This window comes from Podarcis muralis, chromosome 11, assembly GCF_964188315.1.
Source record: "Podarcis muralis chromosome 11, rPodMur119.hap1.1, whole genome shotgun sequence".
Taxonomy (NCBI): domain Eukaryota; kingdom Metazoa; phylum Chordata; class Lepidosauria; order Squamata; family Lacertidae; genus Podarcis; species Podarcis muralis.
Genome location: NC_135665.1, coordinates 28,847,970 through 28,920,058, shown reverse-complemented (window position 1 = coordinate 28,920,058; position 72,089 = coordinate 28,847,970). Strand labels below are relative to the sequence as shown.

The following is a 72,089-nucleotide window of genomic DNA, read 5'->3' as shown; positions in this document are numbered from 1 at the left end:
GTCACTATGGCACAGATCATGACAAAATGATAACAGCAAATCCATCTAATGCTGCCACAGCAAACAGTAGTACGGGTAGCAATGCATTTGGTGGAAATGGATTTGCGGTGGGATGAAACCAAGGCACTTTACAATGAATAAATGATGGAAAGGACATTACTAACTTTATGCCTCTCTACCTAAAGTTTAACTTGCTTTAAAAATATGATACAATTGCCATTCAATTGATCAGATATCCCTGTGTTATATCCCATTATGCTAACTTACTTGGATTAACCCTAGAACACAATGAGTTTCCTTCTGTAGAAGAGAAAAAAATAACTCAGGTGCAGCATTGGTCTACTTCCAACTTTTTAGTGTACAGTGGTACCTCAGGTTACATACGCTTCAGGTTACATACGCTTCAGGTTACAGACTCTGCTAACCCAGAAATAGTTAAGAACTTAATTCATTCTGGAGGTCCGTTCTTAACCTGAAGCACCACTTTAGCTAATGTGGCCTCCCGCTGCTGCTGTGCTGCCGCTGCGCGATTTCTGTTCTCATCCTGAAGCAAAGTTCTTAACCCGAGGTACTAATTCTGGGTTAGCAGAGTCTGTAACCCGAGGTACCACTGTAGATGGATACTGTAGTGACTGAGTCATCTTACTGCACAGTCCCTAAGGTTAATTTAACCATGAGTGGAATGGACTCTGGTCATCCTGAGGATTCCATCTCGTAATTAATTGTATCCAACATCTGTGACATGTTCAGATACAAGGACCTGTGAGAGGAACAATACGTGCAATGCAAAGGTGGTGAAGAGGCTTTTGAAGCTATCACAATGTCTGATGTTTTCCCCCTAACCTTACTTTTCAAAGATTTGATTTGGAAAAGGAAGTACGGAATCCACAGGGAGAGCAACCTGCTGTTGCATGAACCGAGTATCAAGTTATGCCTTGGTGGTCTCCTACAGCTGTTGCATCTGTTACTTGGTGTTATCAATTTTGATTTAGTACAAGAAACAGAAGTAAGGTTGCCATATGGATTCAACATTTCACTGATGCAATGGACCAAGTGTGACTATACAGCTGTCATTTATTAAGTGTGAAGACTATAATGCTCCCCAGAGTGGATGATGTGTTCTCTCTTATCTGAAAAATGCTCACCATTCCTTAGAAGACCATGCCTTAAAAGTGAAAAAACTTTTTTTTTACTTTCAAGGGTTTTACAAAGTAATCAGAAGATTATTTGACCTTTTGCAGGCTCTTTGATTCTAATCATCATTCTAATCATCATCCTTTGTGAGCTTAAAGGACTATGCCTCTGCCTGTAGTAAGATTGCTCTAACTCCTTATGCAGTTTCACCCAGGTTTTCTGTACTAAATTCTGATAAGGATGGGGCACAGAATCTGTTTATTGTGCCGTCTGCAGCAGTAGGGATGGGTGAATATTTCAATTTCAGTTTATCACCCTTTCAATCATAAATTCATTTCTCCACATTTCCACACTACTTTGCATTTTTTTAAAAAAGCCATCCTGAAAATTCATTAGCATTTTAGTGCAACTTTCTCTTAATTTGCACATTTTTGTATACAGGTTTGCCTCATGGATATACACTTTTGAAAATCAGTTACACCTTATAAATGCATTTATGTTTGTTATGTTCACCAATATATGCATTTACATGCACACTTTGCCCCAGTGTATACATTTTTGTGTGTGCACATTACATGGCTGGAAAACTGCATTGCAAAATTCAGAGATGTGCAAATTTTGAAAGATGGCTGTGTTTCAGTCCACTTCTTGTTTGGAAAAGTGCAAATTAGGTTAGCTCAACTTTAAATGTCAATTTAATCGAATTTCTCTCCCACTCTGTTTTAGCAAGTCACTGTATCTCTAACTTTTTACATGGTGTATTGTGGAATAGTTGTCACTGCTTGTAACGCCATGCTGAATCGATGCTCACGCAGTGACTGTATAATGGTTGCGCTGGCTGGCAGTGTGAGTCTGGCAGTTTGGTTGCACGTCAGTGTACAATCATTGTTTTGCTTGCAGAAGGTCCCAGAATCTCCACGTTAGGGCTGGGAGAAAACCATGTCTGAAATGCTTAATAACTGCAACCAGTCAGTCTAGACAATCCTGAGCTAGATAAACCAGTATTCTCTGTATAAGGCCTTGGTATGCAGGTGGCGCTGTGGTCTAAACCACTAAGCCTCTTGGGCTTGCCGATCAGAAGGTCAGCAGTTTGAATCCTCGTGACAGAGTGAGCTCCCATTGCTCTGTCCCAGCTTCTGCCAACCTAGCAGTTCGAAAGCATGCCAGTGCAAGTAAATAAATAGATACTGCTGCGGCAGAAAGGTAAACAGCATTTCCATGTGCTCTGGTTTCCATCACGGTGTTCCGTTGTGCCAGAAGTGGTTTGGTCATGATGGCCACATGACCTGGAAAGCTGTCTGTGGACAAACGCCTGCTCCCTCAGCCTGAAATGTAAGATGAGAGCTGCACCCCATAGTCACCTTTGACTGGACTTAACTGTCCAGGGGTCCTTTACCTTTTATCCTTACCTCTGTGTAAGACAGCTTCCTCTGTTTAGCATGGAGACTGCGTGCATCCAGCCTATGCTTACTGCAGATCCCATAGGCTGGGCTGGAATCAGAGCTACAATGCTGCTTTTTATATACTGTACCGTATTTTTCCACGTATAACATGCCCCTGTATATAAGACACCCCCTATTTGGGGGGACTCCAAATTAAGAAAATGGGGGGAGATTGCCCAGAGCTTCGGAGCTTTTTTTAGGATGGATTGCCAAAAGTCACTCACCCGAATGACCTTCGCTGACACTCGCACGCGTAGAAAACGACAACTGTCATCTGTCCCCTGCCAATCGCCCGCCCTACTGCCGCAGCGACAACCAATTAACACCAGCCCTTGCCACAACCACCAAAAGCACACCAAATAGCTGCTGACAATATTCCGCTCATGGCAGCAACCAATCACACACGCCACTGATGCACTATCCGTGTATAAGACAACCCCCCATTTTTCACAATATTTTTCAGTAAATAACCTCGTCTAATACCCATAAAACTACAGTAAATCACCTATGGGTTATTTGTTCCAGGAGCTCGGTTAGCATCAGCTGAATACTCACAACTGGTGGCAGCTATAGCACTAAGCTTTCATGCAACACACCTGGGAAGGCCTTGGGTAAAAGCCTCAGCGCCTAGGGCTTGCCGATTGAAAGGTCGGTGGTTCGAATCCCCGCGGCGGGGTGCGCTCCCGCTGCTCGGTCCCAGCGCCTGCCAACCTAGCAGTTCGAAAGCACCCCTGGGTGCAAGTAGATAAATAGGGACCGCTTACTAGCGGGAAGGTAAACGGCGTTTCCGTGTGCTGCGCTGGCTCGCCAGATGCAGCTTTGTCACGCTGGCCACGTGACCCGGAAGTGTCTCCGGACAGCTCTGGCCCCCGGCCTCTTGAGTGAGATGGGCGCACAACCCTAGAGTCTGTCAAGACTGGCCCGTACGGGCAGGGGTACCTTTACCTTTACCTTTACCTAAGTAGCCTGCTCATGGGAGGGAGTTACCCATATCCGTGGGTGTGGGATACTAGGCTCCAGGCCTAAGTTGATCAATATGCAATATCAGCCACCTGTGGGGAACCTAGGGAGTGGTTGAGATCATGGCCACCTGCATGCTGCTCTACTGTATAAAAAGCATAACCCCCTCCCCCAGTGCCTGGGTGCAGACAAGCCACCCCCTCGATGTGGAATCTACCCCACATAATGCAGTAGGCACAAGCAAAGAGGGAGCTGTCAGATCTTTGTTGTGAGTTTGTACTTTTTCTTTAATAACCTACTAAGACCTGATCAACCTGGCAATGGGGGCAGCCTTCTTTGGGAAGCCTGTGTATCCGGACTGCTGTGAGCCTCCTCTGGCTCTGTGAGATACTACAATATGTCAATATTGTGGTACCTCAGGTTACATACGCTTCAGGTTACATACGCTTCAGGTTACATACGCTTCAGGTTACAGACTCCGCTAACCCAGAAATAGAGTTTCAGGTTAAGAACTTTGCTTCAGGATGAGAACAGAAATCGTGCTCCGGCGGCGCAGTGGCAGCGGGAGGCCCCATTAGCTAAAGTGGTGCTTCAGGTTAAGAATAGTTTCAGGTTAAGAACGGACCTCCGGAACGAATTAAGTACTTAACCTGTGATATGTCCTCACACGCAGATAGTCCTAATAGTGAGATATCAGTACAGGATCATTGCTAACTCCCATCTGCCTTGCATACTTACATTATGGAGATCCATTGCAATCCTTATCTGCAAATTTTTAAATGTTCCAAGTTTCCTCTTCTACTTAGCTGTAAACTTTCCGTTTCTCAACTTTAAGGCAGCAACTATTATTTCTCTCTGCGCTGTATTAAGCAGAGATAATATCCCCCTTGACCTTTTCTCCCATTTGTTAATTCCTCACAGGCATCATGCTCTGCTGTCACATCTCTCCCTCCCCCCTCCCCTCTTAGTCATCTTTCCCCCTTAAGGCTGTTAAAATTCAGTTCTTCTAACCTCTTTATATAGGTCATATTTTATAAAATCATTTATATTCAAAATCTTTGTTGCTTTTCTTTGGGTTCTTTGTAGCTGAGCTGAATCCTGAAATCCAGAGACAGCACACCATGCTCGACTTCTCTGACAGAAAATTCCAGCATAGGGAACGAATTATTCACTTAGTTCTATATTGATTTTCTTTGTTTATATGGGAGAATCTAGTATTTGCTCTGCTAATAGCTCCTTCACAATAGGTGCTGTTCTGTTTATTTGGTCTCGCCCATTTCTTCATCTGCTTCCGTGCTATTTTATGTTCTCTTTCTAGCAAGCATTGGAATATGAATCTTAAAGGGACTGTTCTTTTCACCACTGTCCAGCCATCTCCAGCTTATTGTGCAAGTAACCAGTATTGGCTTCATGTTCTGGGGATCCCTTAGACAACCTGCCCTCAGCAGGCCTCCCTTCTGCCCATGGAGGCCACTCTCCCTTTCTGTTTGGCTCCAATTCACATGTGGACAGCCAGAGTGGATCCCACTGGGGTGGACTCAGAGAAGAGCTGGCTTGAGACATTCAGAGATTGCCCAGGGGTCAGCCCAATGGGCCACCATCAGCACTGGAGAGTGAAACAGGGGAGAAAGGATGGCAGAGGGCATCTTGGTGGCTTCAAGGCAAATAAGGAAGCAGCGTTCATGGAAGGTTTAACCAAGGAGCAGGGACATAGCTGGGGGGAGGCAGGGGGCCTGTAGCCTGTTTCACACACAAGGATCCCTGTCCCATCCCACCTGATGTCAGGGGTCTCTGGGCCTGAGAGCCCAGCCTGGCCTTGCCACCGCATTCCCAGCCCCCTTGCTGAATGGCTGCCTGGTCAGCCCTCGCTTGCTCCTCACTAAGGCTGAAATATACTCTGAGTCGAGTGTGGATTTCATGTTCTTTATGCAGCTCATAGTAGTGAGGAATGAAAGTTCCCCCAAAATATCTGCTTTATATACATTATTTACACAATGGGCTGCACATGATTGGCTAATTCCTGGATTCTCCTGTAGGCCAATCAGGTTGCGGAATCACTTCCACCTGGAGCTGGAGTGGGTGGCTCCTGCAGACCAATCATACTGCTGCATTTTTCTAGGACCAATCATACTGCTGCATTTTGGATCCTATTCAACTCAGTACATAACAAAGACAGTGAGCGGGCATGGACAGGAGGTGGCCAAGGGGTGACCACAGCAGGCATTGGTGGGAGGATTCACCCACCAAGGGCCACGTTGGCCAGTTGGGCTCCCCCTGCAAGGGCAGGCAGGTGGTGCAGTGCAGCCCCACTTGGCTTTGGTGATGATAGCTGGGCTGGCAAGGGAGGGGGTCTGTTCACCCTCTGTGTCCCAGGCACCAGCAAATGATGCTATGCAGCCACCAAGGAGCATGCTATTAGAGGAAGGACAGAGCCTACATGTGATAAAACAGTTGGGTAAGTGGCACAGTAGTCGGCAATGGTGCTAGCCAGCAGTGGGCTACCCTTCAGGGGTACAAGATTTTGCACAGGCTCAGAAACACCAATCCCTGCTAGTAACTTTGCTAATAAATTGAAGGTTTGATTGCCACTCCCAGTGCATAGAAATAAGCAGCAAACTGCAAAGAGTTTCTTGTCCTCAACAGGCAACTATTTGATATATATAACACCACAGTGCATTATATCCTCCTGCAGTAGACTGTGAGTTTGGGAAAGGTACTCACTAAATGAGGGGTAGGGCTGCCCTGGTACCAGGATAACTTCAGTCAGATTTATTTGTGAGTCACAGATCAACAACTCAGTCTATCGGCTCAGAATTGCTCCACAGGCAACGCTAACATTTCAACTGGTTCCCACTGAGCTATGCAGAGAGCCTCAGACAGGGAGGGGTGTGTATGTTTCAATTATGGATCAGGATATCAGATATCAGAAGATTGCATTTTGTTATTTTGTGGGTTGAAAGTTAAAATTCTGTATACTCTAATACATTCATTCACATTATCCCATATATATATATATATATATATATATATATATATATATATATATATATATATATGCTTTCGTAGATTTTCACGGGTATAGGTATGCAGGTTTTGGTGTCCTCGGGTGTCTTCCCGTGTAAAAGTTGGGGTGTCTAGGCGACGTTTCGACGAGGTCTCACTCGTCATCTTCAGGCTGGTGCTTTCGGCTTCTTGTTACTGGAGTTGGGGTCACACACACACACACACACACACCATATATTTCATTCATATATATATATATATATATATATATATATATATATATATATATATATATGCTTTCGTAGATTTTCACGGGTACAGGAATGTAGGTTTTGGTGTCCTCGGGTGTCTTCCCGTGTAAAAGTTGGGGTGTCTAGGCGACGTTTCGACGAGGTCTCACTCGTCATCTTCAGGCTGGTGCTTTCGGCTTCTTGTTACTGGAACAGAGCAGGGTCTCAGTGTTTGAGTTCCTATAAATACTGTTGAGGAGGTGTGGTGTATAGCCTCCAATGTTCCGGGCAGAGAGGAAGTTCCCAGGCTAGTGTGTCTTTTCTTCTTTTGTTCCTTAATTAATTGAGGGATATCTTGAGTGATTTCTTGAGTGATATCCTGAGTACCACTTAGGTGGGTCATTAGGTGTGGATTAGTTGCTAAAGCCTTTGTGTCTTGACCTCTTGAACTTTGTGAAGAGTTTTTCTGAGAAGATGGCTGTACTTCACTTAGTTGTGCTCTGGCTTGGCTTCGTGTATAGGGGCGAGCTGTGGTTTTGTGGCCTGTGCCCTCCAGATCTGTGTAGGGATTGCAGGGGGGTGTAGCATCCGGAGGTGCCACCATGGTTAGGCTACTGGATGGTATCTGTAATTCATCTGTGGAGAGGGTCTGGGTTTGGGTCTGGTGTGGTTGATTGGTGATGGCGTTCTGTGTGCCTCTGGATCTGGTGTCAGTTTTTGTGGGGAGGGCTAATTTCCAGATGTCTGGCAAGCGGGATGTGTCGTCACGCTTGTTCATGTTGTGAGGGTGTTTCTCTATCTCGATGGCTTCCATGATTATTCTCTTGTGGTGATGTTCCATGTTAAAGAGCAATTTGGAATCTGCAAAATTAATTTCGTGTCCTGTTTCTTTCATGTGTTGGAAAAGAGAGGAAGTTTTTTCTTCTTTTTTGACGGCATTCTTGTGTTCTGCGATACGTGCATTTATTCGTCTGTTTGTTTGTCCAATGTACGTGGCTGGGCAGACTTTGCAGGGTATTTCATAGACCCCTTGGTTTTCCAACTGGATTTTATCCTTGGGGTTTCTGAGGATATTGGCTATTTTTTGGTTGGTGCAAAAGGCTGTTTTGATATTGTGTTTATGGAGGATTTTGCTAATTTTATCTGTAGTGCCCTTGATATAAGGAAGAACAACATGAACAAGCGTGACGACACATCCCGCTTGCCAGACATCTGGAAATTAGCCCTCCCCACAAAAACTGACACCAGATCCAGAGGCACACAGAACGCCATCACCAATCAACCACACCAGACCCAAACCCAGACCCTCTCCACAGATGAATTACAGATACCATCCAGTAGCCTAACCATGGTGGCACCTCCGGATGCTACACCCCCCTGCAATCCCTACACAGATCTGGAGGGCACAGGCCACAAAACCACAGCTCGCCCCTATACACGAAGCCAAGCCAGAGCACAACTAAGTGAAGTACAGCCATCTTCTCAGAAAAACTCTTCACAAAGTTCAAGAGGTCAAGACACAAAGGCTTTAGCAACTAATCCACACCTAATGACCCACCTAAGTGGTACTCAGGATATCACTCAAGAAATCACTCAAGATATCCCTCAATTAATTAAGGAACAAAAGAAGAAAAGACACACTAGCCTGGGAACTTCCTCTCTGCCCGGAACATTGGAGGCTATACACCACACCTCCTCAACAGTATTTATAGGAACTCAAACACTGAGACCCTGCTCTGTTCCAGTAACAAGAAGCCGAAAGCACCAGCCTGAAGATGACGAGTGAGACCTCGTCGAAACGTCGCCTAGACACCCCAACTTTTACACGGGAAGACACCCGAGGACACCAAAACCTGCATATATATATATATATATATATATATATATATATATGAATGAAATATATGGTGTGTGTGTGTGTGTGTGTGTGTGTGTGTATGAAATATTTTTTTTCCTTGTTCACCAAATGAGACTTCTACAATGGCTCATCTCCCTTGGGAGAATATCATGAATACATAGATGAGCTTTGCCTCATGAATGCTGATCTTCAGAAGAAAAGAACATAAAGTGTAGCAAAGGCCAGTTTCCCCCAAGAGGAGAGCTGAATCGAGCTCTGGGGGTTTACAGTGCAGTCACATTAAATACTTTTAGCTGCTTGCATTTTCACATATCCAGATGGCAGCTTCTTGTTGTATAAATGTGGGGTTGGAAAAGAAGGAAGCCATCAAAGTAGATATATTCAGAATTACGATGATATATCTTTGCAGCATAACTCCTGCCATGCAGATTATACATTCTGTACTGGCCCATCATTTTCAGATAACTGCTTTGTACAGCATAGCAGCAAACTCCTAGGGACTGTGGGGGCCCCCCACAATAAAATATTTGAGAGAGCTGGGCCCCCACAAAGTTGATGGGCATTCCTATTCAAATGGTGTGTGTGTGCACTATGTCATGTGATCAGTTATGTGGCGTGGGGCTTTCCTGGGTCCTCACAATATTTTATTCAAATTGGCACTCCTGGTGTGCAGAATCAGGGGGCTGTTGAGAGACCATGTAATGGAGTCACCAGCCATGGCAGGCTGCAGGGCTGGATGTGTTCTGAAGCATAGCTGATCCCTTTCCAAACCATAGATCAGACAAAAAACTCTTGAAAAAAACAGCATTTCCAAAAACTAACTGGAGAAGCAGCCCTGATTTGAAAGAGAGGTTTCATTGGTGTATCTAACACTTAATTGTTTACCACAGACCAGTCCTTATTTGGACGATTGTTACAAATGAGCCTCAAAACCCAACAGCCACAGCTAAATGTGTTTGTGTGGGGTACAAGAGCTCAATGCCAAGGCACTGGAAATGCTACCACTTTAAGGCTGAAGTAAATGGGATAGAGCTACACAAAATATAAACGAGGCCAAGCTATTGCATGCAGTTTTTACACGAGGAAAGGAACACTTTGACCATTTTCATTTAATAAGGAAATGTGTGCTATCTATCTGCTGGTTGCCCCCAAACACAATTTGTGAGCTATACTTCACTGGTGGAGGATAGTCAAAATGACCCATCATTTATAACATCTATTGTTCTGGATTCTTGCATGAAGCATTTTGTGAAAACAAACTCCTAGATGGAACAGCGTTTCTCCTGCTAGTTCCCTCCGGGATGTTTGGATTAACCCCCCCCCCCCAGAAAACACTTTATTTTCCACTATCCTTCTGGCAGGCTCATCAGGCTTGATATATGTAGTCTATTTGAAAGGCTTTATTTTACTGTAAACGTTCCTGGAGGGCTTCTTCCAAACGAGGCCATGTTGATTGATGTCCACCTCATTCGTGATGGCCACCCTCAGAGAACACAGAGGGAGCTTTGTGGCACATGGAATTCAGAAGCGTGGTTTGTCTTTCACCTTTGGGGTTTTCGCGCCTGTGTGCAGCGCAGAACATTACAGCAAGAAGATTGTCTCTTTCTTCCACTCCTTGTAGCTCTCCAAAAAAGGAACAGCTCAGTGTCTGGGTTTTGTAAAGCGATCACAAAGCAGCTTTACTTGGGCTCCTTGATATTTGCTTTATCACAACGAGCTGCGACCAGAGAACCTGTCATTCGTCACTCGCAGAATTTTTCAGCATTTTCCTTGCCCATTGAGAGGCAATCATTTCCTATCATGTTACGTGTAGTAGGTTCATTCAGGTTTGATGTACGAGACTCCGTTTTTACTCTTCACTTTTCCATGTTGTCCTCTGGTTGTGCTGTTCCCCTGTTAATACAGAGAGCCATTTTCAATCACCGTGCCTGTTTTTTTTCTTCCCTTCTCTTGTTTTCTCAGCTGACCTTTCCTCCCCCTGAAGCTGTTTGGTTCTTTCAGTTTATTCAGTGGCTGAATTCATGCTTGTCCTATATAGATTTTCTTTTTCAACCTCTGCAGCTAGAATAACAAATGTATAATGCTGCATTTACCAATGTTTTGTGTGTACAAATTGCTGAGCAGTCAATTTTTTTTTTTTAATAATCCAGCTCCCCTGTGTTAATAACTGCATTTAGCACAAAGGTTAAAGCAGAAAGGGAAATTTAAAGATCAATATATCTTCAACTGCGTTTAGCATCAATCCAGAAGAGACACAAGAATTCATGATTTGTACCATAACCAAATGAATATATGTATATATTCCCCCTAAAAAAGGGGAAGGAATTTGATCATTGACCAGCTAACCCCTTAGCATTTATTTATTGCATTTTTAAAATATTGACTTTCTATAAAATTCTGAAGGTGGTGTGCAATGAAAAGGAAAACAGCTCTTAAAACTTGCTAAACTTGATGTTGCATACAGTACATTTATAGGGATTCATTTTGTTGTGACAAGGTTTGGAAATCATTCTTAACATTAAATGATTACTGTATTATTAACAAGAGCAACAAGTTAAACATATTCTCACCCCAAATTTCAGAAGTGCAAAAGTTGCCTTTTATTCAAAAGAGAAAGCTCATATTTTCTGATATCTAATATTTTTTTTTACTGTTCTGGGATCCTTATCTTTTGATTACGCATACTTATAGCCTGATCCTAAGCATTCTTGCTCAGGAGTGAAATCCCATAGATCTCAATGCAATTTACTTCCAGGTAACTCTGTTTAGTATTATAGTCTTGGATTGCTGCTATGTACCGTATGGTCTGTGCAGTAGTAACATACACAGCCACCTGACTACAATTCTATGTGAAGTTCTAAATGACTTTGGCAGGGGACCTAATCTTCCAATTTGTCCGGAAATACAGAAAATTAGTTAGAATTTGAGTTGATAGACAACAATGTACCAGAACGAACAAATGGACAATGGTCCAAGCTTCACAGCGACCACTGGGATAAAGTTGTTGGCAATCTACATATACGACTGACAAGTAGGAAATGCATCATTGGAAAATGGCAGTAGTGTTGAGATAAAAATGGTTTTATGTTTAAATTTTAGGCAAAAAAAGGTAGCTTTGACTGGGCTGTTAGTGGTGCTAGCTGATATTCTCTCTCTCTCTTTTTAAAATAATTTTTATTAACAAACCAATCAAATCACATTAGTTCCAAATTACAGAGCCAAATTTTAAATTTTTGTTGGGGGTACCCATGCTTCGAGCTCAGAAAGGGATCCAATCATCTCTATTGCTGCTGCTTTGATGTTCACAGTTCTGTCCAATTAATGTTCACAGTTCTGTCCATTCCTCTCTTTGTTGTTTTCCTCATCTCTTCTTGTTGTTATCGTATATTTTTCCTTTCTTTGTAACCTCTGATAGTCTCCACAAGGCGAGTTGAAAACAAACATTGTTATAGTCCTGTGTGGATTTTCTCATTAATCCAAAAATCATATTCAAACAGCAGACGTCATTTCAGCACTTCCAAAGAAAACAGTCTTAGCGTCTGCTCATTAATTTTCGCAAGCTTGTCACTCCCACCTCAATCTTTTCAGGGGGTTCTGCCAGGTCAAACACAGAGTCCAATATGATAACAAAGCCATGGCTTCCTCCCCCTCTTGATCGTCAATCCTGCAACGAAACCTGCCTGTCATGGCGAATCTCTTTTTGTAACTGCGTCATTCCAAAAGCCTTTCATCCTTTCCAGATCTTCCACAAACAAAGCCTTTGGTTAATAATTCATTTCCACACAGTTCATAATCATCCCGCTTATAATCAATTGTTGCAACGGTTCTTCTTGGGGGGGATTGTTAGGTAATCACATAGAGAGAGAAAAAAGAAAAGTCCCATTCCGACATACCGACATCTTTGATGTATCTTCTTGATATATTTTTCTGTTGAATCCAGCCCGTCGCTCAACTTCACAGAGGTCGCTTCAATTAGCAGTCTAAACTCCCTTTCTTCACTCGAAACATGTGCATTTGCTGCTCTCTGATTGTTTATTTTGAGCTCCTGCAACCAGGTCACGCGATCAGAGACGGCGTCTGGGAGAGCGAAAACCCCACACGAGTGCTGTGCGCCTATTGCCCTCACCCCTCCTTCTTTCGAACTCGGGGGTGATTTATCGGCAACCGCAGGCGAAGGCAGTGTTTTCCCAATTCCCTGGGAAAACTCGGGAGGCTAATTACTCCCATATTAGCCTCTTAATTACCTCGTGTGAGCCAGAGAGATGGTATTGTCGGCCATCTTCCAATGCACCCCTAGCGGCCCCCCGCTAGTTGATATTCTCTGCATGGAGTAATAAACTTGTGGTCAAGTATTAAATTTAATTCTATACCTTGTGTTGACCACCAATGAAGTGACAAGTTAGCCACCAGAGGGATGCTGTGATGAACATATTCCCCGTGACATCTGCTCAGCAAATTCAAATCTGCTTAGTAATTTCACTTTACCTATAATGATTTGGGGCACAAATCAAGCCAGTATCTAGAAAATAGAGAACTACATGTAAATACTGCTTGACCCCTAGTTGATGCTCAGACTGCTTCTTTCCTGCATAATGGTCTAGGGTCCAAATGAGTATGTACTATGGATGTGAGTGAACCACTACTGTACATGTCAACTGGCATCAAACTCCCAGACCATTTCACACCAAGAGTGGATATTGCAGTGGTTCTACCATCTCAAGGTCAAGGTCAAGGACCCCTGGACGGTTAAGTCCAGTCAAAGGCAACTAAGGGGTTGTGGCGCTCATCTCACTTTCAGGTCGAGGGAGCCAGCGTTTGTCCACGGACAGCTTTCCGGGTCATGTGGCCAGCATGACTAAACCGGTTCTGGTGCAATAGAACACCATGACGGAAACCAGAGCACACAGAAACACCATTTACCTTCCCGCCACAGCGGTACCTATTTATCTACTTGCACTGGTGTGCTTTCAAACTGCTAGGTTGGCAGGAGCTAGTACAGAGCAACGGGAGCTCACCCCATCATGGGGATTCGAACCGCCAACCTTCTGATCAGCAAGCCCAAGAGGTTCAGTGGTTTAGACCACAGCGCCACCCATGCTCCGGTTCTACCATATATATTGTCTGTGACTACCATTCTCACAGTGACCAATCAGATGCCTATAAGAAGCAATCAAGTAGGACCTGAACGCAGCAGCCTTCTGCCCTCCTGCAGTTTCCAGCAACTCATATTTAGACACACATTTCTTCCACTGCTAGCCATTCCACATATGGAGTATTTTTTTGGCAACTTGTCTATTTGTGTTGAACGTGCACATTTCAAGATGAATATCAATACAAGACCAAAATCTGGCATCAGTACCCATAGATGCTGTTGACAATTACGCAAGACGGAGCCTGGCTTTTTCAGACAAATAAACATCTCGTTACATTCCCTGTGTGTTTATCAATTGTCCTTGAGAGGCTTGACTTCTAGCACATTACTAATACACCATACCCTCCAACATTTCTCCGATGAAAATAGGATAATTTTCCATAATGATAATTTTACTATTCATACCCCACACATCTTACTGGGTTGCCCCAGCCACTCTGGGTAGCTTCTAACATATATAAAAACATAATAAAACATTTTTTTAAAAAACCTTCCCTATACAGGATTGCCTTCTGACAGCTCAGGGGGCAGATAACTCCATACCCCCCAACATTTATCCAATGAAAATAGGAGGAAGGAAAAGTGGGACATTCTGGGATCAAATCAGAAACCAGCACAGCTTCTCTAAGTAATAATAATTATATAATAATAATAATAATAATAATAATAATAATAATAATAATAATTTATTATTTATACCCCGCCCATCTAGCTGGGTTTCTCCAGCCACTCAAGGAATATCCTTGGAAAATAAGGTAACTTGGAGGGTCTGATACACACTGTTAGAGCTACCCAGATAGACCAATGCTCCATGCTTCTGAAAATCCTTTATTTAAGGCTTAGCATCTGTACTAGCTTCAGGCCTGTTTTTGAGGATGGCTTCTAGTGACCAGATTTTCCTGACACACAATGCACTCATACTTGCAGTCATAATGGCAAGGGTCTGAAAGAGGTGAGACATAATATGATCAGGTTGCAGGATCCAGAGAGAGCCAGCTGTCAGTCTGGTGATGACAGGGGCAACAATTGTGTCCTGGGCAGGCAATGATCATATTCTCTGAGTATTAGCCTAAGTTAGAAGGGCCAGAAGTAGGAAATGCTGGACCAAATCACCATGCAGTTGTCAAGCAATTTCCAAAAATTGCAGGGATTTACAAGAGTTAACAGCTTAATAAATATGAATAGTTGAACTCAGGAGGCCCAGGAAAACTGTGGCAATCATTTGTAGATGGAAACCGCTCTTGGCTACTTTGCAAGTAAAGCGAGTTCAACAAAAACCTGCACACAAGCCACGATAATTTAACTAATATTCACTTTCTTTTGATAATTCCATAATCTTTCTTCTTATTAATTGCTGTAGAACAGTAAAAAATGCAAGAGGAATTTTCAGCACAGCACTACTTAGAGCTGCTGTCCTGTAACATTTCTTCTAATTATCCAAAGCCAAGTTCTGGGCTTGCCTGCCCAAGTAGCCTTGTCTATGAACCTACCCAGAGACTGAGATCATCCTCTGAGGCTCTTCTTCATGTGCCTCCTCCGTGAGAGGTCCAGAAGGTGGCAACACAAGAACGGGTCTTTTCTGCATTGGCTTCCCCCTTTGTGGAATGCTCTCCCAGAGAGGTTCGGCTGGCGCCTTTACTATTCACCTTTAGGCGCCAGGTGAAAATGGTCCTCTTTAACCAGGCCTTTGGCTGATTGGCATCTGATGCCCTTTTAAAATGTGTGGGGGAGATGGGGATTATTAGGTTGTCTTTGTCTTTGTTTTTATTATGTGTTTTGTGTTTTTTAACATTGTGATTTTATGTTGAGAACCACCCTAAGATCTGTGAATATAGGGAGTATAGGGTGGTATACAAATTTAAATACTACTACTACTAGTACTACTAGGGACGCGGGTGGCGCTGTGGGTTAAACCACAGAGCCTAGGGCTTGCCGATCAGAAGGTCGGCGGTTCGAATCCCCGTGACGGGGTGAGCTCCCGTTGCTCGGTCCCTGCTCCTGCCAACCTAGCAGTTTGAAAGCACGTCAAAGTGCAAGTAGATAAATAGGTACTGCTCCAGAGGGAAGGTAAATGGCCTGCTCTGGTTCGCTAGAAGCGGCTTAGTCATGCTGGCCACATGACCCAGAAGCTGTACGCCGGCTCCCTCGGCCAATAAAGCGAGATGAGCGTCGCAACCCCAGAGTCGGCCATGACTGGACCTAATGGTCAGGGGTCCCTTTACCTTTACCTTACTACCACTATTAATAATAAACACAGGTACTGGGACTGAGCGTTGCTGGTGAATCACAGTAAGGCCTGCGGTTGGATAGGCCTTTTGGTTTTGCACTTCACATTGTAGTAGCTATAGTTAATATGTGTGTGAAGGTTATAATTAGTTTAGAGTTGCTTATCTTGAATTTAAAATAAACCGGTGCCTTCAGTTTTGTAGGCTCAATACTGCTCTCAATTTATGCATGCAGAAGTATAATTATTAGCTGTTAAAATATTTGTTCATCCCGTGCCTATATTCTATTAAATTCCTCAGATGGCACAGCAGAACACATTAACAAATGGCTGTGTTTTAAGATTCGTTCTTATCGTTTCTTCTAATTAATTTTTAATACCATTTCAGCAACATCAATAAATCCGGGATGACATTTTCGCCATCTCTATCTCACAGAGAGATATTCCTTAAAATGGAAGTTAGCATTGCGAATGTGCCTGAGTGAAGGTGCTCATCCATAACTAGTGGTGCTGGATGAAATTGTAATTAGCTGGTCTGTAATACAAATCCAGGATGCTTGAAATTTCCTTATGCGTAACAGGGCCTGGCTCTGATGTAATCTGTAATCTGTGTGTACCGTATTTTTCGCCCTATAGGACGCACTTTTCCACCTCCAAAAATGAAGTGGAAATCTGTGTGCATCCTATGGGGTGAATACAGGCTTTCGCTGAAGCTTGGAGAGCGAGACGGGTCAGTGCGCACTGACCCCTCTCGCTCTCCAGGCTTCAGGAAGCTATCAGCAAGTCTGGGGAGCCTGCGGGAGTTCCCGCAGGGCTCCCCACGCTGCGGATAGCAGCCTGCCGCCCAGCACGTGGGGCGCCCTGAAGCAGAGCACCCCGCGCGCCGGGCAGACATCCCCTTCCCCCCCCTTTATTTCCCCCCAAAGAAACTAGGTGCGTCCTATGGGACGGAGCGTCCTATGGGACGAAAAATACGGTAATTTTAAAAATAAGATTTATTATGAGTTATTTTCTGTCTCTGATGGGCCATAGCAACTTTCTGAGTGGTGGCCCTCTTGGGATTGTCCCACTTGATGTATGTCAAGGGGCGACCAACTGGGGTCAACCCACCTTACCGATCAAACAGCAGGTAGGCTAACTGATAGCAAATACATACCCAACGCCTTTGCCCCAAACCAGCTTACATTTGTAATAAATAAACTCATGGCTTCTTTCAACCCAATTCTGATGTCTTTGGTATTTGAACCCTGGGCTAGCTCTGTGGTGGGCTGCAGGCTTTCTGCACCTGGGCTTGCCAAGTAAGAAAATGCACACACTGCAACTCAGCCAGATTGCAACAACAAAGTTTGAAATAATAATAATAATAATAATAATAATAATAATAATAATAATAATAATATTTATACCCCGCCCTCCCCAGCCAAGACCGGGCTCAGGGTGGCTAACAAACAATAATAAAAACCAATAATAAAAGACTGGACTTGCAAAAATTCTAATGAAGTTCTAAGCTGCCCTGAGAATGAGGTGGGGAAAAATGGAAGCCTCTTTTATGTGGGAAGAGAACTTTTGAGAAACTGGAGAGCAGATTTGGCACAGTACTAATGTAGACCATATTGTGTCAGATGAACCAGTACTTTGACTCAGTATAAGACTCCCTATGTTTCTGCATTCAGTTTTCCTTGGTAGTTCCAAGTGAGTTTCAGAGTGTTGCATAGGAACCATAGCTGTTAGAGCTGTAGTTCTCAAAGGGTGTGGCATGCCACTTTAATGTAGTAGGGGAGGATGGCAAGTGTGCTAGGATGATTCAAGACAATCAAATAAACATTTAAACATTTCAATGTAGTAGAGTATCTATCTATATCTATATCTATCTATCTATCTATCTATCATCTATCTATCTATCTATCTATCTATCTATCTATCTATCTATCTATCATCTATCTATATCTATCTATCTATCATCTATCTATCATCTATCTATCTATCTATCATCTATCTATCTATCTATCTATCTATCTATCTATCTATCTAATCTATCTCTATCATCTAGCTATCATCTATCTATCTATATCTATATCTATCTATCTATCTATCTATCTATCTATCAATCTATCTAATCTATCATCATTATCTATCTATCTATCTATCTATCTATCTATCTATCATCTATCTATCTATCTATCTATCTATCTATCTATCTATCATCTATCTATCTATCTATCATCTATCTATCTATCTATCTATCTATCTATCTATCTATCTATCATCTATCTATCTATCTATCTATCTATCTATCTATCTATCTATCTATCATCTATCTAATCTATAAATTATTTGTAGAATATGGATAGATATCTTTTCAAAATGAGAGCATGAGCATCAAGTGATACTGAGGACAATCCCAGTTGTGATCTTTCTGTTTTTCAACGTATTTCTTTTCAATAAAAATATTGGTGTGGCATCAGCAATTTTTATTCTGAAAGTATGGCCCAGAGAAAAAAATTTGAGCACCACTGGATTAGAAGATAATCACTCAGTTAACATTATCATTGCTCCAAGCCAAGTATCTTTTGTTGTACACAGCTGATTATAATACTGTCATTGCATCCATTTGCAGCAAATACATAAAGAAACGTTGTCATCTATTCAAAGACAAACCACTTAGATCCTCAGATGCTTGTTCAATATGATAAGACGTCCCAAGTGTTGTAAATTTTACTGATTTTCCTCAGTGCCAGTGAAAGAAATCTTTCCTCGGCTGGACTCTAGATTATAGTAATAATTTATACGTGTGATAGTCATGTGGACTATTCAGATTGCACAGTTGCTTCCCAGACCAGCATTGAATTTCTACCTGGGCTGCTGGGATGGAAAATAATAAGCACACAATCCAGGCACTCCTCATGTTTGATGCATGCGTCCATTACTATTGTAATGGACAAGAGCTTTCTGAGATTTTTCAACTGCAGCAAATCTGAATGGGACTCAAAACGGTCTGCAAAGTGATAGGAAAGTACCCATAATATTGCATAGGCGGCGGCTGAACAAATCGGTAAAGGTTCACATTCGGCACAGGTAGAAGTTTTAGTGGGTTCTTTTGCATTGAAAACATCCATTTGTTTAACTGTTGCTTGTAGCAGATGGAGGCTATCTTTCCCCTTTAAAGAGACTTGTGGAACAATAAAATAGCCACAACCGAATCGCTTTGTGTTTTAGCAATCAAACCATGTGTGCTGAAGTTCCCGGTGAAATTAGATTCCCAGTAAATTAATTAAGAAGGCTCATGAAATCAGTATTTATTGCTCCAATTAACAATAAATGTCCAACACCATAATTTTGTAGACGGAGACTAAGGACATACCCAATGCGTAGCGTGATTGCGTGTCAAATGAGAAACACATTTCTATGCAATTATTGCCTGGAAAAAGGCCTGATAGCTGTACATTACACATATATATGTACACATAAAATCGTACCTCCGTCACAAGCTGTTATAGGTAATTGTAGTTGAACGGGAGCCTTTTTGGCTCTACCTCGCCATTTACAAGTCTAGAATTGCACATTTTGGAGAGTCGCTGAAGATTTAAATTAAGCATGCAATTGCATTGCATATTTTAATCAGGAATTGTGAACGCCAAGCCCAGAGAATTAATTCTGTAACCTTATTCAAAACACAGGCTGAATCAGAAGAGCAAATTTGTTCAAGAATTTATGGCTTAGACATTAAGGACAGAAAGCTTATGAAGCATTTAAAATCCTCCTACTTATGGTGTCTATATACACACACCTCTGCATTTCAAGAGACATAGCTGGCTGGATTAGGTGCTCTTTATTCTTTCCTTATCTGGATGCCTGCTGGAGACCCATTAAATTCAACTACAATTTGGCTAGATGATAACTTTTCTCTCCTTAATGGAGCTGTTGTTTACTCATAAATGGCGGTGTCAGACATCCCAAACAGAATATTCAAAATAAAGCTGTCTTCAGCCAAGCTTGCCTGTCACTTTGAAGAATGTCTCAATTTCACTTTACTGCTGAGTATATCAATATGCCAGATCATTGCCATTCCCTTGGTGTGATCAGAATATCATAAATAAATGTGTGCAATTTAGCTCTGGTAGGGTTTAATTTACTTTAACAAAAGTGGCAAAAATACTGTCAGTCTAATTTAAACAGAAGAAAGGCAGCTGAGGAAAATTAGAAGGAAAAAAAAAAAAAGGCTCCAAACTGCTATCCTTCACACACCATATGTTAGGAAAAACGGGAACAGAACAAGTGAATGAGAAACAAATTTGCCATGCATGGAGTATTTCTTTCAGCATTAGGCCTCATTGTAAAAGCTAAAACATGCTTCCTTGCTTTCACTCAATATTAAATTCTCTCAGAGATAAATATTGTTCCCCATGGCTGTTCAGTGCCACAGCTTGATTAAACATCCTTAACTCCCCTTGAATTCCAATCGCTCATCAGATAACCATTAGAGCAGTTCAATATCTTCAGGTATTCCAAGTTTTGACATTCTCTCTCTCCCCCCCACCCCATTTTTCTGTTCTTATATCTTGCCCCTTGCCTCACTGCTTCTGTCATGTTGGTCCCTGGTAGGTTAGGATCCACTAGTGAGTCATGGTCTGATCCAAAGTGGGTTGCAATAGGAGCATTACCACCATGCAAATATATGGTAGAATATTAAGAAATGGGTCCCCAAATCCATGTTTGGGTTAAAAGTGGGTTCTGGATTAGAAAAGGTCACTCTAGGTCAGGCACAGCCAAACTTGGCCCTCTGGATGTTTTGGGACTACAACTCCCATCATCCCTTGCTAACAGGACCAGCGGTCAGGGATGATGGGAATTGTAGTCTCAAAACATTTGGAGGGCCAAGTTTGACCATGCCTGCTCTAGGTAAATCACGGGAACAAATTATTTTGTGACTTGACAGATGATCAGCTGACCTGTAGGAGCATCACATGAACCAGTCAGCTGACCTGCAAATATATCATGTGACCAGGCTTTCCAATTTTATTCAGTGGTTTCTACACTTAGCTGAAAGACTCCCTCTTTCTCTAACCTCATCTTGATAAGTTTGTCGAATTTTAATCTAGACCAATTGTTACTACCTGAATAATCTAGACTAATTTTAATTCTAGAGCCAGTTTGGTATAGCAGCCAGAGCATCGGACTAAGACCTGGCAAATCAGGGTTCAAAACCCCACTCAGCCATGAAGCTCACAGGGTGACCTTGGGCCAGTCACTGCCTCTCAACCTAACCAACCTCACAGGGTTGTTGTGGGGGTTAAATGAGGCAGGGGACAACAGTGTACTAAACCTTGAGCTCCTGGGAGAAAAGGTGGGATATAAATGCAACAATTAAATTAGAATAAACGAAGTCCGGTGCCTTACTATTCTATGCAGCAAGCAGCAGTACCTATTTAGCAGAACAGAGAGAGACGTCTTAATTGCTGTGATTTCTGAACACCGCCGTATGTGTGAATAAAAGAGCATGGCAATGCTTCGTGTGCTATGGCCTGGCACTTGGGAAAGCACATTAACCTCAGCAGGGGTTACCCTCAGAACTCACGGGTGGCTGACATTTGATTGCCCCTTCCTTTCAGGCACTACTACGCCAGCACAGAATTACCAGCACTCATGTGGAGCTGAGTGAACATCTAAAGCCTTTATTTAAGAAACCTTGCCTCGTAAAGCCCCCCAGGGCTTACTTTTGTCTTCCCAAAGTGCAATGCTTTCAGAATATTTTTTCCCCCTTCTATTTCTTGTTTAACAATGGTCCCAGATCACAGGTATGTTTGGACATCAGGAAAATGAGCTAGGTTTAGCTACTGCAGGGTTCAGCAGGGTTTACCTTGCCTGGGCCTGCGGAGTTCCCTCCGTGGGCCAGATTTCCGGAGTCTGCGCAGACGTGATTTCCGGTGCCACGGAAGTGAGTCCCCGCACCGCGCTGTGCCGGTTTAGTACAGGGGACTCGCTGAGTGGGCGGCTTGGTTCAGGGGCAGCTCGTGGGCTGGTTAAACGACCCCGTAGGCCATCTTGTGGCCCATGGGCCTTAGATTGCCTACCCCTGGGCTACTGCATATCCTCCAAGTGTCCTGATTTTCCAGGGGCAGTCTTGGAATTACGAAAGCCATTCCAGTTTCTGATTTGATCCCAGAATTTCCCTCTTCCCCTTGCCAGTGCCACTGCTGCTAAGCTTGGGGTGGAGGATGAGCCGGCCCTTGTCCCGAGCGGAGGCGGTGGCAGCTGCAAGGAAGCATCCCATTGCCCCTCCATGGCCTCCGCATGGCTGGCACTGCTGGCCTCCTCCTTTGGGCAGCTCATAGTGCAGGCGAGGAGGGGGTGAGGCTGCCACTGCCAAGGTACAGCCTGGCATGATTTGCCAGCTCTGAGGAGGAATAAACACACAAGACGTAACCGGCTGTACTTTTGAATAAATAAGCATAGTAGTGGTTGCAGTAACAACTAAGATCCACTATCCTGTAACATTACATATGAACCTGTACTACTGATGAAGCCTAGGATGGCGAAACCAGGCTAATATTCCGGAAATCCTTGTCTTAGACTCTGTGAAAGGATTCTGTGGAACTGTAACAGCCCTTCATGTGGCTTACTGGACTCTATGAACAGACAGGTGGAATAGACACTTATACATGTATGGACCTTATGCAGGAACGGAATATAGAATGAACTGATCCATCTGCTTTGTTGAACTTTATGAGACTTCCGTTGAAATCTACAATTTGATACAATGAATAGTATACCTTATTTATTCAAAAGTACAGCCGGTTATGTATTGTGTGTTTATTGAGTATGTTTTACGTAACCATAGGTTTGTTGTTTGCAAAAAGGCATATACTAGGTTAAAGTTTGCATAAAGATGCATATATGAGTTAACATGAAAATGGGCATAATTGCTTTGCATATATACAAAAACAGTATATTAGGAGAAATTTGCACTAAAATGCTAATGAATAGATGTTGGAAAAAGTTGAGATGTGGACATGTTGAGAACTGATCTTAAGATTGGAAAAAATGAAAATCTGAGACAAATTGAAATTGACGGATTCAACCATCCTTGCTAGAACCTGAGTCTACTGAGTATTTCAAGGGCTGTCAGAGGAAAATCCTCTGTTTGAACAAGTCTTCTAAGGTTGCCGGTCAACAGTTAGTACTTGGACAGCTGACTGAACAAGCAAACAGGCCATCTGCTCACAATTCCCCTTACTGTGGCGAGATGTACTGTATTTCTATTTAAAATATAATAATTATGTCTACATTTGCATCTAAATGTATACATTAGCACTTGCAAATATTATGCAAATCTGTGTTCTCTTTGGCTCTCTTCCTTGACAATGTGTAAATGATCTGCCTACACTGTAAGTGACATTCTAACCACTATACCACACTGGCCCAGAGCAAGTGACATGTGTGTATATTTTAAAGGACATTTTAACCATTTACCTTTTCCAGGAAGATTCCATTCTCAAATTGTTCCCACTGTCTTTTTCAAGCATCCCAGGGGAAATACTTGTACAGGTGCCGCCCCCCCACTTCCGCTCTATCGACTTGTGTGCGACTGTGTGTACACACAACACTGGGAGATAAATAAATAGATTCAAATCAGGACATGGTTGGAGAGAGCTGAAGAGTCCCTGAGGCTTGTGAGGAGACCCTCCCCAGAGCCCGAAGAGACTGGAGGTGCAGTGGGGCTTTGTTTAGCAGCTGACCTAGCAGCTGACATGCGCAGTAGTGTAACAGCTGCCATCGCTTTTCTGCACATCCTCCAGCTGGTCTTCAACTCTAGCTGAAGAAATAGTTGCATGCAGAGAGAGCAGGAAGGAGGGCTGGACAGCAGGGGAAAACAGGAGCTTAGAGACTTTGAGAGGGTGCTCCACACTTACACAATTTTCGCTTATGTGCACGGGGGCTCAGAACATAACCCCCCCTTAATTTGTGGGATGCCTGCAATTTAATACTGCTTCTTAAGTGGTGGCTGGCTGTACAGTGTTATGGCATTTACCAACAGCTCAGCACTGAACAATTAAGCTAGTGGTAAAATCACAGCAGGAATGCAACCTTGCCAGAAGATGAAGGTGCAGAATGGGAAGATTGGTAACAAAGGTTGAGACTTTCAGAGATCTTTTAAACTTTTTTTTAAAAACAACAACAGCAACAACCACAACAACACTGTATGTTGGCATGTTTGTACTGTGCTCTTGCTCAACAGTCATTGGATTCAATGGGGCTTGGGGAGAAAAGCTTCCTGGTGGATTAGGGTATACTTGCTACTTATTTATTTCATTTATTTAAATATTTACAAACCACACTTTCATATAAAATATCACAAGGCATTAAATAGACTGCTTTCTTGGTCAGTGCTTGTTTGCCTCCAGACTGCCATCAGCTCTGACATATATATGCATGCAGCTTGTGAAAGCTGGAGGTATTTATTTATTTGTGTGTGTGTGTGTGTGTGTGTGTGAAGTTGAAAGGCAAAAAAGATTCTTTACTAGGCCCTATCACTTTTATGCTATTCAGATTTAGTGGCTGTCAGAGGTAAATATTATGTTTTGTTGTACAGGGAGAAATGGCATTTTTAAAAATTTTACTTCCCTGCTTAATATTTTTGTAAGCCAAAGCTATGAATATTTTACAGCATTCTGTGCTAAGCCTTAATAACCTGTAACACCTTGTCTTCATTTTTCTTCATATATCATCTGATTGAATATTCTATCCCATAACATCCATGTTTTGTAGCAATAACTAAGAAATAACCAAGGGGAAACGGCTGTGATCCAGAAACCCCAATTTCTCCCATGGTAGGCAAAATAATGTTAGTCTAACCTGCTCTGTAGCTGACACGGTAGTTGCTTGGTTGTGGCGGCTTGGATTTCTGATCTGTAAAATGGAGACACGGAAGGCTAAATCATGCATGCATGTATATGACTCACTAAATTATCACTTGATTATTTAAATCTTCAATCCTATACCTACCCACTTCCCTGGGAGTGGACTCTGTTGGACTCAGTGGGGTGTCCTTTAGAACAGATATAAGCAGTGGTGTACTGGGTTGAGAATGGTCTATGGAAAGTATTCAAAAGTCAGCCTTAGGACTTGGTCAACAGGCTGAGCACCATTCACAGTACCCCCATCTTCTCTGGGCTGCGTTCCAATCGATTACTGAACCCAGCCTCATCTGAATTTGAATGGCAGCTCTCAGCAGTTTTATGTAGATGCTGAACAGCCAGGACACTTGTGTTGCCAGGAAGTGATGCTTCTTTTAGGATTTGAAGACAATGAACATGCTAATGGGTGTAGGCTACAAATTCTTTATTAATGCATGCAACGAAATCATAAAACAAAAAACTACAGAACAATACAACATGAGCTTACATCCATTCATTTAGTTGCTGGGAACCCCTCATCACATCAATAAGTCTGGCTCTTGTAGCACCTTCTTCAATCCAGGTCTACACTGAAAGTTCCAGGACTTCCCCATCTCTTTATGTACTGTCTGAATATCATAGGATATACTGTCTGAATCTCATAGAATATACTGCCTTTCACTACATTACACTTACACAGTAGATTGATACAGTAATCACACTCATGGTATTGGTTATACAACAGTTTGGACCATGTTTACATTCTTGTATGGGTAAGTGAGCTGTGGCAGTCAGCTATTATAGGCAACTGTGTGGTTATCCCAGATCCACCTAACCAGACAGCTGGCCTTGAGACAGTGTCAACAGCTATGTAGAAGTAAATAGTAGACTCCCAGCACCTGCTCTCTTAGGTAGCTGACTCAGCAAAAAATGTTAGAGAACGCAATAGAAGAAGAAGCATTAGCTGACCACTACAAGATTCTGACCACTACAAGACTGGGCACTAGCGGAGGTAATGCGTCCCAGGTTTGCCATATGTCCTCTTTTCCCAGGACACACCCTCTTCCTCATGGGTGTGTAAAATGAGAGTCGCCATAGCAAGCCATAGTTAAAAGTAAAAAGGTAAAGGTACCCCTGACCATTAGGTCCCGTCGTGGACGACTCTGGGGTTGCAGCACTCATCTTGCTATATAGGCCGAGGGAGCTGGTGTTTGTCCGCAGATAGGTCATGTGGCCAGCATGACTGAGCCGCTTCTGGCGAACCAGAGCAGCACACGGAAACGCCGTTTACCTTCCCGCCGGAGTGATACCTATTTATCTATTTGCACTTTGACATGCTTTCGAACTGCTAGGTGGGCAGGAGCAGGGACCAAACAATGGGAGCTCACTCCGTCACGGGGCTTCGAACCGCTGACCTTCCGATCGGCAAGCCCTAGGCTCTGTGGTTTAGACCACAGCACCACCCGCGTCTAGTTAAAAGTAGACGTCGGCAAATGTGTCCTCTTTTACGCTCTTCAAAATATGGCAGCCCTAACTCCACAGTATCACAGTGGTCTTCCACATATTTGCAATAAAGCACAAACCATAGCCATCACGGGGTCAGGCAGAGATCCCCTGGCACCCACTGTCTGGAATTGGCTATCTAAGTTTTCACTGGAAATGTTTTTCATTGGAAATTGTTGTGCTTGAGAAGCGATTGTTGATCTGTGATGGGTTTCATAGCTCAGTCATCAGTGATAAACTGGCATGTGTGTAGTAACTGTCAACAGGGCCTGCCTTTTTGGGGTTATCTATTCTATTTTGCGTTTTATTTATTTTAGGCATCTCTTTCCCACCATTAAATATTTTTTTAAAAGTCAAGGTGGCATATACAATACCTAATGAGAGCAATAAATTCACAAAACATAATAAAAGATTCAGTAAAATATCCATAGAACCGCAGAATAATATAGCAATAAAAGAAACACAGAATATTTCTGTCCATGGTGGGCTACATCTGGTGCACTGAAGCTGAGGCTGGTACTGCAAAAACTATCTGAATATCCAACAAAAAAGAATAGAAAGGATGGACCCGAGAGGTTTCCTGACCTGTCAACTTGCTTCTCAAAGTGGAGTGCAACTTGGACCAGAAAAAGTTGAGGATTGAAAAAGGAAGCAAAAGTGATAAAATACTTGCATCAGAGAATGCTAGCTGCACATAGGTCCTTGAATGCAAAGTTTTTCTTTCACAAATAGCCTTAATATTTTTCTATGGTTTTGCATTCTGAACAGGGATGGGTTTTGTCACTAGGCAAGAAAGTAAATAATAATAGATAATATTCTTCTCAGCCCTAAAAAAAATTGCTGCTGAGATTTAAAATTCAATGAACTGCATCATGTGACTCAGTGTACGCAGATTATGTATTATTTGCATAAGTGCGGCATATAGTTAATAACTAATAAGCCATTGACTCCACAGAACCTACAAACTGCATCTTAAAGTAGTCTAAATGGTTTCCTCGCCAGCAGTTTGGGAATGTTAAAAGGGACATTTCCACTGATGCAGATACCATTTTCTCTCCAATTTTTTTTTTAATTTAGGATGAACTTTCTGGAATTTTGTGGGGAGAGAATCTCCTGGGGGAAATTAACATACAGGAAGGCATTGTGGATAAGTCCTCTTCAGTCATGCCAATGCTCACCCTGTAGGTTGGAAATGGGGACAAACATCCCATTCTTATTCTTAACATACCGTGAAATTGCTTTAGGGTTAAAAGAAGTTTAGATAGCTTTCATATTCATATATCAATTTTGTTTAGGTTTGAGGGAAACACAATTTTCTTTGTCCCATCTAATACTATTTTGTTATGTATTAAGAATAGATAAAAGAACAGGTGCCATTTGATTTGACTTTATATTATTCATAAAACTAAACAACGCTTGTGACCTTTGAGTGCTTTTTAAAAATATAAATCCTGCAGGGATCTCTTTTGCTCTTTAAAAAGAATATGTCTCCCTGTGTAGCCTGTTGAATACCAACAATGTTGCTAAAGGTGTAAGTAACGTAACAGGTTTATTAACAGAGACAGTGTCCACACTCATGAGGGGTTCAAGAGCATCAAATTTAGATTTCTGCAATTAAAGCAGATTAAAGTGTTCTGTTGGCACAGCACAACATAAAGGTAAAGGTAAAGGGACCCCTGACCATTAGGTCCAATCGTGACCGACTCTGGGGTTGCGGCGCTCATCTCGCTTTATTGGCCAAAGGAGCCAGCGTACAGCTTCCAGGTCATGTGGCTAGCATGACTAAGCTGCTTCTGGCAAACCAGAGCAGCACACGGAAACGCCATTTACCTTCCCGCCGGAGTGGTACCTATCTATCTACTTGCACTTTGACGTGCTTTCGAACTGCTAGGTTGACAGGAGCTGGGTCCAAGCAATGGGAGCTCACTCTGTCACGGGGATTCAAATCGCTGACTTTCTGATCGGCAAGTCCTAAGCTCTGTGGTTTAACCCACAGCGCCACCCGCGTCCAATAGCACAACATATCTGCTTTAAAAAAGGGTGTGTGGGACTTTTGCAGTTAGGAAAATGGTGTGGAAATGCACCAGAAAGTATGGGAAGAATGAGACGACATTCATGAATGCTCATTGTCTTATAACATTCCTGCAAACAAATAAAAATGAATGATCAATAAAGACCAGACATAGTTTAACCTGTGCATAAACTTTGTGCAAAGAAATCACAATAAATGGTCAATAAACATGTTGAGCCAAAGAACATGGAGTTGGAGGTGCCAGGTTTTCCCCAAAATTGTGTGACACCGGGAGGCACTGTGGGGACCAGTGTGGCCTGGCGCGAGGTTGCACCAGTCTTTGTAGTGTTGGGAGACACAGTGCAGACCGGTGTGACCTTAGCTGCCCCAGTCCTCACAGTTTCTCCTGACACCACGCAGGATGGTGCAACCCAAAGCCTGCCAGGCCTGGATGTAGGAGGAAATAAGAAGAGGAGAAGACCCTGGGCAGCTGCTTTGCTGACATGTCTACCATCATCATCATTTTTAATTTGTATACCACCTTTCTATCTTACAATACTCAAGGCGGTTTACAAGCTGAAGAAACAAAAAATGTACATCTTATAACAATCTAATGCGACCCAAAAATGTGATAATAAAACATAACTTTAAAATAGGCAACCTCCATCAAAAAAGTAACATTCAACAATCATTAGAATAGTATAAAATAATAATATCAACATATAAAAGTTAAACAGAAATCCACTCAACAGTTACAATAATATCTAAACTATAATCAATTAAACAACGGCAAGGCACAGTACATCAAACAATACAATACACATTAAGAAGCAGAGGGTAGAGGAAGGCAGGTGGAAAGAGGCCTTGCCTGATGGAGTCTCTCCCCTCACAGTTCTTCCTCCAGGAACAGCTTCCTTATGAGGAGACCCAGGGCCGGAGGGTGGGGCAAGGCAGGTGGAAGGAGGCTTTGCCTGATGGAGTCTCTCCCCTCACAGTCTATACCATAACAGTCTACCATAACATCTAGACTAAGACACATTGGTTTAGGCTGGTTTTCAGGAGGGGGGAGGGTTATATTGGCAGAGAAATGTGGAGACCTTTAAGGATATTGCAATGTGGTGAAGTTCTATTCTGCATAATGAAACAGCTTTGCTTTTCAATCATCGCCCGGGCTCAGCCTTCAGGATGGGACCGACTGTAAAATACATAGACAGTTGGGTTTAACTGGACTGCAGATTGCGCTGGCAGCATTAACAGAAACCTCAGCATGACAGAGCCAGTACATTTTCATAATAAACTGTGGCAGCAATAAACTGTTAGCAAATTAAAACGTTGGATGAGAGGAGCAGCTTGATCATTCTAACCTCAGTAATAGTAGGCGGCTTAGGGAGAAGAGTGAGCACTAAAACCACATTTACCTTCCCGTAGTTTTGACGGTTACATATTTTATCAATTACAGCAACAGACTCTTTGCTACTTTGCATGGCTTTTCATGTTTCCATTTATCATGTCAATTTGACAAAACCTCTCATTATCAGGTACCGGGGTGGGGGTGGGGAGATAACTTGAGTGCTACACGAGGACTCCAAGGTGACCTTCTTCCGTACAAATTGCACTTAGCCAGAAAGCGAAGGCACTTCTTTCCCTTGCAATCTGCTTCTCATTTCAGCACGTTGGTTACACACAATTACTGCAGACACTCGCAGTCCAATTTTCCCTTCTCAGGTTTGCCCCCCCACCCCACAATTTACTTGTGCTTATTATTCATTCCGAGTTACGGCTACAAACAGAAGTAAATAACAAAATCAATAGCAACCAATTCTATTGTCCCCTCAAATCAACTTTACTTAATTTCAGCTGTGCCTTGCCTGTTAGCCACAAGCAACAGGTCAGGACACATAAAGCCAAACAACACATCAAGGCCTGCCCCAGGTGCGTTTTAGGCTGGGTAGGAAGGTCCTGCAAGAGAAAGGGGCTTCAGGTGTAGCCCACATGGGAGAGAGAGCTTTCCAGGTGGTGGGTGGAGTGAGATGTTAAACAATTACAAATTGTGTGGCTTAGTATTGAGCTTGGAGGAGAGAAGCACACAGTTGACAAACAAGAAGAGCAAACTGAGAAAGAAATTGTGTAGTGGAGAAGAAAGGCTTGCGAGTGTGCATATTATTATTATTGTTGTTATTTAGTCGTTTAGTCGTGTCTGACTCTTCATGACCCCATGGACCAGAGCACGCCAGGCACTTCTGTCTTCCACTGCCTCCTGCAGTTTGGTCAAACTCATGTTTGTAGCTTCGAGAACACTATCCAACCATCTCATCCTCTGTCGTCCCCTTCTCCTTGTGCCCTCAATCTTTCCCAACATCAGGGTCATTTCCAGAGAGTCTTCTTTTCTCATGAGGTGACCAAAGTATTGGAGCCTCAGATTCAGGATCTGTCCTTCCAGTGAGCACTCAGGGCTGATTTTCTTAAGAATGGATATGTTTGATCTTCTTGCAGTCCATTTATTTATTTATTTATTTATTTATTTATTTATTTATTTATTTATTTAAAAAACCCGACACGAGTCCTGCAATGGTTTAGAAGTGATGCCCTGCTGTAATGCTAAAGAAGCTGAAGACCATAAATATAAACTGGACATGCAGTGTAAAGTTCTCCTCTTCAGGATGCTTCATTCCACCACCCCCTCCCACCCAGTTTTTCACCCTCCTCCCTGCACAGCTAACTTTCTATAGCCACTGAGCACACTCAGGCTTCATTTGGTTGTTTGTAATCCTTTCTCCCCTTTTTGTTTTTGCCTTTGAGTTTACACATACACACACAGGTGCCAACTTGAATAAAAAATTTTTTTTGGGGGGGCAGGTAAGCATCGCGCTGCATAATCAATCACAAAATCTAATGCATGCACACTATTTAAATGGCATTGCCCATCAAATTTTGGAGGCCCTGCCCCCCTCAAATATTTAATGGGGGTGGGCAAAGGGACTTTAGCTGCAACCCCAGGAGTTGCAAATATATGGTCTCTTGTCTTCCCCATTCCTTTGGTACTTTCCTCTACTGTGTGGATGCTGGCATGGTTCTTCCCCCAAATTGTTCTGAAGCCACCACTGATGATGGGTGCTAAAGAGCTGTCTGACCCAGTGTTGATAGTATGGCAACAAGTCCATTAATTTCTTTATTTTCTTTTTTTAATATCTTCTTAAAAAATTAAAATCTTTGTGTCAGCCCCAGTGGGTCCTATGGAACCAGTAGACCTCAGAATTTGCTTTACCTGCCAGAAATTGACTGAGGGTCTTCCAGCAGGCATGTTCCCTCTGTCTTCTCATGTGTTCATTGAATGCATGAGGGAGTTTGCACGAACACCCCTGTAACGCACTAGGAAGATGTGATTTCCTTATCACAGGGCTTTTTCCCCCCAAAGAAAGGAGATGGATCTCATTTCAGCAACGAAGAACCCAGCATGCCTTCAGTATTTGTTAACACTGATTGTCTTGAGTAGGCTGCAATTTAGAACTTAACTGCACTTTCCCCTTTCTGCAGAACAGACTTCTAGTGGCTTTTAAAACCACAAGGAAAGGTTCATTGTTCTGGGCAAAACAGAATTTGGAAGTAGAGCCCGCCGAACTGCACAAGAAGATGCTTGGAGCAGAAGTGTCTCTGGTTGTTCCACTGAAGTAGTGATCCACTGGATTTTCTGCTGTGTCACATAGGATGCTAGGCTCCCTCTAGTCTGGGTCATACAGTGATATGGTGTGAGCTACTGAAATGCCATGGCTCTCTTTGCACTGCAATATGAAGATCTAAAACCCAAACGTAAGCAATAGCAACATGGGTATTTGTTGTTGTTGTTTAGTCATTTAGTCGTGTCCGACTCTTTGTGACCCCATGGACCAGAGCACGCCAGGCACTTCTGTCTTCCACTGCCTCCTGCAGTTTGGTCAAACTCATGTTTGTAGCTTCAAGAACACTGTCCAACCATCTCGCCCTCTGTCGTCCTCTTCTCCTTGTGCCCTTAATCTTTCCCAACATCAGGGTTTTTTCCAGGGAGTCTTCTCTTCTCATGAAGTGGCCAAAGTATTGGAGCCTCAGCTTCACGATCTGTCCTTCCAGTGAGTACTCAGGGCTGATTTCCTTCAGAATGGATAGGTTTTATCTTCTTGCAGTCCATGGGACTCTCAAGAGTCTTCTCCAGCACCATAATTCAAAAGTATAAATTCTTCAGCAATCAGCCTTCTTTGTGGTCCAGCTCTCACTTCCATATATCACTACTGGAAAACCATAGCTTTAACTATACGGACCTTTGTTGGCAAGGTGATGTCTCTGCTTTTTAAGATGCTGTCTAGGTTTGTCATTGCTTTTCTCCCAAGAAGCATGCGTCTTTTAATTTCGTGACTGCTGTCACCATCTGCAGTGATCATAGAGCCCAAGAAAGTAAAATCTCTCACTACCTCCATTTCTTCCCCTTCTGTTTGCCAGGAGGTGATGGGACCAGTGGCCATGATCTTAGTTTTTTTGATGTTGAGCTTCAGACCGTAATGGTCTGAACATGGGTATTACTTCCCCTCCATTTAATACTGCTTTGGGATTAGGGGTGGCAGTGTGTGTGTGTGTGGGGGGTGATGTCTCTGGGTCCCTTTCAAACAAATGCTGTTCAGTGTGTTTGTTTAGGTTGCAGCTGGGGGGGGGGGATATTGTAGGAACCATAAGAATGTACTTCATTCCTTGCCCCATTTTATCAACAGCAGCAATCCCTGTCAAATGAACCAGAAAGTCAGTGTTACTCCCTCTGATATTAATTTAGCCAAGCCAGAGAATTTTTGACATTTCTTATCAGTATATGCCAGAGTCTGGTCTGGAATTTGGGGATTGCTCCAGAAATAGACACCCTTCCTTCTTTATCATTTTTGTATTTCTGTATGCTCACGTTTGCGCCAACATTTTTTAGCAAACATTTGTGTATGTGCGAATACACATATAAATAAATGTCCATTTAAATATAGATGTGTACACTGCAAATAAATAAATATCCTTGCCATTATTTCACTGCTGCATTATTTTCATTACTGCAGTTCTGCACAGCCTGTCACCTGTTTATATATGTAGAGACAAAGACTGCAGATTTTCATTCTCCTGCTATAATATAATAGTTGGTTTGTTTTGCCTGGAAGCAAGAAGAAATACTAGGAGCTTAGCTATTAGGGGAAGAGGGATTTTATTTAATTTGTTTATAAACTTCTCCAAGAAGCATTGTCCGGCCTCTGAAGAGCTCAACACTTGCCCACACAGGGAGCTGCCTTATGCCAAGGCAGAGCACTGAACCATCTAGTTCAGCATTGTTCCTACAGCAGACAGCAGCTCTCCAGGGTTTCAGGAGAAAATATTTCCTAGCTCTGTCTGGAGATGCAGCAGATTGAACCTGTCACTTTCCGTATGCAAATAATGTGCTCTACCACCGAGCTGCAGCTATTTCCCTGTAAATTCCACATTTGCACAAACACACCATTCAAATTGTTTATCCTCATATATATTGAGGATATAGCCACTCATGGGGGCTTCTCAAAGAGTCAAACCTCAGTCTTCTCAAAGCTGAAGAGATCATAATGTCTCTAGCCTGACTTGATTACTTAGGTTATGTTCAATATAATCACACACATATTTTTTAAAAAATCACTGAAAGATCACTTCTGACACTGTCCACAAAGAGTGCCCCAATCTGGCTGAGCCCTGTGAGTTTATGTAGGGGCTAGCACACTGACTTGCCCTGTGCTTGCCTGGCCCCCTCCTTGAAAATGGGGGGGGGGGCTTGGCTCCTCGGCCTTCCAACCCCACCCCCGATGCCGCCCCGGTGTAGGGAACATTCATTCCTTCAATTTTCATCTGCAGCCTGAAGTGGTGCAATGCAGGAAATATTTTGTCATGGGGTGTGTTACTTACGTCTGCATTACCCAGCTTGAACCGTGGCCTGCCCCAGTAAAGGATGCTCAGCTAAAGCTGCAATTCTGTAACCAAGAGGGGAACATGGTAGCTATGCATGATACTGTGGAAAAAGTGGATTGGGAGCAGCTCCGCTCCATTTCTCGTAGTACTATCCAATGAAGCTGAATGATGGGATGCTCAGGGCAGACAAAAGGAAGCACAGACCACATAGGCACCTTTGTTTCCATGAACTATAGTGATGGCCATCAACTTGGATGGTTTTAAAAGGGATTTAGGCAAATGAATGGAGGATGAGGCTATCCATGGCCATGGGTATATTAATTACTCCCAGCAGGGGCAGATCTTGGTAATATTTTTCCCTGTGCGAGGCCATTTGACACAAACTTGAGTGGGACACAGGCTTGAGTGGGAAGGCGGTGTGAGGCTCTGGTAACGTCCTGGAGCCCTCATGTTGTTGCTGTTTAGTCGTTTAGTCGTGTCCGACTCTTCATGACCCCATGGACCAGAGCATGCCAGGCACTTCTGTCTTCCACTGCCTCCCACAGTTTGGTCAAACTCATGCTGGTAGCTTCGAGAACACTATCCAACCATCTTGTCCTCTGTCGTCCCCTTCTCCTTGTGCCCTCCATCTTTCCCAACATCAGGGTCTTTTCCAGGGAGTCTTCTCTTCTCATGAGGTGGCCAAAGTATTGGAGCCTCAGCTTCACGATCTGTCCTTCCAGTGAGCACTCAGGGCTGATTTCCTTAAGAATGGATACGTTTGATCTTCTTGCAGTCCATGGGACTCTCAAGAGTCTCCTCCAGCACCATAATTCAAAAGCATCAATTCTCCGGCGATCAGCCTTCTTGATGGTCCAGCTTTCACTTCCATACATCACTACTGGGAAAACCATGGCTTTAACTATACGGACCTTTGTTGGCAAGGTGAGCCCTCATACCTCCTCACAAAGCCCAGTAAGCACTTGTCTGGCTTCAGAAATGAGAAGGGAGGACTCTGGGACCTTGTCAGAGACCTCACACCTTCTTCCTGAAGCCAGACAAGCACATATCAAGCTTTGGGAAGGCACCCTTCTTAGCTGCACACCCAGTGCAATCGCACCGCTCGCACTGCCCTAAATCCACCTCTGATCCCAGTACCAGGGGGAGTGCGCCTCTGAAAACCAGTCCATAGAATCATAGAATTGTAGAGCTGGAAGGGACCTGAGGGTCATCTTGTCCATGTCCAACCCTCTGCAATGCAGGAATCTCAACTAAAGCATCCATGACAGATGACCATCCAACCTTTGCTTAAAAACCTCCTGTGAAGGAGAGTCCACCACCTCCCAAGGGAGTCTGTTCTACTGTCAAACAGCTCTCATCATTTGAAAGTTTTTCCTGATTCCCAGTTGCTGGGAACCACAACCAAGAGAGGACTACCATGTTCAGGTCCTTCTGACTGACTACACTGAGTACAAGTCTTTGGACTAGATAGGTCTTTGGCCTGACCCAGCAATGTTCCTCTTAAAGTTCTTAAGCTCATTGACCTTAGACACACTCAATCAATGGGACTTATTTCTGAGTAGAAATATTTATTATCATCATCGTCAATAATATTTGTATACTGCTTAATAGGCAAAATCCCAAAGCAGTTTACGTAAAACACAGTAAGATAATTTTTTTTAAAAAAACCCAGCAAAATTTATTTAAACCAAGATTACGAAGAAATACAGAGAAGCCATCAGTAGCACATTCAGTTAAATATCAATAAATAATCAATGTAGGATTGAGCTGGAAGCCACATAGGATCTGGGCAATAATGACTTCTGCAATGTCAGGAATTGGGATGTTGATAATTCTCAGCACTGGCATGACAAATAGTTGTCTCATAACTATACTTGGAATCGCACACCTGATCAAATAAACTCACTATCTCTGCTTACAGGTTCAAACTGTTCCCCCCTTCCCCCGATCTGGTGCCAAACTAGAGTGAAGCAAACATTTTTTCCTCCTAGACATTTCTCCTCCTACTCCATTACAAATTAATCTTGAATGTGACTCCATAAACTTTGCGTAATGTACTAAGAAACTCCCTAGTACTCCATGTGAATTAATTCTCCCGAACTGTGACATATTTGGTTTATTGCTGTTATATTGATTGTCTGGCTGCGCTCTCCGAAAGCAGCTTGCTTGGAATTGCAGCCCACTAGGCAAATAGACCACAAAAAAGGCAAAATGAAACATAAAACGAATTAGAAATAAAAACATCAGACTTAAAAGCATATGATAAATGAGTCAGTGTGGAGCAGTGGCTAGCAGACTCTTGGACCAGGCTGGCAGGAATTGAAATATCCACACAACCATTACTTTTGGGGGGAAGCCAAAGCCCTGTACAGACCTCTAGTCCATCCATAGATCGAATGCCTGAAGTGGGGAGCAGGGTCATACTCCGTAGCCCCTGCTCTAACCTCTGTGCAATCAGATCATCTTCAGATGATCATCATTCATTCGCCAGCTCCTGCCTTTATTATTGTCAGTCGCCAAGCAACTTAGCACATACTAAAATCATAAACACAGGCACAAATCATGCATAATATACCGGTAATCGCATTTAAGCTGCAATCCAAATCCCCATTACTGTGAGGTGTTTGGACTGGGTGGAAGCATCCCTCTGCTCACATCTGATGGCTCAGTTGGCGCAGACCTCCCCTTACCACTTGCTGAACATGCAAGTGGGTAGAGGGTTGGGCATGACTGGTGCAGGGATAGGGCCCAATATTCCTGCCCCCACCTCCACCCTCCTCCACTGCTGTAAGTTACCAGGTCATTGATGCATCAATGGTACAACTGTTCTGCAGAGTCCCGGCAGTGGCAGCAGGGAGTTAGGATTGCTCTGCCTCACAAAAACAGGCAATTTGTAAACAAACACACAAAGCAACCCGACTCCATTTAACAGCAGCAGAAAGCCTGATAATAGTGTATTCACTAATAGTGAATAACATTACCATACCAAAAACAAAATACAAAAATTCAAAAATTCCTTCCAGCAGCACCTTAGAGACCAACTAAGTTTGTTATTGGTATGAGCTTTCGTGTGCATGCACACTTCTTCAGACTCCCTATAGTGCCAGATTTACAGGAGCCATCCCAGTTTCTGATTTGATCCCGGAATGTCCCGCTTTTCCTTAGGACATCCCTATTTTCATAGGAGAAATGTTCAAGGGTATGGTCGGATGTCCCTATTTTCATCAGAGAAACTTTGTTGGGTATGGGGTTATGCAGCCGCTGAGCCAAGGAGATAAGTAACTATGCAACCTTTAGAAGACATCTGAAGGCAGCCCTGTATAGGGAAGTTTTTTAATATTTATTTTTTATGTTTTAAAATGTGTTGGAAACTGCCCACAGTGGCTGGGGAAACCCAGTCAGATGGGCAGGGTGTTGTTGTTGAAGTTGAATAGGACATCCCTATTTTCATCAGAGAAATGTTGGAGGGTATGTCATAGTCCATCAAAAGCTTGGGGAGAAAGTCACTTTTCACCTGGTACAGAAAAGATATCAGTAAAGGTGCCAGGAACATCTCACTGTGGACAGCATTCCACCAATGGGGACTGAAGGTAGGGCTTTGTTGGTTGTGGAATCCCCTTCCTGGGGAGGCATGTCTGGCACATACTTTTGTGCAGTGCTATTTTTCTAGAAAAAGAGGTGCTGGCATTCACCATGAACACCACCCTCGTTGGCAATGGTGCCCACCTGAGAGGTGCTGCAACTGAGTTCTGGTAAGTTCTGGCTGGGGGAAAAAAGCCCTGTCTTCAGGCTAGGCCAGGCTTCCTCAACCTTGGCTCTCCAGATGTTTTGAGACTACAATTCCCATCATCCCTGACCACTGGTCCTGCTAGCTAGGGATCATGGGAGTTGTAGGCCAAAAACATCTGGAGGGCCGAGGTTGAGGAAGCCTGGTCTAGGAAGGTTTGTACAAGGCTTCTCTCTCTGACTTGCAAAGTTGTGGTGAAAAAAAAATGAAGAAAAAAATGTTGCAATTTCACCTTGAGATCTTTGGACATTGGTATGAGCTACAAGTTCCATAAATGTGAGGAAGGTCTTTCTTGGTGAAATAATTCCTCCATTGCTCCGTACTTTGAGATAACAGTTGCAATTTGAAGTAGATCATCCGGCACTATTAGCACAACTGACACATATTCATTATGACCTAAAATTAATATATAACCGTCTGCCAGGAAAGCTTTCAAGAGGATTTACTGTGTAGTAAAATTGGCACAAATGATACTTCAGCATTTTGAGGGATCCTTTTCGCAGAGTTCGTCTTATTTTGTTAGATAATGATGACAGCATAATACGTACAAAAGCAAGAAGCACACACATATCACCCTCCAATTTCTGGAAGTGTGTAATGATTTTTTAAAAATGCAGTCAGTTTTAGCTTCATTTCATGCCAGGGAGACTATACCTGTCTTGCTTACTATTGAAGCCATTTCCACACTGCACATTATGCCAGATGGCTTCTAACTTGACAGTAGTTGGATAACCAAATGATTTTGCTCTCAGGAGAAACTTAAAAAAAAAGAAAGAAAAAGCTTTCAGCACAGCACCAACATCAGAATACAAGATACTTTAAAGCTAAGATTCCTTTTGATCTGCAGCTGTGAAAACCTGGACATCAAACTGAAGAGGCAAATTAGAAATATTTTACCATAGAAAGGTTCCTTCTCCTTACATTTCTTATACTGTGTTTTAATCAGAGCTGTGTGGAAATGGCCTATTAAAATTCTCCACCCTATTTACAGGAAGAGATTTGGAGGGGGGGGGGTGTTCACCAATTTCTCCAAGGGGAGGAGAAATTCTCCACAAGTTTCTCAGGGTTGGGACTCTCTGTGGTAGCAGGAGAATGCCTTCATCCCCCCCACCGCAACGTTTTGTTTTTGCAAGTGATAGTGGCAACAATTGTACTTGAAGCCTGGCTATCATTTTACATCCACCACAATGCCCCAAACTTAGTGTTATTCCGGTGCATTGTATGTCTTGGCAATCAGCAAGGATGGTGGGGGGAATCACCACAAAAAAAATGGTGGGACATATTTGGAGGAAATTGTGTGCAGAGGCCTTCTTATCTAGAGAGAGTAAGTAACAGGAAAACCTCATACATTTTCTTGGCTCAGCTCTAGCTTTTAATTTCTCACTCCCCTGGAAAATTCCATCATATTCCTTTTGTCTATTTTGTGGCAATGTCTCACGGTCAAAGCTGATAGCTATCTATATCCGACCTCAATCCTGAAGCAAAGTTCTTAACCCGAGGTACTATTTCTGGGTTAGCAGAGTCTGTAACCTGAAGCGTATGTAACCCAAGGTACCACTGTAACTCTTCCCAGTGGTCTTGCTCCAATGGTGCAATTGTGAGGACTGGAGGTCTCTGCTTTCCCACCTCTTCAGGGTCTTTTCTAAGCAGTTGCAAACTGCTTCTGTGCACAACCAATCTCTGCTCTGCTCTTTTCATTTATTTGTATGTTCTAGGAGACCAGGGGAAGGGGAGTTTGTCACAGGAGGGGGGGGGGCCTTCCTGCATTCTTCAGCAGCCTGTCTTAACTCTGCCTCATGGCCAACCTACTCTCCTACTCTCTCTCTCTCATTATATTTTCTGTTTTACAATTTAAAATACTCATTTAAACATCCTTAAAATATAAATGACTTCCCTTCTTCTCTTTCCATGGTTCATTTTGCATATCTTAAAACCCTGCATATTTTACATAAACTAAACCATTCAGTATTCCATTATTATATCCATCAAAACTTATTTACACGGTTGAATTAGTCTTAATGCTGCCAACATTTTTAACTGTACACAATTCCCCCCATATATTCAATAAACATTTTCCAATCTTCCAATCTTCTCTAAACGTATGTTCTTCTTCTCTTATTCGGTATGTTAGGTCTGCAAGCTGCGCATATTCTGTCAGCTTAAGTTGCCATTCTTCTTTAGTTGGGACCTCACTTGCTTTCCATTTTGGGGCTAACAAAACATGGCTGCAGTAGTCACATACATCAATAACCTTTTTTGACACCTTGGAATTTCACCCTGAATTATCCCCAACAGAAAGGACTCTGGGTTTTTTTGGGGGTGGGGAAAGTACTTTGAAACAGTTTTTTCAATTCATTATGGATCTTTTCTCACTGGAAGGACAGATCGTGAAGCTGAGGCTCCAGTACTTTGGCCACCTCATGAGAAGAGAAGACTCCCTGGAGAAGACACTGATGCTGGGAAAGATGGAGGGCACAAGGAGAAGGGGGCGACAGAGGACGAGATGGTTGGATAGTGTTTTCGAGGTTACCAGCAGGAGTTTGACCAAACTGCGGGAGGTAGTGGAGGACAGAGGTGCCTGGCGTGCTCTGGTCCATGGGGTCACGAAGAGTCGGACACGACTAAACGACTAAACAACAACAACAACATGGATCATTTCCCACATGGCCAACCTATTCTCCAGCCTCTGCTTCAGCCTCAGAGTCTGAACTTCAATCTGTCACAGCCGTTTCCTGCTCACTAAACCCTGCTACCTCTCCTGCTTCTGACATCTCCTCCCAGTCTGCTACTCCTTCTCCCTCTGACCACTCATTGTCATCCCACTGAGCCTTCTTCCCGTGGGGGTTTGCTTGGGGATTCACCAGCCAGTGCCTCCTACATTTCCTCTACATCCAGCCAGTCCATGACACCCTTCTAACCTTATAGATGTTCTCACAGTCTCCAAAACCATTGTCTTGGGGGTATCTCAAGCCTAGGGGTTGAATGCAGCCCTCCAGGTCTTTCTGTATGGTTCACAGGACCCTACCCAGGCCACACCTCCCAGCAACCCTGCTTCACAGCCTCCTTAAGTGTTTTTGCCTGCATGGAATGAGACCTTGAATGTGCCTTTTGCTTGCATGGATGGAGAACGGAGAGGTGTATGTATGCTTAGGAACTTCCCCCTGTGTTCCCAGTCATAGCTGGCACTAGAGCTGCACAGCTTCTTCACATCCACTTCTTGCTCAGCTTCTATTCCTGAAGGCCTGTAGGTTGTACTTTCCTCTGTATGTGGTTGAGAGAGGGGAGAAGGAGGGTCTATCTATCACCTTCCATTATACTTGGGCACTAATGGCTCCTGTGTTCAACTGCCTTGAACTTCCAAGCATCTAAGTGGCTCCTAATGTACAGTCTCCCTGGCCCCTCTGGCAAGCCTATGACAAACCATTTCTTTATACTGCCGATCAACATATGTCTTTGCCAGCAGAAAAGAATTATCTGCGCTTGAAATAGAACATAATCGGTTTTAATGCTAGAAATTCATTCCCACCGCTATTAGCTGTTGTTGTTTCCCTCCAGGGCAATGCACAGTATCAGGCCAACAGCACAGAGCTGGATTATTTGGGGCAAGCATTCTTATGGGATTGCTGCTAGCTGCGCTTCTAAATCTCTTCCTTACCTATCAACAAAATGCCTTTTGACATTCTACTCTAATTTCACATGATGCCGAATCAGATGTCATAGATGATAGAGGAGGCTCGGCAGAAGGTGTAATTTCCACCCTCGCTTTGCAGGGAATGAGATAGCGAGGCTCCGAAGAAGTGCATATGCATGCATGTAAATTGCTGCAAATGGAAACTCCATTTACTTTAAACATTTAATTTGTGAAAAATTGGCAATGAATGACTACAAATCGATCTCTTCCCATTCCTTTGTGAGGCTATTGACAAGCAGAGTGGTTTGAATTACTCGGTGCAGCAAAGTCAAAGCGCAGATGAAAATGCAAAAAATATCATAGCTGTGCTGATTTCCAGGCGGGTGTAACTCCGAAGGTTGCCTACAGCACAGAAGCTGCACACAATATTGGCAGCCAAGTTGTGCCACGGTGGGCTCAGAAAATAAGCCATTGTGGCACTTCAAAGACAGAATGAAGCAATAGCATCCTTGGGTTGGGTTAAAGGTTGGCGGTTCAAATCCCTGCGACGGGGTGAGCTCCTGTTGTTTGGTCCCAGCTCCTGCCAACCTAGCAGTTTGAAAGCACGTCCAGCAGGAAAGTAAATGGCATTTCCATGTGCTGCTCTGGTTTCGCCAGAAGCAGCTTAGTCATGCTGGCCACATGACCTGGAAAAACTGTCTGCGGACAAACATTGGCTCCCTCGGCCAGTAAAGTGAGATGAGCGTTGCAACCCCAGAGTCATTCGTGACTGGACTTAACTATCAGGGGTCCTTTACCTTTACCCCATATACACCCATACACTTTACACCCATCCACTGCACCCCATATACAGCCATACACTGCACCCGGAAAGAGAGCATCTCCTGAACATACCTGACGTCCATTCCTTCTATTATTATTAATAATTTTTATAGATTTTTTAAAGAAAGAAACAATAATGCAACAACATTTCAGATTTTATGATCAGTCAACCTAGGATTTCCCCTCCCTCCCTCCATGATTTCCCAAAAATTTCAATTCATGCTGCATACTCAATGCCTTCACTTCTGCAAGAAACAAAAAAAAACAAAACTCCACTGTCCTTTCCCCTGCTGTTCTCAGTCAAATCCTATTTGCGTCTCAGAGATCCATTCCATACAAAGGGGGCCTTTAGTATGCCCTCCGATTACATATCAGGCACCATTCCTCTTGCTATTTGTATTCGAAACTGCTTTTACATATGAAAATGTTTGAATGGTTTTATGTATAAAAGCATGTTTGTTTGGTTTTTAAATGTTCTATTTGGTTTTTTTTTATATAAATGAACTTGTGCAACTGTTTTTACTGCTCAGGTTTTATTGTGCAATTGCTTAAATATGTTATATGGGAAGTGATTCATAAATGGAATCAAATAAACAAAGAAAGCAAACAAGCTGAGTCAGGGCAGAGATCCTGACCTTTTCATTTGGGCTGGGTTGTTACTTGTGCCTCTTTCTTCCATTTAAATAAATCTGCCCTGATCTAGCTAGCAAGTAGCAATCTACATATAGATGCACGTTGGAGGAGCATAGATGTCAACTTGTCCCTTTTCTTGTGAGGAATCCTATTCGGAATAAGGGAATTTCCCTTAAAAAAAGGGAAACGTTGACAGCTATGGGTGTATGTGTCTCTAGGTGGGTTTTGTGCAAACTGCGTGTGCAAAGTACATTTCCCCCTCATTCTGATCCTGCAGCTGTAAATTTAGTCTGGGTTTCCAATACAGGCACGATTCACCTGTAATTATTGTTCTGGGAACCTCTTTTGCAAGCCACCTGCTTTCTCCTTGCAACCTGACCTGTGGCAGGTTAATGCTGGTGGAGGATGTTTTGGTGCACAGGATTAGACTTTGTAGCCTTTTGGTGCGTTCTGATGTTATCCTATGAAACAAGTGTATATGATGTATTTGTGGCTTCTCCACTTATTTCTTAGTACTTGCCTGTGTCCTCTATTTTCTTTAAAAAAAACATGAGGTAGAAATTCAATATCAAGAACTGATTATTTTCCAGTGTACAAAGTTCAGGCTTAAAGATACAGGATTCCCCCCTCCCTCCTTGACATTGCTTTTATCAGTAAAGGGCATTTACGAAACACTCAAAGAAAACCTTGGGGGAAAACATTAAACTGGGACTCAAAGCAGAGATGACTTTCAAAGACACAATGCATTTCAAAACAGATCTGGGACTCCAGAAGGCAAAAAGGTAGGAAATTATATACACTGCAACTTACAGCAGTAAGGATGCTGCTACGAGTTCTTCAGATGACAAGGAAGGTGGCTGGGGGTACAAAGCAGATGGTATATTCTAAATTTTTGACTACCTACTGGGCCAAGATTGGCCACAGGTTGGAGGTTCCCCTATCCTCTCAGCTACATTATTATTATGATTTATTAAATTTGCATACCCTCAGATCTCAGGGCGGTCAAATGCATTGGGACCATTGGAATTTTGTGAGCACGTCCACAAAATGTCAAGAGGACTTCAAGGATGCCCTCCCCCCACTTGTTTTCTCTTCCACTTCTTTCAACAAGGTATTTTTTATTTTTGGTCATGCTTCTTCCTTTAATAATAATAATAATAATAATAATAATACTTCTTTTAGATTCAGGTAGGTAGCCGTGTTGGTCTGACACAGTCGAAATAAATAAATAAATTGTCCAGTAGCACCTTAGAGACCAACTAAGTTTGTTCTGGGTATAAGCTTTTGTCTGCATGCACACTTCTTCATCTGAAGTGTGTATCTGAAGAAGTGTGCATGCACACAAAAGCTTATACCCAGAACAAACTTAGTCGGTATCTAAGGTGCTACTGGACAATTTTTTTTATTAATAATACTTTTATTACTTATATCCCGACCATCTGGCTGGGTTTGCCCAGCCACTCTGGGCTGCTTACAGCACATATAAAAACATAATAGAACATCAAGCATTAAAAAACAGAATATCTTATGCAGACAATAAATAAACCAATAATAGCTACTCCCTTCAAGAGTGGACAAGGGAAGGGTGAACTTTAAAAGGCAGGTGAGAGTCCAGAAGTGGTCAGCGAAAAGAGTATCTATTTCCTTCTGTGGAATCATAAACTGGACCATAAAGTCCATAATTACCCAGCAGGATGTGAGATGCACAGCATCATCTGCAGCCTTAGACACAGAGAAAGACCTATGTCCAATGGGTTTGCAATCCAAGCAGAGTGGAGTTCAGCCATCCTTGAGATCTACCCTCTTCAGAAATAGGCATAGTTGGCACACCAACATAAGCTGAACAAAATTGCTCTTGGCACCAGCCATCTAGGAACAACACTAGTGTCAGGGGCCCCCAAACTGCTAACCAGATCTTTCAAGAGGAATGCAATGGAACAGGCTGATACTCTACTAGCTTACCACCTGCTTCCCTTCACTTCTTTCTTGAGTGCCCTATTGGCTTCTATCAGGTGACCAAGCCATGGAAGAACTCTACTGCCCTATCTAGAGAAATTATCCAGTGTGGGCTGCCTTGTTAGTCCTAGCTGGGCTTAGTTGTAAGCACCGAAAAGTGATCACAAGCATTTTTAGAGAACCAATTATATTCATAACCAGCCACATGGCCCTGTATTTTATGAGTTTAGGGTGTTTTAGTGGTTTTTATTGTATTTTGGGTGTACACTGTCACTAAGTGTTTTTCTTGGAAGTTGGCAGTTTCCCTTTAAATAGATGAAAATTCTGATAGGTAACTTTCAAGCGTGAAGAGTCCCTCTCTCCCTTTGGGAACTTCACAGATAAGAATTAATGAGCATTTAATATATTTATAGTCCTTTTATTACAGCATCATGTTGCAAGCACAAATATACAACTCTACACAAGGAGGCAGTTAGCTACTCTAAACCCTCCTTCTGACTTCTGCAGCAATTAAGGTACCAATGGGAAGTTCCTCCCTCCCTCTGCCACCTTTGCTCTCTGATACATTCGGACCTTTGAGTCCATCATGAGGGGGGGACACCCATGCTCTCAAGTGATGTCACAACTAGCTGCCCCCTCCCTTCTGGTTCCCTTGTCATTATCTCTTAACTGGGTAACTCCTCCCTAAACTGTTCAGCTCCTGTCTCTCTCTCTGCTTCTGAACACACTGTGGACGGGGGGGGGGGCACTCTTCTCCCTCCATCTCTCCATCGGAGAGAAGCTATTCTGCCACAGAATGCATTCCCCAGTCCTCGTCTTCAGACCATTCCCTGACGGCAACACTGAAACATGCTCACTTTGGCATTGTTTCACAAACCCCTTACACCTCTTGGTCTCCTGGTTCCTTTCTCCACAACTGTAGCTCTGTGTGGACAGGAATCCCCTAACAACTCTCAACACCCTGAACAAACTGCCCCTATTTCCCTTCCAGAGCTACAATTTCCAGAATTCCCTTGGAAGAGGGACTAACTGTTAAACCACTCTGAGAATTGTAACCTTGTGAGGGGAATTGGAGTATCTTAAAAATTCTTGGAACCTTTAACAAATTACAGTTCTCATAATTATTTGGATGAAGCCAGTTTGGCTGATGGCAAGCTGGGAGAGGTTCCTTGGACTCCACAACTGCACTGCTGTGGGGGACAAGCCCCTCTTGAAATGACCATGCTGTAAGACCTGGACTCCCTCCATGCAGACTGAAGGCGTAAATAGGTGAACAAACCATATTTCTGAAAACGATGACAGTCTCTGCTGTGTCTCAATTCTCCAAAGGAACACAGACCCTGGGTGAGTGTTTGGAGACCCCTGGAGCCTTGCCGAGTGACGGGGTGGCACACGACTTTTGTAACAGCACACTGCTGTTGGGGACTAATTTGGATTGCATTGTTATCTAGAGTGAGAAGTATCTGGGGGTGGCAAGAGGCTGAGCGCTGCACCATGTTTTCAGCAACAATTGAAAGATGTATCAAAGACCTGTGCTTTTCTCTTGCAGATGGGGGAAAAAAACAGCTGCAGGCACCAAAAGAAGTAGTCCCTGGAATGCAATTAAGCTCAATCGCCTCCTAATGTATTCTATACCCTTTACAGCCATTACATTTCCAATGTAATGCATTACTTAAAGTAACAATTATCAAGTGATTTGAATTGCTTCCTCGCAAGATGTTACAATCAGAAGAATACTATTTACATATAAACTATCGAGAAATAGTGCTTCAAAATGCAAAGGTAGACAAATGGATTTAATTTTATCTTCTGTCTAGAAGCAATTATGCCATGCAAATGAGCCCATACCTGATCTTGAACAACAGTTGTGACACCAGGGCTCCCCTAAAGAGGGATTATGAATGACAGGCAATGCAGGGTGGGTGAAATGAAAAAATTGGACTTGATTTTGCCATTGGAAGCAATGCTATCTATTGTTAGTTGGTGGAGTAATTCCTAAGGTTAGTAGTTCCTGTTAAATAGAATGGATTTATAATATTTTGAAGTAAGTATTTCATGAGACCTCAGAGTTCCAGCTGGCCCATCCATAGGAGCCAACTCTCGGAAGTTGTGGGTGCTTGGGCACCCACAATAATATAATTGTGGGGGCTGGGCACTCACAAAATCAACAAGAAAAGCCGGTAGGCAGCAGTGGCGCTACCTCTGAGGGAAAAGAAGTTCAGCTTTGCCCTCTGCAGCCAGCCAGCGGGGGGGGGGGGGGGGGACTCGGATGTGGAGGCAGAGTCTCTCTCCCTCTGAGTCTGAGCCCCTCCCATGGGAAAGGGTGCCTTGCTGGCTATGGATAGGAAGGAGGAAGAGGAATTGCAGGCCACCACAACTTCTGCATTGTGGCAGTGGGCACCCACAATCCCGAGGGTGAGATGGCACCCCTGGGCCCATCCATCACAGGTGACTCCAGTATCTAGTCAACATAGAGGTGGAGTTTTCAACAGAAAGCTAGTGCTTTTGAGTTTCATGGCTGCAATTGGCCAGCAGCTATCATTTCCGTTAATTTTCCTTTTCCTTTTGCTAAGTGTTATTTTGCTTAATTATTCACTTTGCAAAGAAGAATAACTTAAGCTTGCTATGTAATCATTATACTGGGGACCCCAATTCTTCAATTTAATCCCTAGCTATTAGTTTTTTGTTTCTTTGTTTTCTCCCCACTGACAATTACAAACTTATTTTGAGATTTGCCTCAACTGGTTTTCTCTTCCCTACACCCTTGCAGCTGAAAAGGCTCCCCTCACCTGTATAATTCCATAAATTATCAGTGTAACATGATGTATGTGGGTACATGTAAACAATCCTTTGACCCACAGGATCTGTTTGGTCACTCCTGGTGAAGGAAATGGAGACAGGTTGTTGGGATAATCCAGGAACTGAGAATGGGCAACTGGAAGAAAAGATGTCTGAAAGAATGTTGATGCTACAAGGTGTTTAGTCGAATTTCCTTGTGACTCTGGCACGTTGAGATATTGAGGATGAACACTGTGTGGCCTCTTCATTTATAAATCTGTCATTGTTAATTGCACATGGAGTTCTTAAAAATCTTAAATACATCCCTGAACATTTACTATAAGGGGCAACCTAGATGTGTTGGTGGACACATGTATCTTTGAAAGTGTTGATTTATTGGATATGTATCCTTTGTCCAGTATCATATGTTCTTGCTTGGATTTAATTACCAAATTAGTTGAATGTAAAGAAAACTGTTTTGCTGAGAAAATTGAATTTCCTAACGGAGTCGAATGCTGCCTGCCTTCCAAACATGGAATCAGTATATTTGAAGGTTAGTCAAAGATGCAGAACTTCCAGCACAAGCTGGGCTAATGTTTGGAGTGCTAGTTAAATTTTTTAAATGGTTTTCGTCTGGCCATGTTGAAATCTCATACACCAGCTATTCTTGTGGCAGTTCTCACATGAATCTTATATATTTCAAGAGAGCAGATGTTTTCGTGTGATATCACATATCTTATAGATTCAGTTCATCTGCATTCAGAATTATGATACGTATTTTGGTTTGGCTACATTATCTTTTTGCTCAGACACAAAATCACCAAGCAAAATATCTACTTTATAGGACTCAGATTTTAAAGAAAAAAGAGGGGGAAATAGGAACATACAAATTGAGTTTCTAAGTTCTGTTACTGTATCACCCTAGAAATACAACAGTGCAAAATAGAAATTATTAAAATAATGCCACAATGCTGCTCTGTTTTTTGCACATGTACACACACACACACAGAGAGAGAGAGAGAGAGAGAGAGAGCGCACAAGGTTGTATTAAAAGCAGAGCATGGTTGCTAAGAAACAACTAGGTTCTCCTTTAAAGAATTCTGCTAAAAGAAGTAGGCTTCTTCATTTTCTCAGTCTAAGCAATGTCTCTGTTTACAAGGATGCTTAAGTGAATGGTTTGCGGGGGTTTCCTGAAACAGGATACTTCATCTTGAAAGACTGTCCTTTATTCCACGGCATCACAATTCCGCAGAGTACAATGGAAGCATCTTCTTTGGAACTGAAGTGTTTTGAAAGAACCACCATCAAGGCATCACAACCCCCCCTTGGCATGACACCGTGACACTTCTTAATCACAGAAGTGCATTGGGACCATTTCCTTCCTACATTTTTCTCGATTTCATTCCCCGTGTGTGAGATGCAACATGAATGTGAGCAAAATACGTTAGAACAATATGTTCTTTTTAAAATCCGTCTCCAACATGACTAGGCTTCTAGGTGTTTGTTTTAAAGCAGCCTTCCCCAACTTGCTGCCCTCCAGATATGTTGAAGAACAACTAGGAGCAGGGGGAGTGAGACTCATTTTGCCGCTTGAGAAAGCATCCCTTATCTAGGTTGGGTGGCGTCAGGAAGTGGTAATAATGATGAGATCTCATGAGATTTTGGCGAGATCTTGTGAGATCTCATGGAAAGTTGGCGCTGATGCCACAGCCACTTGTCCACTGTTGATGGAGGCAGTGAGGTGCCCACAGAGGCAACATCTCAGGGGCTTCCACCACCTGATATGGCAGCTTCACTCTGCCTCATGGGTGGACCAGCCTTGACAAAGAATAGATGAAGCTGTCAATTTTGCTTTCTCTCACTTTCTCATGATTTTTCTACTCCCTGAGTTCAGTTCTCCACATTTCTGTATCAGTTTACAATTTCTTAAGTCCTCATGAAAACTCATCAGCGTTTTTGTGTGAAATTTCCTTGACATACACATTTTTAGATTCAACTGCCCCCAACGCACACATTTTTTACAAGGAATTTTCTCTTTCTTTCTTTCTTTCTTTCTTTCTTTCTTTCTTTCTTTCTTTCTTTCTTTCTTTCTCCCTTCTCATGCACACCTTCCCCAATATGCACATTTTTTTTTTTTTTTGCATATCGTTTGGTCAGAAAACTTCATTGCAACATTTGGAGAAGTATGAATTTCAAAGGACAACTGAATTTTGCGTATTGTTTTGGGAAACCAAACCTAACTTCTTCCCCATCCCTAACTACAACTCATGTCGGCAACAGCCAGGGATCATGGGAGCTGTCATTTAAAACATCTGGAAGGCTTCCCCATGTGGGATGAGGCTATTTGAAAGCTTTGGCAGCTGTCCAGGAAGAGAGAACTTATTGCTGCAATTTCCAGTGAATTTATTTCAAGATGAACTGACTGCCATTATGGGTTTATCGAATGTTTAAATGCTGTTGTTGATGTTGCATGCAAAGAGCTGTAATGCTTTGTACAGGTGCAGAAGCATTCATTTGTACTCTTTCAGGGCTAACTGTGCATGGCGCCACATTTCATTTCCCCTCTTTATTTTGTAAAATTCAGATAAAAGCAACAGCAGTGTATACGGTCTTTTATCATCTTGACATTTTTCATTCCAAAGCGCAAGGAGGAATGGCAAATCTATCCGGAGAATGGTTATTGATCGGCAGTCCTTCTTAAACTCAAATATAATAGGTAATCTTCATATTATATTGAATCAACTTATTCATGTATGGTATATGCGTTTACTTTTGCCAATGTAGATGGCTCAGTTGTAGATGAAGTGCCTTTAAAATGAGCAAGTGTGTGGGAGGGTGATTATTCTGAAGGCAAAACTTGGCATGATGTGGGAGATTGGCGATCATGGATTATTTGCAGAAAATTATTTGCATGGGAAGCCCAGACACCCAGAACTTCCTCTCCAGGCCTAATAGCAGTTTCAAAACAGTGAGGACTATTTACTGTAGTGGCAAAAAGGAAAGGGTGAAACTAATGGTGCTAAATTCTCAAGAATAATCTTTTGGAGAATATTCTTGAGAATATTCTCATTCTCGAGAATATTCCCCGGAGAATATTCTCACATCACTAAGTGAAACTCTCTTTCTCTGCTAAGAACCACACCTCCAGTTCTCCCTCTCTTCTCTGCTTTTGTTTTGGGTTCATTTTTCACGTTAGATTTAATGATCAAACAATCTGCGCATGTGTGTACACAAGTATCTGAGCTGTACACATCTAATGTTCAACAACATGCAGTGGCTGACCGGGTCTAAAAATATTGGTTGTCAGGAGACAAAGGGGGCCCACCCACAACTATAAGGCTATCATTTAATTTTTATGATAAATAAATAAAATTTTCAAAAACTACATAAGTGGAAAAGGTACAATTAATTTTTTATGAAATAAATGTATATATCTATTTAGTAATTACAGTGTACATATGTACATATATTGTACATATTACTGGCAGTATACAGTAGATACCAAATGTAAATACAGATAGATATAATTGAATTTTAAAATTATTATGAGGATTTTATTATATTGGAACTTCTATTCTATTTTCAAGCTACTAAAAATATATATCAAACATATTGTCTAATGTATAAGGGGCCCCACTTGCCATTGGGCAAGCTGACACCCTGGCCAGTCCGCCACTGACAACATGTGTGCTGTTGAGCTGAACAAATGTACACTCTTTCACTCAAACACTTTCACATGTGCCTCTCTTTAGTATAACACAGTGAACAATTTGCTGCTTTAGATATTATGGGTGTTGAGGACCGTACTTAACAAAAGAAATCATGCTGACCTCCAAGACAAACACACACATACACCTTTGCTTCAATATTTCTTGTACGATGTGTGATCTTTCTCACACATTCACAAACACACAAAGGGGGAGTGTTGTTGTGCCTATGGGGCACAATTTCTGCACACTAGCACACAGACCACATGTTAAAAGGCAGAGTGCAATCCTGCTTCTCCTTCCCATATTTGTGAACATGTGAGGAAAATAATCTGAACGACCTTCCTGAAACACTGTTGTAAAACTGTCCACAATGGTAGTTCAGTTTTATACCTCAATGGGGGAGGTAAAAAGGTAAAGGACCCCTGGATGGCTAATTCCAGTCAAAGGTGACTATGGAGTTGCAGCGTTCATCTCACTTTCAGGCTGAGGAAGCCAGCGTTTGTCCACAGACAGCTTTCCGGGTCATGTGGCCAGCATGACTAAACCACTTCTAGCACTGACGGAAACCAGAGCGCACAGAAACGCCGTTTACCTTCCTGCCTAAGCAGTACCTATTTATCTACTTGCACTTCGTGTTTTCGAACTGCTAGGTTGGCAGGAGCTGGTTGGCAGGAGCTAGGTTGGCAGGAGCTCACCCCATCATGGGGATTTGAACCGCCGGCCTTCTGATCGGCAAGCCCAAGAGGCTCAGTGGTTTAGACCACAGTGCCACCAATGGGAAGGAATCTGGTTGTGTTAGTGCAAACTCTTCCCATCATAGTGTTTGAGGAGTGCATTGCCTCTCTTTAAAGGTATCTGTTTATTTTGTTGATACAAGTAACTCCAGGAAGTGAATTTAATGGGGTTTGTTGGCTTTGGTGAAGACTATTGCTGGGGAAATAGACTCGCACACCTGGATACACGTGGGGAAACTGGCCATTGTTTCTGCAATACACTAGAGCGGCAGGATTTAATACACACTTCTGGCCTATCGCACTTGGCTCATCAAATCTTTATTTAGAAAATAACAAGAAGGGCTCATATTTTTGTTCTACTTATCTAAGCTTTATTATTCTGTCTGCTCCCCAAGAGTCATTTCTGGGAATCCTTCCAAGAGAGTGAGAGACCATCTGTGGGCCTTAGCGCACTATAAACAAAGAGGATGATCTCAAGAAGAGCTACTGTGTGAGAAGACCAACGGAGATTTATATAAACAAACTCTACAGTTTGGCTTGGAGTACTTGTTAGGCTGCAACTAGGCTGTGACTGACAAAGAGTGGCTGACTCATTTAAAATTTCTAATTGCGCCAACTGACTAGAGTTGATAGAATGGTTGCTGCAGTCATTTGGTCACACTCAGCCAGTTACCGCCGCTCGTTTAAATCCACTTAATCCCCCCCCCCCTGAATTATCCCTGACTTGAAATAGTGGAAGATCCTGAATTTTAACCAAACAATTAGGGGTTGGGTTGCATCCAGACTGTCAGTATTTTATGGGAGGGATTCAAAGAGCATACTAGAAAGATAGGCTTGTGCAATTAAAGTGGATTAAGGGGTTTTGGTACAACAAATCCATTTCAAGAAAAACACTGACTTTTTGAGGTTAAGAAAGGGATGCGGAAATGAACGGAAAAGTGTGGGATGAAAGAATGATTGCTGGGAAGGAATATAAACAGTAGAAGTGAAACAGGGTGAATGCTCATTGGCACATAGCCTCCCCACAAACAAATCAGAATGAATGCTCAATAAAGAGTGGACATAATCTAACCACTATTAGTGCTATTCACTGAGGAAAAATGAAAATTTTGAGCAACGTTTACCCAGCAGCGTGGCATACAATATACCGGATGCTTAGAACATGCTGGAAGTTGTGCTGAGACATTGGCACTGATGTGCTGAAAACAGTATCCTATACCAAGCAAAGCCATATCCTAAAAGAAACACAACAAAGCTGTCTACCTACAGATTCCTTTGTGGGATACCAAGGAAGAGGGATATTGGATGAACTTTGAAGGTCATCTTGAGTTGCTGTTCCACTGTGGGAAAGTGAGGAATGATTCACATAGCCTTTCTTGCTCAAGTTTAATTTCAAGTGGTCGGTGTTTTTGGCAGAGAAACCTGATACCCCAGAAACTATCAGCCATCATTAATGCTTTTCAATAGTTTCCCATTTCATAACACCAAGGTAACCTCTGGCCTTGAAGGTTGAGCTACAGCTGCCATCAGTCCCACTTATCATGGCCAACAGTTAGGAAGAGAAATCATGGGAGTCAAACATCTTGGAGACCACATGCTTTCCATCCCATATAAATTACTATTTATTTTGTGTGTTACAGGTCGGTGTGAATGCTATTTGGGTTCTCTTTCTCTTGTCATGTAGATACCGCTGATACAAAGAGGTGGCTGTTGTTTTGAGATATGCTCAGCCCAAACCACAGGCCAGTGAAAATGTACAGTTTAATTCACTTTTGTCCTATGCATCCCATTCCATTAGTTCTAGGTTGCACTTGAAGATGGGAGAAAAGTTGTGTAGCTTTTACTACATTTGACATGTGTCCCTGTATTGTGTGTTTTTTCTTATCTTTTTCTTATCAAGCAATGTGCCACCAACCAGCAAAAAAATCACCCTAGATACAGTCAGATTTGACTACAATTTAATATCACTGATGACATGTGACGCTAATCCAGAGTGGAAGAAACAGCTTTTCAGGAAGAATTGTCCTTGCTCTGAATTAGAATAATAGAATTATAGAGTTGGAAGGGACCCCAAGGGTTATCTAGTTCAACCCCCTACAATGCAGGAATCAAACCAATTGTCCTCTGAACTTCTCCTCTCTCCCCCTCTCCCCTCCTCCTCATGGCATCAAAATAGACAGCTATTTTTGTGACAGAAAAAAAGGTTGCAGTTGATCTGCCTTTGAACAACACCAAGCAAAGCTTAGTGAACCTTTTCAAATCTCCACATAAAAAAATCTATTGGAGAATGTTCAACTTATCCCTCGTGGAATCCATTTTTAGAGGTCTTTGGTGCATGGTTTGTTAATGGATAGTTTCCAAAGCCATGCTTCCAGTCCATCCTAAATTAATTTTTGTAACAGCAGCAGCAGGCGCAAATCGTGCCACTTTGACATTTAGCCCTCATAAACCCATAATTTCAAACACTGTCATTTGTACTCTTTCTGTGCCTTTAAAATATATGTGAAAAAGCTTTCTTCGTCATCACTTCTGACACTGAGTTGCTCGCCATTGCTTTTGCTTTCCCTCCTGTGAGGCTAATGGAGCAACTTAAAACATTGTCGTTGAATTGGGGCAAATATCAAATGCACTTAGAGGCTGATCCTTAACATGTTTTCCCCGAAAGTAAGTCATGCTCAGTTTAAGAAACTAACTTTCTTGTAAGCAGAGTATCTTTTATTTTAACAGTCCTGTTATTGGGCTTACTTGCAGTATCAGGCCCTACACAGCTTGAACCAGGAAGGACCAGTACATGATTTGAGGGGAACCTCAACAATGAATGATCAGCTGTGGCCCCTCCTTAAACACCCTGGACCCCAACTCCCTGATTCCTTTATGCTTAGTCATAGATATCTTCTGATGGGGCACTTGGTGATTCCATATGCTCCTTACGTTCAGCTGACCTTTACCAAGGACCAAGCCTATAATGTGGTAGGCCCTGTCCCATGGACCTCCTTAGTCAACAATTTCATCAGAAGTCACCTGTGCTCATTTTTAGATGTCTTCTACACTTTAAATTGCATTATCCTGACAGGATTTCAGACTTGAGATTCTTTGCCAACCAGCTCTTACTAATGTGTTTGGCAATTTATTTATTTACTGTAATACTGCTCTTTTAGTTTGTAGATTTCTTTGTGATAGTTTTATACGAAAGTACAATTTAGACGTATTTAAATCAAGAAAAATAAAAATTGCTCCTCCCTGACAGGTTTACCTGGTGGCGGTGACAACAGTGGCTCTCATCAATGCTAGATCAGCTCTAGTGATAGAGTTATGGAAGGTCCTATTTTAACTTCCTGACAATGATCTGGGGTGATGCTACATAAAGGGCACTGTGAGAAATAAAAATGCGGCTCCCAAAACTCTTACTTGCAGAAGCAGTTTGCCAGACACCAGCTTCCCAGCAGGTGAGTTGCTGTTGCTTACTGAGAGAAGGAAGGACAAGGTGGGGAGGTCAGTGCGGTGCAAATGCAGCAACAGAGCCAATCCCAGAGAACAATTTCAGCTTTTTGCAGGGGAGGGGGCAGAGGCACCATTTTAATTTTCCACAGTGCCCCAGGCCCATTGCTCACTGGAGCTATTGTGGGAAAATAAAATGGTAGCCTGGCTTGCCTCTTTGTTACTGGAGCCAATTCAAGGTTTTAGTTCTAATATATAAAGGCCTAAATGGCTTGGGACTGGGTATATGAAGAAATGTCTCTCCCCATAATCTTGCCTTGGCCTTCAAGGTGGTTGAGAAAGTGCTTGTTGATATGAAATCAAGAGATCTGCAACTCATTGGAAGAAAAGTATATCTATAACTACATATATAAGTGAAAATAACCTACAGAAATGATTTACAGTAGGAGGAAAAATTACTCTGCAAAAGTGTGTGTATTAGGCAAAATTGCATAAGAATGTGTGCATATTAAGAGAAATTCACATTGAAATGTGAATGAATTTTCATGAAGGTATAAAGAAATAGAAACAGAAACAGAAATGGAAATCATATTAAAAAATAATAGGAAAAAATGGGAATTCAAGAGAAACCAAAATTGACATATTTGCCTATCCCCAGTATACAGCAGGCAAGTAAATGCTCCAACATTCTCAATGCTGGGCAAAAAACCCTACTTGGTCTAGAAGTGAGTGGAAATTAACTATACTGCCACCTATAACTCTGTGGTCTAAAGAGGAAATGCATGGAGCGGGCAGTAACTTATATAGCCAGGCTGTGCCCCACCCACTCTGAATGCAGACAGACATTCACACACCCTGATGCCTCGCTGGGTTCGAAGAGCAGGCATGAAGCTGCCCACCATCCAGGCATCCCACTGAGATGCCCAGTTAACACCACAGACTACCATTCCGAACTGCAGCTGCAATGTAGCTTCTGCACACTTCCAGATTCTTGTCCTTGGTTCTCCCACGAATATATTTTGTGTTGTCTCGGCTGAAATGCCATGAATACTATTTCCATAGTAAACACCTAGATGGCAAGTTTTGAAAATTCATATAGTCTAAACGGATCACTCCAGTCCTTGACAGGGCAATCCAATCTCATAATGGGAAGCTCATGAATGGAAAGAGATGTGCTTCTTATTAATATTGATGGAGAGGAGCAAAAAGAAGGGAGTCCTCTGTAGCCTTGTTGGCACTTGATGCTGTATCTATTAAAAGACCAATGTAGCAAAGTGCTAGCACCTCCTCTTCTGAGCTCATTGACTACCAAAGCTTGCAAAACTAGACTTGTTTCCTTGCTTCTGTATCAGAAGTCCATGGATGGAAGATTTGTGTGTCTGCTCCATCAGCACATATAAAGGATAAGCCTCTTGGAATAAAAAAATCACGCTACGGCAGAGTGAGCTGGGACTATCATATATTTATTCAAGGATTTGCATTTAAAGAAGCTTTGCAAATGGTGAATGTAGCTACAAAGTGTATTTTTGGAAGTGCTGCCATTTATCCTCAGACATCATGCATCTGCATCTTTTCAGATATATATTTTTTAGATGCATTCCCCCCCCCCCCCGAATACCAGGGTGTGTGGCACATAGACTAATCTCATCCCTACACCCTTAGAAGAATATGCGTGGACCTATAATACACATCCTTGCTGTGAATTGATTATTTTTAACATATTGCCGGAAGAAATATCAACAACCTCAGATATGCAGATGACACAACCTTGATGGCAGAAAGTGAGGAGGAATTAAAGAACCATTTAATGAGGGTGAAAAAGGAGAGCGCAAAATATGGTCTGAAGCTCAACATCAAAAAAACAAAGATCATGGCCACTGGTCCCATTACCTCCTGGCAAATAGAAGGGGAAGAAATGGAGGCAGTGAGAGATTTTACTTTCTTGGGCTCCATGATCACTGCAGATGGTGACAGCAGTCACGAAATTAAAAGACACCTGCTCCTTGGGAGAAAAGCAATGACAAACCTAGACAGCATCCTAAAAAGCAGAGATATGACCTTGCCAACAAAGGTCCGTATAGTTAAAGCCATGGTTTTCCCAGTACTGATGTATGGAAGTGAGAGCTGGACCATAAAGAAGGCTGATCGCCGAAGAATTGATGCTTTTGAATTATGGTGCTGGAGGAGATTCTTGAGAGTCCCATGGACTGCAAGAAGATCAAACCTATCCATTCTTAAGGAAATCAGCCCTGAGTGCTCACTGGAAGGACAGATCCTGAAGTTGAGGCTCCAATATTTTGGCCACCTCATGAGACGAGAAGACTCCCTGGAAAAGACCCTGATGTTGGGAAAGATGGAGGGCACAAGGAGAAGGGGACGACAGAGGACGAGATGGTTGGACAGTGTTCTCGAAGCTACAAACATGAGTTTGACCAAACTGCGGGAGGCAGTGGAAGACAGGAGTGCCTGGCGTGCTGTGGTCCATGGGGTCACGAAGAGTCGGACATGACTAAACGACTAAACAACAACAACATATTTGACTGGCCTCCACTAGCAGCAATGCATGTATTTGTCGTTTTGGTAGAACGCTCAGCAGAAGTTCGCAGAGTTACAACTCCCAGGGAATTCTGGGAATTGTCGCTCTGGGAGAGGAATAGGAGTCTCCTAACAACTCCCAGCACTCTTAGAAAACCACAGTTCCCAGGATATGACTGTTTAAACTGGTGTGATACTACTTTTAAGCAAATCAGTCTTTATTGATGTTTCCTGTTGGCCTCTGTCTGTCTCAGGAGAAAGTACAGTGGTACCTCGGGTTAAGTACTTAATTCATTCCGGAGGTCCGTTCTTAACCTGAAACTGTTCTTAACCTGAAGCACCACTTTAGCTAATGGGGCCTCCTGCTGCTGCCACGCTGCTGGAACACGATTTCTGTTCTCATCATGAAGCAAAGTTCTTAACCCGAGGTAGTATTTCTGGGTTAGCGGAGTCTGTAACCTGAAGCGTATGTAACCTGAAGTGTTTGTAACCCGAGGTACCACTGTATAAGAGTGCGCCTTTGAGGGTTAAGTCAAACCGCTGGAGAGTTTCAGTGCTTGCTGTGGCTGTAATAACAATAGCATTAACAATAATTTTTATTATTTATACCCCTCCCATCTGGCTGGGTTTCCCCAGCCACTCTGGGCAGCTCCCAACAGTATATTAAAAACACACACAAAAAATCAAATATTAAAAACTTCCCTAAACAGGGCTGCCTTCAGATGTCTTCTAAAAGTCCAGTAGTTGTTAATTTCTTTGGCATCTGATGAGAGGGTGTTCCACAGGGCAGGTGCCACTACCAAGAAGGCCCTCTGCCTGGTTCGCTGTAGCCTCACTTCTCACAGTGAGGGAACTGCCAGAAGACCCTCGGAGCTGGACCTCAGTGTCCAGGATGATCAATGGAGGTGGAGACGTTCCTTCAGGTATACTGGGCTGAGGCCAATATGGGAGATACATGTTTTTAATTGTGTTTTTATGGGTATCTTTCTTTATTTTGTTTTTGTATGTTGTATTCTGCCATGTTTTATCTCTTATGGAAGTGTAGCTTATACATTTGCAAATAAACAAATAGATATATAGTACAGATGGGACCCTGGTTTCCCTAAAATTCTTTTATTATGAAAAAAAGCATGGGGAGGGAGGAAACCCTTCAAGGCCATCCTTCAGTCTCTGCTGGGAAATAATTACTGTTCTAAATGGGATGTAACCTAAAACAAATGACCTATAGGGGAAAATGGAATTTATTAAGGAGAGTGGGAAATGACAGCTTAAGCCAATGACTATGACAGCATAAGCAAAATGAAAAGCCTTCTTGCTTCCTATCTGTGCTAATCTGCCACTGCAGCATATGGTACGTTGGCATTCATTTATCAGGCTTTCACTTACCTCAGACTGCAGAGAGGAAACATACATAGTAAGAGACATTTGACAAGTTAAATGGCCAGAGAAGTGCATCTGAATATGAAGCAGCAAAAGAAAAATACTCCCCTGCTCTTATCATTTTAAAAGACTAATGGAGTCAGAGCAGCCATCCTGCACCTATTTTTTATTCCACAGTGTCTCCCCTTGACTGCTAGAGAAATGGATACTCTAAAGGCAATTTGAGATCTATTTTCATAACTTTGACTTACAAGGGTATTAAACGCATTTTGCTCTCGCAGAGCATGAACTATTTCCATGTAATTACCACTTTTTCGGGGAAATTTAGGATAAAAACCTTGTCACAATCTCACATAAATATGCTTCCGGTCCAGTTAAGACGATCGTATCACTGCATGTTTTTGAAACAACTAACGGAAGCTGTTAGCAAAATCACATATTCTGAGGAGAAGAACGAAGTTAACGTAAGGAGACAGAGTAATTGAAGCGTATCTGCTCTGAAATCCAACTTAATCTGGTTAAGTAATTTTTGTCCAGCTATCTACTGAGTTTTTCTTATCAGTAACGGGATGGGGGTTCCACAATATTGCTCTGGAACAAAATGAATCCAGAAAACATGGTTCCCCTATTCAGACACGCACCCTGATTACCAGATGCATAATTAATACTATAAAACAATCCTGTGTTATCACATTGTTCTTCTACACACAATTATCACCCACACAAACACATTGTGGCCTTTTTAGTTGCTATGAAAAGAATGGTCCATCTGTAAGTCTTTTTGCAGAGGTCACTGATTCCTTAAAAATATATATGCTATTGGAGCTATAACCAACTGAAGAGAAATAAGCAGACTTTTCAGAAACAGTAATTTAGAATGAAAGTCAAAGGGCACAAGTTTAGTCTACTGAACCCCTCTGCTACAGAATCGTTGGCCTGGACTTCCAATTAATTTACCTGTTCTTCTTAATTTGTTCTGAAACGGTTTCCAGGAAGCGCAAAACAATTACCTAGGAAAAAAATGATTTACTAAAGTGGGGATAAGCAAGAGGACATATTGCCACTACCTTTGCATTAAGTGGAGATTTTAGAAAGAAATTCTACAACTTTCCCATTGTGCATAATTCAGCAGGCTTCATTGTAACTAGTGACCTTAGTCCTTTGAAAGGACTATAAATCTTGGCTTTATTCTGTTTTCATTCCAGCCTTAAACGGTGCCAATTCTGAGCAGTGGAGGCAATTTGTGTGCCTTATACATTTTAATACTGCAATACCAAAATAGAATGGTGCCTTATTTCTTTCATTGTGCAATCCTTTACATTGCAGGCAGGCTCTTACTAGTTACTATATAAGCACCCAAGGGCAAGCCATTTCTGTTGCAGTAAAAGCAACATTTGGTCACAATTGTAGGAAAATAATTTTGTTTATGGCATGAGAACTAGACTGAAGTCTAGTTCAGAGTTCCTAAAGCTTTGGAGACAATTAATTTAAGATGGATCCTTTGACTTGGCAGTGTATTCTTTCAAGACTATTACCTATGATTTGGGAGGAAGAATCCTGCTCTTGTAGCAGAAATAGAGCTCCCACCTCACATTCATACAAATCCTGAAGTTCAACATCATCCAACACAATTAATTTTAAAGCATTTCTAAACCATTTATTATTATTAAAATAGTTTCCACAACATAAAAAAATCAGTAAAATATCAACATAAAAAAACCTAAAACATAAAATAAGCATTAAAAAGGTAAGGCACAGGATCTGTACTAGAGGGTCTATCATTGAAAGCTGAGGTAAGTCTTCAAGGAACATATATCCATCAAACAAACATTTGATTAATTCATTTTTAGGTGAAAAATTATAGACTCCATCATAAAAATAGGACATCATCTAATACAAAGTATTTTAGGTGCAATATAACAATATAAGCGTTTTGTCACCAACTTTTCTGGGCCTATGGACTGACATGCAATTTTGAGTGAGTCCCATGAACACTACCCACTCTTGTTGTTTCTTTCCCTCCTCCCCTGGATCAGTCCCCTCACCCATCAGAGAGAAAAAGAGAACACACACACTTTGGTGTGCTAAGGTTCTGGGCAAAAGCTGGATTGAGTAGGGGGAAAAAATTCTCCTTACATGCCTATTATTATTACTAATATTAGAAAAAAGTAAATGACCCCTGGATGGTTAAGTCCAGTCAAAGGTGACTATGGGGTGTGGCGCTCATTTTGCTTTAGGCTGAGTGTTTGTTCATGACTAAACCGCTTCTGGCACAATGAGACACCGTGACGGAAATCAGAGTGCACGGAAATGGTACCTATTTATCTACTTGCACTAGTGTACTTTCGAACTGCTAGGTTGGCAGGAACTGGCAAAGAGCAACAGAAACTCATCCCATTGTGCGGATTAGAACCGCCGACCTTTCGATCAGCAAGCCCAAGAGGCTTGGTGGTTTAGACCACAGCACTACAACAACAATAACAATAATTTATTGCATTTATATCTTGCCTTCACTTCAGCCTCAGAGTCTGAACTGCTCTCTATCACAGCCTCTTCCCATTCACTAAATCCTGTCACCTCTGCTGCTGACACGTCCTCCTCCCCGCCTGCTCCTTCTCCCTCTGGTCACTTGTTGTCACCCACCCATAATCCCCTGGCTCTGAGCCTTATTCCCTTGGGGGTTCCCTGGCTGGTGCATCCTGCCACTCCTCTGCACCCAGTCACTCCATGACAACACCTATGGATTCAAGGAGGGCATTCTCAGGAAAAGGTATACCACTGCTGTCTTCAAGGCCATTGCAACAACCCCTTCATAAAATCATATGCATAGAACCTAACTGCAGAGTTAGGAGGGACCCTGAGGATCATCCAGCCCAACTCCCTGCAATGTAAGAATATGCAGCTATCCTGTACAAGGATTGAACCTGCAACCTGGGCATTATCAGCACCACGCTCTAACCAACTGAGCTATCCATGGAAAGACGTACCCACCCAATCAGCTCCTCTTGATTTGTACAAGCAAGCCAGCCAGGCTGGAGAAGGGTCAAGAAGGCAAGTGGTGTGCTAGACAGCCAGAAGTACCTTGTCTCCATCCTCAGGGCTCAATGGCTGGAACTGATCCCACATAAGCCAGTGTGGTGTAGTGGTTAAGAGCGGTAGACTCGTAATCTGGTGAACCAGGTTCGCGTCTCCGCTCCTCCACATGCAGCTGCTGGGTGAGCTTGGGCTAGTCACACTTCTCTGAAGTCTCTCAGCCTCACTCACCTCACAGAGTGTTTGTTGTGGGGGAGGAAGGGAAAGGAAATTGTTAGCCACTTTGAGACTCCTTAGGGTAGTGATAAAGTGGGGTATCAAATCTAAACTCCTCCTCCTCCTCCTCTTCTTCATAATTGGATAAGGCATTGTGTGGGACATCAATGTGCAGCCACATAAAAATCAGTATGAAGGTGAGCAATTTTGTCCTTGAAGTGCCTAGCAAACTTATCACAGCATGTCTTTGATGATTCCTATGTCCCATTGACCAACGTAATCTCCACTAAGAGGATTCCTCTCTTCCTACCTACCCATCCATGCTGTCCTTGAAATCATCCCTTCCCTATTCTTCCCTGTCCTCTTATTTGACAGAGAATTTCTTGCCTGACACGATCAGATTTCAAAAACCATTCACCACCAACCCAAGTGTTCAGGACAACCTCCTTCCTGCAAATACAGTTCTGATCCAGTTCTTGAAAAGAATCATTACATATTGTACTCAGATAAAACACAGTTACAATGCTGGTGCACAATAACAGCAACAAAACCCCGAATGGAGTTCTATAGTGCTATAACAGATGTTGCCTCTCACACATAACTTTGAAAATACTGAGCATGAGGAAAATACACAAAGCAGCCAGATCAATACGAGAAACAACTTTTGGAAGTAAAGTAGGTCTGGAAACTCAAGGCAAAGCATATAGTAGACCATTGCCTCTGACGGTGGGGGTAGAACGTAGCTATTTTGGTTTGTAGCTACTGATAGCTTTATCCTCCATGAAATTCAAACTGTATGGCTCTTCCACTTCAGCCTCCTCCTCCACTCCTTTTGCTTGTCTTTTTATCCCAGCAGAATGGGTTCAATGAATATGGTAACATAATTGGTTAAATATGTTGCATGCTGCAACAAAGTGTTGTTCTATAGACTTACTATGCAAATACAAAATTTCTCTTGGGGAAAAAGAGCGAACCCAAAAAACTATAGATACTTCTTACAAAAAGAAGTATGGAAAACCAGATCTGTGCCAGAATTAGATCTGGAAGTACTCGGAGGAAAAGCTATAATAATTCTGATAAGAAATTGCCTACATAAACATCATCACAAAGCATAATGAATAATCTTTACTTCTTCTTTTTCTTCTTCCTCCACTGACTTCTGTGTAATATACCCTGCACGGTTTCTCCCAATCGGGTAGGCCGTAAGCAATGACATACTTTGGTCTGTGTATCTTTGTAGATTTCCATCTGCATGTTTTCAGGCAGGTTTGATGCTTTGTGGCTGACTCAAAAGATCTGTCAGTCATATATGGCCCCAGCTCTTCTAATGAGAAATGCTGCTTAAAATTGGGTTTGCAATATAAATTGCAAGAAAGAAAAAGAGAAAGAAGATGTCATGAATGAGCCAGACCCCAGGAGAAGTTTGCAGCGAGCTCCCAGTGAAGAGAGGAGCCAAGAGGAGAGAGGGTTAACTATAAAACAAGATGATTATAGCCGTGAGCCAACTCTCCCACATGTAGGAATGCCAACTGATAGCTCAGCAGCTTGCCAGTGTGCTAGTGAAGAGCAAAATGCAGGAGTTAGAAATGAAACCAGCTTAGAAAGCAGGAAAGAGCAGGGAAGTAAACTCTCAGAGAATGAGGAGGAGGTGGGAGCTGACGCCCTCTCCCCTAGGTCTAGGCATATGGGGGAGGGGTCTTCAAGACAGAATACAGTGGTACCTCGGGTTAAGAACTTAATTCGTTCCAGAGGTCCGTTCTTAACCTGAAACTGTTCTTAACCTGAAGCACCACTTTAGCTAATGGGGCCTCCTGCTGCTGCCATGCCGCCGGAGCACAATTTCTGTTCTCAGCCTGAAGCAAAGTTCTTAACCCGAGGTAGTATTTCTGGGTTAGCGGAGTCTGTAACCTGAAGCGTATGTAACCTGAAGCGTCTGTAACCCGAGGTACCACTGTATGTCACAAGAGGAAGTTCGGCTGTTTCTGGCCTAGCCGGAAACACCCACCTTAGAAGGGACATCTTTGATTAATGGATGGATGGCTGTGCTTGCCGCTCCGATGAACTTTGTTGTTTTTGCAATAAATCTTCCTTTAATGAACTCTGCTCATTTTGTTATCAAGACTTCCTGACAGGAGATGACACTTTTCACTCTTTCAGGCATTGTCTCCGATAGTGCCTATACACACATTAATCAGGCCAATATGTGGATTGTGGTGTGAAGGAAGAAAAACAAAACAAAACAAAAACAAAACACAGTATTCCCACTACACTACACTTTCCCAAACTTGGGTCTCTAGCTGTTTTTGGACTACAACTCCCATCATCCCCAGCTAGCAGAGCCGGTGGTCAGGCAGGGATTATGGGAATTGTAGTCCAAAAACAACTGGAGACCCAAGTTTGGGAGACCTTACACTACACTTACAGAGTAAGACAAAAAAAGGAAAATATTTTGACTACACTCATAGGTAGTTCAGTCCTCAAGCGATGGCTTTAAAATCATATTAAAGCTCATTCGTTTTATGCTGCTGTTATTTTCCAAAATAATAAGAGATCCATCATACATATATATGTATGTGCATGTGTATGAAATTCCATGTAGTGACTATTTATTTGTACAGTGATCCTCAGCGCCAACTAATTTTTTATACCAGCTTTCTATAAATACCTCACATAGCTAAACAGACAAGGCTGTGAAAGTCCAGAGCAGGCAGATAATGATTAATACATCACATAGATCATTCCTAATGTGGGTAATTCATCTGTTAACAAGAACAGCTCCACTAAGAAATATTGTCTTCTGCCTCACTTTCCTGCAACAAACAGCTTACCCTATTTCTTTTACTGCTGCTTTAAGGTTACGCTGAAGAAAAGGTTGAGCAGTGCTGGAATTATGTGGGCATTAATCATAGAACCTGGCTCCTACTAATCATAGAATTACCAAGCTATAATACCAGAAGTTACTACAAGGTCATCTATTCTAGGAGTCTTCAGACCTAAGATTCACAATGAAGTCCTGTTTGCAGAATGGACACATTTCTAGTTTTTTATTACCATATATTTCATGTCTTTTGAATGTCTTACACTGGACCGGACCCTTAGACACTATTGTAATATCACTCTGTTACTTGGAATAACCTCACACGACTGTCAAACGTTGGCCTTTTAAGCATAAATCAATCCCAGGATATAATCTCTTAATTTTATTCTGTTGATTTGTATGGTTCTGTAATATATACTGAAAATAAATTAAGATGTTTCTTTTTTAAGAAATGGAAATACCTGTAGATGTGCAACTCAATTTAGGCTGAGATGCAGCTCAGCTGTGAGTTCAAAGACCAATTTAAAGTTGACTTGTTCCCTTGTAAGAGCATGCAACAGATGCAACCCCATTTAAAAATGCAGTAAGGCAATGTTATTTTACTTGAAAACCCCAACAGTTTCAATACATAACTACTTCTCTTTTAATATTTGCAACAATAGCATATGCTTCCTTGCAGAGGACATTTCATCCACAGAAGCTATTGCTAGATCTAGCCTCTATTGATCTCTCTAGCCATTTTTTTTTTTTAAAAAAACTAGGCTAGATTGTTATGGTCCTGTGGACCAAGAGACCAGCTGTAGTGTCTATGCCCTTTTAAAATATGGATTGGGGGGGTATTGGGTTGCTGCTGGTTTTATTTTGATTATGGATTTTGTGGTTTTATATTTTGTAAACCTCCCTGAGATCTGTACCTGCGGGTATACAGCAGTGTGTGTGTGTGTGTGTGTGTGTGTGTGTGTGTGTGTGTGTGTGTAATAGATAGATGATAGATAGATAGATAGATGATAGATAGATAGATAGATAGATAGATAGATAGATAGATAGATAGATGGATAGTACTACAGTGGTACTAAACACCTTGGTTCCAAAACACTGAAAACTGTAAGTGTTCCAGTTTCCGAACGCTTTTCAGAAGCCGAACGTCCGATGCAGCTGTCGGCTATTTTTTCCGGGGTGCCTGCACCAATCAGAAGCCACACCTTGGTTTTCGAACATTTCGGAAGTCAAATGGACTTCCGAACGGATTAAGTTCAAGAACCAAGGTACCACTGTATTTGGCACTTTTGTTTTTGCTATTTATTTTGCGTTTTTGTTTTTGAGGCTTTTTTGGTTAATTTGTTTTTGTGACTGTGTTCAGCTACTGGCTGATTGCGTGACTGCGGAAATGGATAAAAGCCCCCCATCCGAACAATGACTATCATCAGTGCAGGTATGAAAAAAATAATAATTTTAGTTTTTATCATCTACAATACTGTCTTATTTATTTCATAGTACAGTACATTGATTATTGCTTTCATTTTATGGATCAGTGGTCTCGTTAGATAGTAAAATTCATGTTAAATTGCTGTTTTAGGGGTTGTTTTTAAAAGTCTGGAACAGATTAATCCATCTTGCATTACTTTCTATGGGAAAACGTGCCTTGGTTTTCGAACACTTTGGTTTTGAAATGGACTTCCGGAACGGATTAAGTTTGAGAACCAAGGTCCCACTGTAAGTGTGCTGGGGCAGCAGCATCACTTTCCCAGTTGCTGTGCTGTGCTCACTGGGATGGAACAGGGTTAAGGTGTTGGCAAGGTTGGGGAAGCTCTGAGTTGGTGGTCTTCTTTCTTTGGCGATCACTCGTAGCCGAGTAAGATTGTCTTCCATAAACATGGTTTTAACAAAGAGTCCATAAGTGACTGTGGAGGCTAATTCTGGATCCCACACATCCTTCCAGAGTGGGGACATTAGTTTCTGTGCAGGAGTTGATCACGGTGTGGATTTGCCAAGCGTGCCTTCCTCTTAGCATGTTTCTCCCTTGTGTCCTAAGTTTGAGTGTCTTCAAAGCCCATGACACCTTTGGTAAAGACTGTTCTCCAGCTGGAGCACTTGCAGGCCAGTGTTTCCCAGTTGTCTGTGTTTATACTACATGTTTTTAGATTTGCCTTGAGACAGTCTTTAAACCTCTTTTGTTGACCACCAGCATTACGCTTTCCATTTTAAAATTCGGAATAGAGTAGTTGCTTTGGAAGACGATCATCAGGCATCCGCACAACATGACCAATACAACAAAGTTGATATTAGTTCACCTGTCTTCCCAAGTGATGTGTAAAAATTTTCGGAGACTTTGGAATCTTTCGAGATGTTGGAGATGACATTTATAAGTGGTCCATGTTTCACAAGCATATTGTAAGGTTGGTAGTACAATGGTTTTGTAAACAAGCATTTTTGTTTTTGTTTTTTTATATTGCAGTGGTTCTTTGGTTCATCCAGTACACTGATATTAGTTCACCTGTCTTCCCAAGTGATGTGCCCTTGAGGGGCCATAACCACCAACCCAGAGCTCCCCCATAAGCCATGCCATCACTTCTCCCCCATACCCACCATGGCAGAGAGCAGTGCCATAGCAACCAGTAGGCTGCCACCATCACTGTATCCCCTTGCGTGCCACTGCTGCTAGTGACCACCATTGCTTTCAAACTCAACCCTCAACTCCCCCAAGATCACTGACTTGTGTGCGCGCGCATGCACACATCAATCTGTCCAGTAATAATACCTCCACTTCAGAATTTGACTCAGAGCCCGAGTCTAGCAGGAACTGTAAAATTCTGCGTTTGCTTCTCTAAAACAAAACAATATCCATGATGGTCTACAGATGAAAATTCACGTAAAGACAGCTGGATGGCGTAACTGTTTGAACCATGTGGAACAATGTATGAAACCTCTACAAAATTTGTATAACCACTGAGCCTCTTGGGCTTGCCGATCAGAAGGTTCGAATCCCTGCGACAGAGTGAACTCCCGTTGCTCTGTCCCAGCTTCTGCCAACCTAGCAGTTCAAAAGCACGCCAGTGCAAGTAAATAAATAGGTACCATTGCAGCGGGAAGGTAAACAGTGTTTCCGTGTGCTTTGATACTCGTCACGGTGTTCCATGCACCAGTAGCGGTTTAGTCATGATGGTCACATGACCCAGAAAGCTGTCTGTGGACAAACGCAAGCTTCCTTGGCCTGAAAAGCGAGATGAGTGTCGCACCCCATACTGGCATTTGACTAGTACACAAATAGCACAATCTTATTTATTTAGAAGTACTCCTCCTTTGTTCAATGGGACTTCCTGTCATGTAAGAGGATTGCAATCCGAAATGACAGTGCCTGCTAACATTAACAGTATGTGGAATGTGTTGTTCATAACGTGGACATAATGAACATATTTATGTTGATGTACTAGTAACTAAAGGCAGAACTTCCATGCAAATTACTTTTTGTTATGTCTTATGATGACTTGCAGTGCTAAACAGGAAAGAGATCTTGGGTCACGGTGGGTGCTTCAAGTCAATGTGCTGTGAAAGGGGAGAAAACTAATGACACGCTGGAGGATATTAAGAATGGGACTGGAAATAAGTAGAATAATGACCGAATTTCCCAACATTTTCGCATGTGTTTGTAATATCTTTCCTCTCCCATAATAGAATTTGGGGTTTCACAATGACATTGAAACAGTAGATTCAGACAGGCAAAAGAAAAGACTTTATTTGATGCATAATTAATCTATGAGCTCCACTGCAACAAGATATCTATAGGTTTGGATGGCTTTTTAAATGGGATGAGATAAATTTATGGAGAAGGGATCTCTCACTAAATGGAGCCTCCATTAGTTAAAACAGCAGATCTCACACTTTCCCCCCTCTGTGGAACACTTGAAAACTGCTGATGGTCTCAGTGGACCATTTAATACACTGTCTTTGGTTCTACAAATTAAAGCACTTACATAACTCAGTTTGATGACTGCAGTCTTGCCTTCCAGCTAAATAAGGTCTCACAGCCACTGGCGGAGGAATGGGGGGGAACGCACTGCCCCCGGCGGCACGATCCTGGTGGGGTGCCATCACTGCTGCCCCCCGCACTGGGTGCTACGCCCCTGCAGGTGGCGCATCACGCCCCCAGGGGCATGCCACGTCCCTGGAGACAGTGCGTCATGCCCCCAGGACGTGCACCACGCCTCTGCGGGCGGCGCCACGCCCTGGGGCGCACACCATGCCCATGCGGGCAGTGTGCCACACCCCCGGGATGCGCACCAGTCACGCCCACGCCTGCTCTCCGCCCACCCCGCCAGCGCTTGAAGCTCCGCCACTGCTCACAGCAACAGAAATGACAAGTATTGGTTGTATTATTTCTGTAAGTTGCTCTGACTTTGAGATCTACTGTGGCTCATCTCCTCAAAAGTTGACCATTAAAATCACTTCCATTTAGAGCACCATTATACCACTTTAACAGTCCTGGCTTCCCCCAAAGAATCTTGGGAACTGTAGTTTGCTAATAGTGCATAGAGTTGTTAGAAGACTCTTAACAACTACACTTCCCAGGGTTCTTTGTAGGGGAAGCCATTCCTATTAAAGGTGATTTAAACGTATGTGTGTGGCTGTGACCTTAGACTTCAGTTATTAGCAACAAATGCTAACTGTGTGTGAAGAAGTACGGTACTTCATTTTGCCTTCACTGAAACAACTACTACCGTATTTTTTGCTCTATAAGACTCACTTTTTCCCTCCTAAAAAGTAAGGGGAAAGCGTGTTCTCATTAAAGGAGAGCACGGGTTGCGGATGGGGCCAAACAAGACACCCTCATGGTTGTCAGGCAGGATAGTTCAAGGGCTTGGATCAGATTGGTGGATGGAGTTATTGGAGTAAAATTGATGTTGCCAATTTTAGGGGAGGGATCAGAGGTTATTTAAGCAAGGTCCACAGCTTGTTCCTTTCTCTTTCGCTGTGGACACCGGATCTCCCGCCCGCCCTCCCTTGATTGGGCTTGTGCTTTGACCTTGCTATGCCTGTCATGGGGTCGTCCGCATTGGTGTGGGGGCCTGGTAGGAATTTTTCCTTTTGGCTGATTAGTGTGTGCCAATTGGGTTTTGCCTACTGCATAGCAAATCATCACAACTTGTAAGGTTGGCGGTTAGGCATTGTTTAAATTGGTTGGTGGAGGGGTATGGATTGGCTGTGCCTGCCCCTCCAATGCTGCTGCTGCACGGGTATTCCGTTAAAGGAATTTTGGAGCTTACCATCCCCTTCGTCCAAACCCTTGGTGCAGGGTGCGGGCCGCGTAAGCTTCAAGGAGCATGTGGGGAGTAGCTGAGGGTCTGTGTCGCAGCTCCAGCTGACCCTGATCTTGTTCCTCCGCACTGACTCACGGGAGTCAGTGCTGTCCCCCAAGGCGGGGGGGACAGCTAGTCATAACCAATGCCTAAGCAACCACTCACAATTTGTATGATAATAAAGTTGTGGCCAAAATTATGCCAAAAACCTTAAACAAAAATTATGTGTGATGTGTGAGTTATTTGGTAGGGGTGTCTTGGGGACCTCAGCACGCAAATGTGTGTGCGTCTTATGGAGCGAATGCAGGCCGAATATTTTTTTTCTTGTTTTCCTCCTCCAAAAACTAGGTGCGTCTTGTGGTCTGGTGCGTCTTATAGAGCGAAAAATACGGTAATTAATTTCCCCAAGTGTCCCTGAGTTTTAAGGCTGCGAGTGACAAAGCTTGTGCACCTGCGATTTTATGCATGTGACCCTGGAAGTAAGCTCTATTGAAAATATTTCTGAGTAGGACTGCACTGCAGCAAGATTTTTTAAAATAATAATAAAAAAAATCATTTTATATGCATGTCATATTCAGTTTCCTCTTTTAAAAAGTGATATTTATTTATTTATTTATTTATTTATTTATTTATTTATTTATTTATTTGTATGTATTTTGGCTTAAAAAAACAACAACTTTAAAAGCAAATGGCAAAGTTTAACAGTTAGGTTGCTGTCATTAGATAAGTAAAAATGCTGATAAGTAAAGAATGAACCTCCATGCTGCATGCTCAGTATTCTTTGTAGAAAAAGGAAAAACAAAGTTAACCTATGATGGAAGGGGGGAAAAACAGTTTAAGCTATTTAAAAAGGTGCTTGGTTATTAAAGGTCTTTGACTTTGTCTCTTTGTCATGGTTTTTGGCCATCTCTTTGCTAATTGCATCCTTAATTTATCAGCTCACTAGATGCAGACCAAAGTGAAAGTAGCAAGCTAATTGCAG

The 72,089-nt window shown here is 42.6% G+C and overlaps 1 long non-coding RNA gene across 1 annotated transcript; it reads right to left on the bottom strand.

The window, feature by feature from the left end:
• Positions 1–28,449: 28,449 nt before the first annotated feature.
• On the bottom strand, positions 28,450–69,901 carry LOC144329154 (uncharacterized). The gene is made up of 4 exons (XR_013394576.1): positions 69,785–69,901; positions 69,276–69,356; positions 60,704–60,756; positions 28,450–29,606 (listed from the first exon to the last, which is right to left on the bottom strand). It is a non-coding gene; the product is annotated as an uncharacterized LOC144329154 (long non-coding RNA).
• Between the last annotated feature and the right edge of the window lie 2,188 nt (positions 69,902–72,089).